This window comes from Lissotriton vulgaris, chromosome 4_1 (assembly GCF_964263255.1).
Source record: "Lissotriton vulgaris chromosome 4_1, aLisVul1.2, whole genome shotgun sequence".
Taxonomy (NCBI): domain Eukaryota; kingdom Metazoa; phylum Chordata; class Amphibia; order Caudata; family Salamandridae; genus Lissotriton; species Lissotriton vulgaris.
Genome location: NC_141691.1, coordinates 816,645,396 through 816,717,484, shown reverse-complemented (window position 1 = coordinate 816,717,484; position 72,089 = coordinate 816,645,396).

Sequence of the window (72,089 nt, the reverse complement as noted above, 5' to 3'; positions counted from 1 at the left end):
CCTTGACCTTATCATCTACACTAGCAACTTGGCTATATAGTGTATCATCACATAGCATAACTGGTTCTCTAGCTCTAGGATTTAATATAATACCTAACTTGTATTGGTCACGCCAACCTAGAACATTAACACCCTTTTTAGCAATGTAAAGTTTAATGTCAGCACATCTGTGCTTGAAATATATGGAGACTTGAAAGAAACCTTCAACTTCAATTTGATTCCCTTCAAAACTAACAGCCTAGATATCTGGTTGTTCCAGGTTACTTAAACATAGTTGCTTATTCAACTTTTCAAGAAAATATTGTTGTGTAATGATTGTCCATGGCGAACCTGAGTCTACCATCAAAGTTATGTTAACTTGACAAATCACAAAATCAGCATTAGGTGACTTTTTTATGTGATCTTGCACTACATCAATTATGGAAACAACAAAACCTTTGTCAATGATGTTTGTATCCTGTGGAGTACCACTGTGTGAAGTTTCATTACAAGTAAGATACGATACTGCTCCCTTAGAGGGTGTAGCATTGCGTTTGAGATCTTTGCAAACACTAGTGAAATGTCCTTTTCTTCCACAGTTTCTACATTCTTTGTTAAGTGCAGGACATCCAGGAAAAGAAGCTAAATGTGATCTATTGCCACATCTATAACAGACAGTCATACCAGCAGACATTCCTTGAGGATTCTTATAAAACCCTCCTCTGTAATTTTGTTGAAAACAAGGAGGTTGTGTACGTTGATAAGTTTGTTGCATATGACTATCATTCCTGAGTTTAACATTACAAACTTCTTCTTCTGTTACTTTCTTATTAGAATTATCCTTAACGACTTCCATCCATTTCTCTGACTGTTCCAAAGCTTTAGCTTCTGAAATAGCATCAGATAACGTGGGGTTACCTAAAACCCATAATCTTTCTTGTATTTTTTTATTCTTAACATGTACTATAATTTGATCTCTAATCATTTCATCTGTCAATAACCCAAAGTTGCAATGTAGAGATAAAGATCTTAATCCTGTAAGAAAATCATTCATCAAAATTTTCATCTGATTTTTGTGCTCTTGTATAAAATTTAAACCGATTTAAAGCAATACTAGTGACAGGCTTAAATCTTTTTTCAATGCGTAGTAAGGCTTCATTATAAACATTTAAGTTATCTCCACTACCATCGTTCTGTACAGTAATTTGAGGCAAAGATCTAAAAATAACTTGACCTTCCGAACCCAAACAATGAAGGAAAATACTTTTTTTTCTTTCCGCCCCCATGCGTTCCCCATCAATTGCTTTCATATAGGTGATGAATTCTTCCTTCCATCTTGCTCATGGCATAGGAGGATCACCTTTTGTCTGTAAAAATTTTGCCGGAGGGTCAAACTGCATGTTTAAAATTTTGCTGACAACTAAGTAACAGTATGTCTAATGTTAAAACAGTCTAAATTGTAAATACTCGTAAAATATAACAGAGCTAATTTCACTATTGTAAAATGTCAGAGAGAGAGAAAAAAAATGAATATAAATATAAACTGAACTATTCATGTAATGGTATTGAAATAAACAAGTAAAATGATAATGTGACTGAAGTAATCTCAATTGTATAGTCTTGCTGTGTAATAAACTCGTAGTAAAGTCTTGCAGATGTGATCGTAATGAAGCTCCGTTTTTGTGGTTGTTCTTCGTTTCCTAGGTAACTAAAAATGGCTGCCGACGTCGTGATGCGTAGCATGATGACGCCGCGTGATGACGCTGGGGGTGCGCGAAGGCGCTGGTGCAGAGAGATCAGATTCTTGTAAACAGCTCGTGCAGATGGCTCGCAGACAGCTCGCGTATGGAAAGATGACACTGCAAAGGCTCGCGTAAGTAAACCAAAAGATGCAAGTTAGTTTGTACAGTTAAGAAAGTCGAAAAGGAGTTAAAAATTTCTAGAATTGACACACAAGGTCGAAAAACAGACCGGATTTCGAGCGTCCTCTTGGAAAACGATAGTGAATGCAAAAATAGAATGGTAGTAAATATGCTTCTTAAAGAGAAACAAACGGTGGAGGAGCCAGAAGAAATCCTTCTTGAATAAAGATATTTTGTAAGTTAATGAGCAAATAGAACAGCCGCAGGTGCTATCAGGGCACAATATGATGAACAAATGTAGATAAAACTGCCGCTGGTGCTATCAAAACACAGAGTTAATTAAAACGTAATAAATCCTTAAACACTCCGTACATGTGCTGGGAAAATGACAGGAGTGTAGAGTGGTTCTTTCCCTCGTCGCCAAAATATGTTGGAATCATACAGGAATCAAGATAGGTTCAAATGAAGATTTAATGTCCAGCACAGCATTAGCAAGTTCACTGCTACATGTCCAATATAAAAACTGCCTATCTTCCTTAACACCTTCTAGAATTCCAGGTCTTATTAGAATCATAACATGGTGTGTACAGCAGACATCTGAAGAACAGATGATGTCATACAAGAAGATATAAATAAATAAATGAGAAACAAGATACAGAATGTAACAGTAAAACATGGTTTTAACAGAGACATAATGGGTTTATGGTGGCATCATGGGCTGTTTTTTTAGAGTGATATTAGTGGAAATATATTTTACTTCAATGAACATTATACTTTATTTGGCTAACTTTTCTAGGGTTTGGGAGCACCTGAGGTGTGTGAATAGGAGCTTTTTAGGATTCAGCACACACTTGGATGGTGTTTACAGGTCCCAAATATGTGTTATTAGTGCAATTGTATTCTATGAATTACAAGCTTTCGAAATTAACTTTTTGTAGCCATGATGAAGTCAAAGGTTGATGTACCATGTGACGAAACATGTGTTGGCTACGAGGTCTATGTTGAAGATAATAGAATACATGTGAAGGCCAAGACATAAAAAGACAAGAAGAAAAATCTTACTTCGAACTGACTTTTGAAAAATGTTTTCTGAATACAGGGGGTTGCTCAGGAGATTTCCTTATTTTTTGTTTTGGGGGCAATTTGTCTCTATTTTTAGGATTTATAGTGGTCGCTTCTCTTCCTTGCAGCACCCAGAAATAGGTTAGGATTAACAAGGGAGTGAACATAATTTGCGCATTGTATAAAGTTGCCACATGGAAAATCTTTTTGCATATCTATGGCAACCTGTCTACATATTAAATATAACTACTACAAAAAGCTTGAAATGCAAAAGGTCCAGCACCAGACTATAGCCGCTAGGCTTAGAGAGCTTACCTGGCTTACCATACATGTCAGAAACTTGATCACAATTCTGTCTTACATAGATTTAATTGGAGAACTCTGCATGCAGTTACAGACAGGTCAAGCTTCCACAATACTGGCTTTTTCACTGACTTGGCATTGAACAAACAAACCTCTGAATGGTTGCCAAAAGTAAGTTGAGAATCTGAAACAAAGGACCCTTCTCCGGCATTGGCCCCAATCCTAAAAGAAGCCTGGTTTTGGACATTTGACAGGAACCCAAGCTCATGCTATTTACGGCAAGACAAAAAATTCACCAGTTATAAGCCCCACCTGTACAGGAGCAATGTTGACTTGCCTATCTACCTCTTTCTGATTGAAAAGGCATGGGCAGTTTAACCAAGATTGTCTGTCAATAATGATGCCTCATAATTACTTTGTTGGACAATACACTGGCTATTGTTTTCTAAGAGTTTCAACTTAGAAAGAAGAGGTCATTGTAACCTAGGATCCAGTTGACATTTTTCTAAACGACCTACATAGATAGCCACGTGTATTCTCCTGCATGCCTCCCTAAATCCATGTAGTTCGGTACCTTTCTTACACCCACAAGTACTTAAGTGGTAGAAGTGAGAGAGTCAAGAGCACTTATGGCCCTTACTCCTCCAGCACAGACATCGAGGCCAGTACCGGCTGTGGACCAGTGATGCAGAACAGGATATAATGCAGTCGTAGTCGACAAAGCAGTGGGGAAACTGGATCAAAGAGATGGGAACATGGAATAAACAGCCCACAACTCGCAGCTGGATAATAGTAGAAAGGTAGGCCATTTGGACATGAGCTAAATCCAACAATGGTTATCCTGATGTACGCAAGAATACATCAATATATTTAGCCTCAAAGAGCAAGTATGGACCTTGCTTACCAGAATTGGAGGGAGACCATGTAAATCTGATGGTTAAACGACAGCTGACGAACAAAGGAAAAATAAGAGAAAACGGCCGGTCTGAGAGTTGAGTTTAATAAGGGTGTATAAGGTTGAGGAGTTTTTTGTTGAGAGCTATTGACATTTAACGCAAAAACTATGAAACATGAAAAACTAAGAAAAAGACATAAAAGTCAAGAAGTTCCACAAGATTTCCAAGCGGAAATTGGAAGTTCACAATTTTGTAGGTGAGTCTAATTTGTGTTGAGTCATGCAGAAGGAATACTAAGATACATGCTTGTGTACAGACTGCTAGTGAGTTACCAGCATTACACGGATTCGGTGTACTCTTGAGAAAAGCTAAGTAACATCTGCACACACTTATAAACTGGTTGTGAGTTACCGGCCTAGTATGGTTTGCTTAGGAACGTATGCACTTCCACTTAAAAAGTGCCTGTGAGCTATCAGCACCATATATCACTCATGAGAGACAACTAGGCAAGTGCTTAGATGTAAGAAAAGCGGGAAACCTCATGAACTATGGGCAGGCCAACAAGCAGGAACAGTGAAACTATATGCTCAAGTCATAAAAACTATAGGGAATATTTACAAAAACATGTCACTGCGCCAAATTCAGCATTCAACATAAAACTAAAGGATGTGCCATATTCACAAGAATACGACACTCACCTGTGTGTTTCCTAAAGCTGGCATGAAAAATGCTGTCTAGCACCAGCTCAAGCACACAGACGCCATGTTGCAAGGATGCCTGCGCTGCAGGGGAGATTGTTTATGTGCAGGAAGGGGCACCTTCCTGCACATAAACAATGAATAATGTACACGGAAAGAGCAAAAAACAAGGAGAAATTATTCATTTCTCCTCATATCACCGTTCTAATGCCTGATAATCCATGGCATTAGAATGCCACTTTTGCGGCGCTGCCTCTGCATTGTAAATCTAGAGCTGTGTCAAAATGCAATGGGTGTTGCGGTGGAATGACTGCAGCAACACCCATTGCATGCCCCTTTGCCGCAGAGGACTGGGCTTTAAGCCACGTTAAGTGCCTAAGCGCCACCTTGCAAATAAGGGAGATGGTGCTATACCACTGAAGCGTCAAAAAAAGTGAAGCTTCGGTGGAGATACAGACATGTAAATATGCCCCCATGTTCCCCCTTACTCTGGGCAACCTGAATGTAGAAATAGTTATGAGCAGGGCTTTAAGTAGGATGTAAAAACTGGGCAGTCTCTCAAAGGGGTGTGGCCAATGTAATTAAAGGCGTGGCTTATAAACACATAAGCTAAAAATCTGTGCTCAGCATAGTATGCGGCCCGACTTGTATTTTGCTGTTTCTGTCATTGCATCCAGATATATGATACAAGTAACATCAAATCGACAAGAAGTCAGGACTATTGGCTTTGTCAATGGTTGTTAGTTGCATACGATAAATAAGCAGCAACTATGGCTTGTATATAATATTGAAAAAGCTTCTACTTAAAGCCCTGATGACACCACAACAACGTTGCTGCACCTGAGCTTCAAAAAGAGAAGGGAAATCCAGAGAGAAGGATTTTCCTTCCTTACAACGATCACCTGGCATGAAGTCATGCAATACCTTCTACACTAGTGAGAAGTGAGCAGTGTGAGCAGCACACATTGTTGTGCCTGATGTAATCACAGTCTGGAAATAAACAGACTGCCTGTGCCAGGACACAAAGTAGAGTTCGATAGAGACCCGTTTCGAGACCCGCTTTTAAAAACAGCCGGTGCTCAGCACCGGTGAGACTCGGCCCACTTAAAGCCCTGGTTATGAGCATGCTTCATCAAGCTGGCCTCTGACATGACAACTGCATGCCAAGAAATGCTGGGCCTGTTTTCCCTCCAACAGTTTCCCCTCATCGCGTGTTGACAATAGTCTGGGGTCATGACATGGAAAATGGGAACAGCCTGCCTTTGAAAAGCAAAATATACAGGATGTCCTTTAGTAGGTCCTGGAGTGTTTCAAGGCACAGGTAGCAAAGTTACTGGACCAGGGTGTAATTGATCTCTACCAAAGTCCATGAGCCACTCTAGTGTTGCTGGTACTCTTAGCAAGGGTGAACAGATCTGTGCTTCTGCATGGGTTACCAGAGCCCTAGCAATTGTACTTTGCCAAACATGTAGTTGTGCATTCATATTTCTTAGAAGCAGCCTTTACCAGATATCCTTTATAGTATTAGCCACACTGACTCAATAGACTAACTGGGAGAGATCAGTAAAAATACCCAGGTTTGCCGAACAAATATCCAGAAGTGCAGAGGTATACAATGATAGTGTTTGTATATTTTCAAACTGTAAGCGGTTACAGACTTTCTGGCACAGGAATGCACATTTTCTGCCATAAAGTATTCAAGACACTTACTTTTGACAATATTACTTATTGCATGTAGGCAGAAGGAACAAGATACAGAAAGATTCCAGCTATGGCATTATGATGTGCTGGGTCCACTCAGATGGAGTTGACCCTTCTGCTTAGTGACCCAGGTTCATGAAGCAGATTTTTGTAATGGAATTTAGTGGCTGTCATTACAGAAGTTACTTTGAGGGGTACATGTGGCACAATTTCTGCCATTGGGATTCCCAACACCAGATGTAGTCATGAAATTGTGCCCAGAGGTATGGAAGTGTGAGCCCCAGAACTTGTGTGAGCTCTAGTACAAGCCAGGTGCTGATTGAGTTTTTTCCTTTTTGCCAAAAGAAAGTCCAAGCAACACCTGACTCCTCAATGGGAAACAAAGTGTTTCCAAGCCCCAGAGAGTCAGACACTGGGCTGCTCCATCCCACCTTCCCACCCTCAGACCATCAGAAAAATATAATACATACAATGTTTCTACTGGCTGTTGCCAGTAGGTAGTTATAGTTAGGATTTAGTTTCCATAGGAAGAGCATTTTTTCATTTGGCAATAACTTTGGTATTGTTTGATGAATCCTCGTGAAATTTTCAAAACTAGTTTGATGCTCACTCCAGTTGCTGCCTTGTGGTGATCCGTCAAGCGGAGAGGCTGAGAAAAGGGGGGTCCCAAAATGCATTTTCCCAATGTGGATTCCCGTAGAGATTTAGACACGACTACAGGCCAAACTGCTGAAAGGAATTACACCAAATTTGGCAGAGAGGGAGCTGTTGGTCCGTAAAGAGACCTTTTTATAAATTGGCGTAAATCCATTCAGTAGTTTTTTAAATAATAAGGAAAAAACAAATTTGTATAGAGACACAAAGGATCTGTGAACCCTCCCAATCTCGTGGTGTGGTCTAATTGGGTGCCAACACTTCAAACCAGGAAGTGTTGGCAACCATCTTGGGATTTTGCTTGAGCCGAGTCCCCCAAAAAACATTTAAAAAAGAAAAGGGGCAGGGTAGGAAAACCCTAACCCCTTAGGCCTCTTGGGGGGCCTCAGAGGGCCCCCCAGGGCAAAAAACTCACACACTAACTGCCACTCACATAATATATGTAAGAAACAGTATCATTCATTAGTAGTACAGAAATATACTATTTTTACTTTTGTAGTACCTTGGTGTGTATGTTTAACACTCATAAACCTTTAGAAAACACTCTCACTCTTTGGATAATGTCATCAGTGATGTCATTTGAGATGTCATTAGGGATTTCACTGACCACATCATGAGTGATGTAATATGTGAGGTCATATGCAGTGATTTGTGGTAGCATAAATTAGAGTTAGCTCAGGTAACTATAACAGCTGAATTTCTATGGTTTTGCATGAGTGAAATCTGAGCCTAACTATAATGTCCCCCCCTGTGCCCTTTGTTTTTTCCAGTAAAAAAAAAAATATATATATATATATATATATATATATATATATATATATATATATATATATATATATACATATATATATATATATGTATATATATATATATATATATATATATATACACATTACATATACATATACACACACACATACATATATATGTGTGTGTGTGTCATAAGAGCATCCTAGAGACACTCTTGCTTGGTGTATACATATGTCAATAGGACAGTCAAGTTGCTAATTTAAGCAGGTGGACTGCTAAAGGTGAGTCAGAGGATTTGCTTTTTGTGTGGTGGCTTCCTCATTTATATCATCCTCTAAATCTGCGCCTTCCCAGAGTTGGTTAACTTTGGGGAAATGCTGGAGTAAGAAGTCAGTAAGCAGTCCATACCATGCAGCTTACTTTATTCTCTTGCTTTCCTGCTTCTCATAATAACACTGATACCGATGGTTCATCTAGTGGAACCTAAAATGAAGAACGGCCATCAGGTGACCATGCATTGCAGGACTATGATGCAATCAGGAAGAGACACAATTGCTGATGCAACATATAACTTTATTCATGTATCACATGTCCCCTTCTCTGAGGATGGCCTTGCTTCTTGTGCCAAGCTACCAAGAGCAAGCTAAGGATTACCCTCCAAAAAAATGTTTATTTATGAGAAACAAGATTATTTTGACTTTGTTGACGCTCAGTCACAGTCCAAGACTAGGGCCTCTCTCTCCCCCGTAGTTTAACAATTCAGTTATATAGTATACATAGCAGTCATATCAAAACTATCAAAGCAAATCCACATGAAACTTCATACACATGCTCATTTTCTACTTTGCTGACTCTATTATTTACTATTTAAAAACAGTTCTGGTGAAAGATGATCTAACCCTTAAGAGCTGATTATACGATAAATCTTTATTTAGACTTTTGGGGTTTCTGTAAATTCTCTAAGGTACCATGAATCGTCAATTTCATTACTGCACTTAGTAATTGTGGTATTACTGCAAATTTAGCCTTAAATGAAAAATGCTGTGCACAAACGATGCATCTGTGATTTTGTCTGCATTAACTCATGCTCTTTGCTAATACTAACAGGAAAGGCATTCTCATGCTGTAATGTGGTAAAAGGACAACTGAAATTTGACATATCAGCATTTATAGTGCAGTATTACCATAATACTACTGTACTGCAAACAGCAAAAAATGTGTGATAATCCCCTTACCACACATTTTACATCATGTTTGATCCTCTCTAACCTTAGGGGTACATTTCTAGGAGCATAGTTATAATTTTTTTACGGAGCACAATGCAGTAAGCCATCTTGCTGCACTGCTTGAAAGGGCAGAAATGTACCATATATAACATCATATGGTGCATTACTGTCATTTGCTTGTACTGGCACACTTGTGGCTACCTAATGCCAATACAGACACCCTTGCACCATGTTGCACGAGTGCCTGCATTGCAAGCACAATTGTTTTTGTGCAGGAAGGAACACCTTCCTGCGCAAAAAACATCCTGAAAGGCATTTTCCTCTTTCTATGTGTGCTGCACAGATATTTCTCCTTGTTACACCTCCCCTGGGGGGCACAGCATTTTGACCCATTTTGAGGTTTACCAGTAATGGTAAATCTGTGAATGTGCCAAAATCAATGGGTGGATGCCTGGGAACAACCACCCTCCACCGATGGAACTCCTCCCTAGGGCAGAGTAACACGGGGCAGCAATTTGTGCTGCCTTGCGTTATTCTAAATATGTCAAGGCATGCAGGGCCACACAAGATGGCCTTGTGGGGCTTGGTAAATCTCACTTAAGTTTTGCATTGCTGTAGCGCCCCGTTGCATGGTGCAAGGGTGATGCAAAACCTTGACAAATATGCCCCCTAGTCTGGCCATTTTGTTCATTAAAGTAGGTTCCAAAATAACACCAGTTGTTGAGAGTATCAATCCAAAACAAACAGATATAGCTGCATCAGAGCTGCCTATCAGTCCTTGGACCACTATTGTGTCTGGTCAACATGCACCTATTAAAATTCCTACAGTAAAGGTTTATGTAGCTAAAGGCCTTATGTGAACCCATAGCACTTCCTCTCATCTGACGGTAAAAGAATTCCAAAAATCTGGAATTTTCCTTAATGAGCTAGAAATGTCAAGAGCAACTAGGTAATCCTCTTTCATAATAGTAGGCAGCTTCTAGTTATCCTGATAAAGTGCCAAGTGCACAAACTGTTTGTGCGCTACTGGCAACTTCGGGGTGCAAAAAAGTAATTTCTGTTCATAAAGATCTCACCCTGATTCAAAGGAGAACTGTGATCTGCCACATTTTTTGAACAGTAAACTTCACTTGCTTTGGTGGAAACTACAACTGCATTGTGGGTTTCAGCATTAAAATGGCAACTTTCCGATTAGGGGCGGGTTAGATGATGTTTCTGATTGGGCAAGCAGGAAGAAGTAAGAAAACACCCACAAATGCATATGTTTGTTAGTATATACACACCTTTATCGCGTAGTTTTTCTATCACGAAAATATATATAAATATACTTCTCAGTGTTGGCTGCCAGCTATGGGTTTTGGGGTGGTAGGAGGGATGGAAAGAGAGGGCAGGAGGAAAAAGAAAAGAAAAAAAAATCACGTACTTGGCTGCATGCCTCGCTCCGGTCCCGATCTTCTTCTTTCCGGCAGCAAAGGTCCACCCAACTCCTTTAACCAATCCTGGCACTGCTCTCATGCTAGGAGAGGAGTGCCAGGATTGGATGGAGCGTCCCGGCTGGATGCTCCTACAGGCCCTTTAGACCTGTGCTTGGTCTCCACCCAGATGCCTAAGACAGCTGGGTGGAGAGCTTCAAAGTGCGCATGTCACTTTGGCTGGTGCAAGACAAGGTAATTCCAGCACAAAAGTGGCCTTTGTGGAGTGCACACCGTGAACTCATGATTCTCAACGTTCTCTGATATGTGATTCTGGAAAAGGCGGTACACTGAAAAAAATATTTGCATATGATCACATATTTTGATCAAATGGGGAAAACGGGGTTGATCCCAGGTTTTCTAGTTTCTCATTGTGCTGTACAGCCACTAGATGCATATCTCTTTCTCTCTTCAATTTTACATCAAAGGTTCATGGTTTGTCATTAATTCTTGGAGCATGAGGTTAGAGCATGAATGGCAGGCAGACTCTGCAGAAAAGCTCGGCTCGCTTTTGGCTCAAGAATCCAAGAGGACCTCAAGCTGAGCCAGAGCCAGGCCTCAGGTTTGAGTCTTAAAGCATGCTTCCTACTCCACTTGCTATGTTCAGCAGGAAGTGCATCCTGATTTCAATAAGCAGTGTGTGCGACCTGCAAATCTCCACAGGTGATTGTTAGATGAGACAATTAGACATGGTGCAAGTGAAAGCCCAGGGGCATAGCAAGGGGAAGGCAGGGGGCGGTCCTCCCCCACTCTTATCTGCGGCCACCTCAGGACTATCCAGCACCCCCCAGCTCTTACCTGCAGTTGCAGCTGCCGTGGGAATTGCCAGCACCTCAAACCTCCACCCCGCTCTTACATGCCACGCCCACTGGCGGCAAACACAGGGACTGCGACAGGCGCCACATGGTCTAGCTACGCCACTGCGAAAGCCCCAACAGCACAAGGCTCAGTCCTGACCTCTGTCTGACCTGCTGCCCCTTTACAGAGCACAGGCCTGCTGTATTTTTATTTTATGTTTTATTCCTGCCTATTTTACAGGGCAGGCACAAGTGTCTGTTCCCAGCATTTCAGATCCTGTTCCTTAGAAACAAAGGTATCCTGCCATTACCAAGCATCTGTACAACTCTAGAGGAAATGGAAGGCAACGCTCCGGCAGGAGGCCTGTGAGCCTTCTGCTCCTACAAATTTAACATATCCCAGTTTACAGAGATTAAACTGAAAAGACTGAAAAGAGAGGGAGGCAAGTTTTCATGCGTTCCAGTGCAGGATTAGTTAGCCGCTCTTATCAGAAAGCAAGTTAGGGAACACAGATGATAAAGTGGGCAAAAGGTGCATTTAAATATTTGTTGTGCCAGATTGTCTGTGTTACCTACGTTGGCAAGTGCTGTCATTTAAGTAATTCTGTGGAGTGGCGTAACATAGGTTCCCGCAGCCGCTGCAGTGTGGGGGTTCCCAAGCTCCAGGGGGCTCCCTCAGCACAGTACTCTGGCCTGAGAGCTCCTGATTGAGTCTGGAGGGGGGGGGGGGGTCCCTACATGTACCTTGCAGGGGGTCCCCCTCAAGTTTCGTTATCTCACTGATTCTGTGCCTTTCCGTTGAGGCAACATTGTACTACCACTTCTGTGGTAGTGGAATGTCCGAGTTATTGGTTTTAAAAATCTGTTTGCCCGTGGTGTACAGTATTGTGCTGTATAGTCGCCTGCCCTCAAAATTGCAGTCTTAGTTGTGAATTATGAACCTGGGCACTACATGCCCTTTGCGTCAACATGCTTAGCAGATATTTGGCCTCCGCAGATGTACTAGATGAAGTGTAAAACACTCACCATGGTTTCTAGTCTCACTTAACCGTAGTCAGAGAAGCTACATCAAAATGCTATCACTGATAAAAGTGTACTTTAATGTGATATTACTAAATTCTACAAATACTACCTCTGCTGTATTGCTTGTCTTAGCTACACCCCTTTTACATCACACTCTGGGGTAGATAGGAAGTCCCAGCCTGCGTTCCTACTGTGCATAAATCGCAACACTCTAATGATCTCATTCAGACAATAACAAAAAAATATAGATTTGTAGAATGTAGTCAAAGGGCCTTATTTAAAGTTTGGCTGATCGGATACCCTCTCACAAAGGTGGTAGGTGTCCTATCCACTGTATTAAAGTACATTATAACCTATGGCACTTGTAATACGGCAGATGGGATATCCGTCATATTTTTGATGGAGTATCCCAACCGCCAAACTCTAAATAAGGCTACACATTTCTCCAATATTGCCTCATTTTAGAGATTGAAAATAATTCTCCAGGGTCACAATACGGCAAATTTTCAGCTTATGGATACTTTATTGGTTTAGGATTGGGTGTAAAGTGCCTTCCCTGCTACAGTTAACCCATGTATCCTATGGTAAAATCCCTACCTTTAAAACAGCATGAAGGAAGTGAATGGGCCTTTCCTACCCTAGAATAGGCCTAGGCAGAGTTCACGAAGTAAAAAAAAAGCTCTGCCAAGCTACACGGAGTTCCACGAGCAGCGGAGTGCATTACCTGACAATCAGTGCCAACGGCATACCGCGCAGCACAAGAGGGCGCTGGTTCTTTCTGCTGCCCAAGTAGAAGTTCTACTCGAGCGGCAGTTTCCTCAATGCGAACTGAAGGTTTCTCAACGTGAGCGGTAGCGACCATCTTCGACCGCCAGCTTTGAGAAATCTCGCTGGGACGCTGTCTAGCGTTGGATTTTCCTCGCTCGCGTTTGTCAACTGCCAATTCTCTGTAGGCGTGTTTTGCATATGTTTCTACATTGGCAAATGCAATGCAATTTCTTTGGTTAGTGAGTGCAAGATTTTTAATGGCTACCAATCTGACACCCCTTTAACATACTCCTACGTTCAGGGTTATCATGCCCAAACGTAATTTACTCCTGAGAGTAAACCTTATGTGAGAAAGTTTGTTTCCCCCTGAAAAATTCTGATTCTACGAATCAGGATTTCAATTTTAGACTGTGAAAATCAATTTTTTTGTTCAGATAGTGAAAATTAGAGGTCCAAATAATATTTAGAATTGGGGCTTAAAAACCACACAAGTAAAGAAACTGTTTACACTATATGTGGATAAGTCAAAAAATGAATAGGGACAGCCGAGCCAGGGCCCAGTAAATGGTCCAGTTTGGCTCTAGGAGCCTAAGCACGAGCCAAGCCATGAAAAAAGTTATCTTGCAAAATAATAACAAAAAAGACTTCAAAATTCAATAAAGAATATGTCTTTAAGATGCGGAAGATTTTCACTTTCGTACATTAAAAGCATACACAAGAGGGGTTTTTGTGCTGTCCACATCCTGAAATGACATATTTTAAAGTGCTCTCAAATGTGATGATTAAAGAAAAGCAGGTACATGGAAATAAGGTATCTGCCAAGATCACACAATTTGGTCATGCGCTGAAGCCTGAATGATTTCAGGTTTCCTGGTTTCACATTCTGCAAACTCAGCTAGTACATGGTATCTCTTTTTGTCTCTCCCATTTAACATCGATTAAATTTGGATTTGTTTCTTTGGGCAGCTAAATAAGTAAACATATTACAAGCTAAATCAATTTGACACTATAAGTCTTCCTAGAAAATGTTTTAAATGTAACTTTACAGAAAGTAGGTACTCTATTTAATGTTGATATAACTAGTTTCCCCTGAATTAACAAAAGACTGATTTCATGAGAGACTCAACCACTCAGTGAAGGCACTTACATTTATTAGTAAAACAAAAGGAAAACAGTAGCCATTGCTAAATTATCACTCAGAATAGCCGAAAGGATTAGCTACTATTAGCCAAGAACAGAAATTCTGCTGTGCCTGGGTGTCTTTCCTCTCCCTCACTCACTCAGTTTCTGATTACTTTTCTCCATATTGCTTTAGTTCTCTCTTGTATAACAATCTACAAATACTTTCTTTGGCCTAAAAGATGCCCAAAACAAATCGAGACAACATAAATACACATTTCATCATTAAATAATTGAACATGAATGAGCAAATGCATATTTTGAACCAGACCAGGTAAGTACCCGGTAGGGGGGTAGATAGATGGAAGAGCAATGAGCTGTAAGCTCTTCCTATTTCTAAGTGTACTCTGAAGGAAATTGATGACAGTTACATAAATAGCATCAGTGGGAAGCTGTTGTAAGCAGACAAGTTCAGGTCTACATTGCCTCATATTTAAAGTGTGAAACACCAAAAGCAAGTGCCCCTTCCTAGGGCAATGGCGTGGGCAACAGGGCCTGATAAGCAGGGGAGAACTCACAGAAAAGACCAGATAGGAAAATAGTATGTATGAGAGAGAAAGATATGAAAGACAAAAGTAAGGAAAAGAGAGATAAAATGGGTAGATAGAAGAGAAATAAAAGAACCTGAGGAGAAAGAAAGGGTGTGTTAAAGTCTAAGCCCATTTACACAATTATCTCCAGAGGAGACAGGTCTTTTTAGCAGAGTGAGCGGTGAAAAGGAAACAAATCTCTGGTTATCATTCCTAATACCGTGCAACCAATGTTGCTACACATTAATGCACTCTACTCTTTGATTTGAGTTTAGTAGGTTTAATTATGTTTAGAAACAAGTCAATGTAGATCAATCTCAGCAAAATCGTATAACGATGCAAAAAGATCAGAGTATGTCAAAATCTCCTAAGAGATGTACCCTATATAATACAAAAAAATGACTAACTCGAACATAATTGATGCAGCCAATCAGGAATACGAAATGAAGGTTAAATTGCATCAGATGATTCTCCTTAACGATCATGAGTAAAGTAACTTTCCCTATTTATTTATTTATTTTATTTGCAGGTTTGTAATGCGCTTGAATCGACTCCGTCAGGAGTATCTCTGCGCACACTACCTTAATAAGGGCAATCCTAAACTAAGGCATTTGAGTAAAAGCATAATCGAATTAGGTAAGAGGAAAGGTGTCAGCCATAAGACTCTTCAGTAGAAAACACTCTGTCGATGGGTCAAGTAGCTTAAAGCCACGCAAGCAGAGCATAGGTCTGATCTCTAAGGAAACCTAAGATGGACTCTCTCCCTCACTAAACACAGCACATATTATTATCTGCCGCCGACTTGACACTCTCATGTTACTTCTCCTGGGGAAATTTCCATGGCTCTTGCACAGATAGATACTTTTCAGCACCTTTCCGAGCTAGATGGCACATTATCTCTTCTCGTCCTTGGTCATTCGTCTCCCATGAGAACTTCTCTTCTTGCTGGTTACTGCGATTTCCTCAGGCAACTCCATCTTCTTATGCTTTGCTCTATACTAAGACTAAACTAATGAAGCTTCTCCACACCTGCAGTAGAAACAAAATGGCACAAAAAATTCCACAGCAAAAGCTGAACATAGACAAACGCTAGATTACAACATGAGCTTGTACTGAAACAGAGAATATTAAGCTAATATTACACATGAAATTAGGCTAACATATGGATTAGGCCGCAATTTAATTTACGACTTTGGCTAGAGCACTCGATTACAAATATGTGCCCATCTCCACAAAATAAAATAAATGCAATTTCTTATAGGCACGAGTACGATGCAATGAACTATGGAAATTTCATTAAAATTCTACTCACACATGATTAATTAAGATTAGTACTCACACTAGAGGACTTTTGCCCGTATTTCCTCTGTTCTTGTTAGCACTCACCTCTGCCTGTTGGGTTTTGGGCTGCTGTTCGTGCCCCGGCTGCCCCTGAGGAGACACTCAAGCCCTGGCCACCGACGCCATACCCTGGTGGGACTCGCTGTCCCAGGGTACACTGCTGCTCCCGCCTGCATTGGAATCAGCTGCCGCTGGGGGAGGCTTGGCCATCGCGCTTTAAAGCACTGCCTCGACCCCCATGGCGTGGGTCACACTAGAGGACCTTTGCCCGTATTTCCTCTGTTCTTGTTAGCACTCACCTCTGCCTGTTGGGTTTTGGGCTGCTGTTCATGCCACAGCTGCCCCTGAGGAGACTCTCAAGCCCTGGCCACCGACACCATACCCTGGTGGGAATTGCTGTCCCAGGGTACACTGCAGCTCCCGCCCGCATTGGAATCAGCTGCCGCTGGGTGAGGTGTGGTCATCACACTTTAAAGCGCTGGCTTGACCCCCGTGGCGCGGGTCACACTAGAGGACTTTTGCCCGTATTTCCTCTGTTCTTGTTAGCACTCACATCTGCCTGTTGGGTTTTGGGCTGCTGTTCGTGCCCCGGCTGCCCCTGAGGAGACTCTCAAGCCTTGGCCACCGATGCCATACTCTGGTGAGAGTCGCTGTCCCAGGGTACACTGCAGCTCTCACCCGCATTGGAATCAGCTGCCGCTGGGGGAGGCGTGGTCATCGCACTTTAAAGCACTGCCTCGACCCCCGCGGCGTCGGTCACACTAGAGGACTTTTGCCCATATTTCCTCTGTTCTTGTTAGCACTCACCTCTGCCTGTTGGGTTTTGGGCTGCTGTTCGTGCCCCGGCTGCCCCTGAGGAGACTTCCAAGCCTTGACCACCGACGTCATACTCTGGTGAGACTCGCTGTCCCAGGGTACACTGCAGCTCCCGCCCGCATTGGAATCAGCTGCCGCTGGGGGAGGCGTGGTCATCGCGCTTTAAAGCGCTGCCTCCACCCCCGCGGCACGGGTCACACTAGAGGACTTTTGCCTGTGTTTCCTCTGTACTTGTTAGCACTCACCTCTGCATGTTGGGTTTTGGGCTGCTGTTCGTGCCCAGCTGCCCCTGAGGAGACTCTCAAGCCCTGGCCACCGACGCCATACCCTGGTGGAACTCGCTGTCCCAGGGTACACTGCAGCTCCCGTCCGCATTGGAATCAGCTGCCGCTGGGGGAGGCTTGGTCATCGTGCTTTAAAGCGATGCCTCGACCCCCGCGGCGTGGGTCACACTAGAAGACTTTTGCCCATATTTCCTCTGTTCTTGTTAGCACTCACCTCTGCCTGTTGGGTTTTGGGCTGCTGTTCGTGCCCCGGCTGCCCCTGAGGAGACTTCCAAGCCTTGACCACCGACGTCATACTCTGGTGAGACTCGCTGTCCCAGGGTACACTGCAGCTCCCGCCCGCATTGGAATCAGCTGCCGCTGGGGGAGGCGTGGTCATCGCGCTTTAAAGCGCTGCCTCCACCCCCGCGGCACGGGTCACACTAGAGGACTTTTGCCTGTGTTTCCTCTGTACTTGTTAGCACTCACCTCTGCATGTTGGGTTTTGGGCTGCTGTTCGTGCCCAGCTGCCCCTGAGGAGACTCTCAAGCCCTGGCCACCGACGCCATACCCTGGTGGAACTCGCTGTCCCAGGGTACACTGCAGCTCCCGTCCGCATTGGAATCAGCTGCCGCTGGGGGAGGCTTGGTCATCGTGCTTTAAAGCGATGCCTCGACCCCCGCGGCGTGGGTCACACTAGAAGACTTTTGCCCATATTTCCTCTGTTCTTGTTAGCACTCACCTCTGCCTGTTGGGTTTTGGGCTTCTGTTCGTGCCCGGTCTGCCCCTGAGAAGACTCTCTAGCCTTGGCCACCGTCGCCATACCCTGGTGGGCCATGGCTAAAATCCCCACCTCCGAGCCGAAATCTCCGCCTCCAAGCCACAAACTCCGCCTCCGTGCCGCAAGCTCCGCCCCCAAGCCGGAAGCTACGCCTCCGGGCCGGAATTTCCGGCCCGAGTTCGGACGTAAAGTTAGTAGTCTTTAATCTATTCTGTGAATACCGAAAGTAGTAAGTTTATTCTGTGAATCCTGAAAGTAGTAAGTTCACTCTGTGAATCCCGAAAGTAGTAAGTGCATTCTGTGAATACCAAATAGTAGTATGTTTAGGATTTAGTCGTAAGATCATTCTGTGAGTCAGGCCCTTCTTATAGTCGTACAGGTCCATGAGGAACTTTTTACCCAGCTTAAAAGCTTTTTTATTTGTAAAATTAAAAAACCCTTGATTCACTGGGGCTTTAAGGCCGCCGCCTGGTATGACACTTTGTGTCGTACGGCATATAGAACACTAGCTAGGGCAATCAGGTCAAAAGATAGGGAAGAAATATGCAGGGCTAGGGCCCTGCAAATACAAGGTAGCCCAATATCGCGCCAAAAGGGAGTGGGATGAACAACATTGGGCGGAACTGCTTAAAGCATGTTCGGGGAGAAATATGACCGCCTTTTGTCACTTGGTGAAGTGGAGTAGTGGGGCCCCTAGCAAGGTGCCTACGAACCACGTGGATCCAGACCAGTGGGTATCACATTACAAAGCCCAGTTTGCATGTGCTGGGGACGTGCATGATTCTTTTGATATGCCACCCCCCATTTCCACTCTATACTTTACCAAGAAAGAGGTGGAAAATACTCTACTCTCAGTCCCAAGAGGCAGGGGGCCCAGGCCTGATTGCATCCCTGCCGATCTGTTCCTTTACGACATACATAACTGGGCATCTTACATTCAGCTCCTTGTGAATGCTATTGCTAGTGGAGCATCAATGCCCGGTACCGGCAGGAGCAGAAATACTCCCTAGTTATAAAAAAAGGGATCGCTCTCAACCAGGGAACTATAGGCCCACAAGCCTCATCGATTGCATACAAAAAGTATCGACTAGGTTGGTATTGAGTAGAATCCAGGCCTGGATAGAGGAATGTGACATTCTGTCCCCCCTCCAGGCAGGGTTTCGGTCATGTACTAATACCCTTGACCAGGTGTTCAGGTTTATTCTTATATACTGGCGTACCGTAGTACTAGGGGGAGGCACTATTTATGCAGCCTTCGTCGTCCTTAAAATGGCTTTCGACCTTGTTCCCCGTACTAAGATGTGGTACATCGTTTTGGAGTTAGGTATGCCGTTAGACATTCTGGCACTTCTGGTCAAGTTACATGCCGCTAATTACACGCAGGTGAGATGAGATGCGCAGGGGAATACCACCAAAAAGTTTCCTGTAGAGAAGGTGGTTAGACACGGGTGCGTTTTAGCACCCACCCGCTTCTCATTGCATATTAATGGGGTAGTGCAGTATTTTCAGAACTTTCCTACGGATGCTCCGTCATTAGCAGGGGCTAAGATCCTGTTACTTATGTTTGTAGACGATACCCTTATACTCTCCAAGACACGAAAGGGCCTTCAATGTGCCCTCTCGAGATTTGAGGAGTTTTGTCAGGACCATGATCTTATTATTAACGTAGACAAAACAAAATATAAGGTCCTACACAAACACAAGAATATTATGGGTAGAGTCGAAATGAAGGGAGGCACTCTGGAACAAACTGAGATTTTTACTTATCTAGGGGTAACCATCGGAAAAAAACTAAGCTGGAAGCCCCAAATAGATTTGCTCTCTGTCAAGCACGCCCAACTCTCGGGTGCCTTGTTGAAGGAGCAGAGATTATCATATACCAAACCTATTGCTCCCGCACTTCAAATTTATTCCACCAAAATTGGTGCCTCGATTTTGTATGGGGCAGAGCTGTGGGGTTATGCCAATTTAGATCCTTTGGTGACAGCTCAAAATAAATTCTTGAGGTCACTAATTGGCCTCGCACAGTCCACCCCATTGCTACCTCTATATTTAGATCTGGGCTGCCATTCGATTGAGGATGTGGCACACTTTAGGCCAGTTGCATACTGGAGAAGGCTATGGGTGACCCCGGAGCATTCACACTATGCCCAAGCTTTATTAGAAGTTAGAGAGGCTGATGGCATGAGCAAAATTCCATGGTTAAGGCGTGTAAAAATCACTCTCTGTGAGATGGGGGTGAGCCGTTTATGGACATCCCCTGCCAACAGTGTATTTCCAGCCAAAACTGAGTTTAATGCAGCGTATTGGAATTCGCTTATCATGAGGCGGTTTGCAGCTTTAGCCCCTTCACCGCGGGGCTAATTCCCCCGCGGCGCTGGGAAGAGGGGGAGCTCGGCTCGTCACGCTGCACGGTGGTGCTGTACTCATGACGAGCTAAGCTCGTCATGACGTCGCCCGTTTTCGTGGAACGCTCAGCACAGCAGGGGAATTATCCCCGCGTGTGAGCCCAGCGCGGGTCATGACGAGCTCAGCTCGTCATGAGCACAGCGCCACCGTGCCTCATGACGAGCTGAGCTCGTCATGAGCATGGAAGGTGTTAACTGGCCCCTCATTATCCAGAGCCTTCCTTGAGATCAAGAACAAAGTAAAATATGAAGGCTATTGGGATCTAATTACCACCCCTAAGACAGGAAACTGACCCATCAGTTTAGGGTGGGTTCGCTCCCTACTAATGTATTTACCAATAAATGGTGTGGCTCGAATAGCAGCAATTTCCCATTTTGCTCTGATCTGAATGAATCACTGGTACATATTCTTTTTGTTTGCCCAGCCTATAGTAAACCTAGGTCCAGATGGCTGAAACCGATATGTTTAAATCTGGGGACCAGGTGTAGCAGCGAGGCATTCAGGATTCTAAAATCATCTATGGAAGAGTCCATTGTGATCGCTGTTGCTAAATTCTTGGGCTGGGTGTGGGTGATTCGTTGGAAAGAAATGAGCCCTAGGTAAATGTTTCATGCTTCGTAGTTTTAGATATATATTTTTGCACTATGCACTTTATTGCACCGATACTGTATGATTAAAAAACTGATTTGTAAGCTGAATCAATGAAAGTTGGTGCCCCAGGCGGCAGTATTGCCGGGGTGAATTTTAAGCGTTTTAAAGTTATTTGTCGTACAATCTAGACATTTATAAGGTGGTTGATTCAATCTCACCTGATCTATTTTATGTTGTAAATTGGACATATTTTACCTTCACCTTTATGTATAATGTATTAACTTTTGTGATTTTTTTTAAATCGAAATCAAATTTTTGACTGACTGACTGATTAGTAGTCTAATATTAATTATAAAAATCCTAGTTAAGTATCTCACTCCAAGACATTTCACGTTAATTTCTCCAGTCATATTAATATGAAATTTCTCACTGTATTTATTAATCACAGTCTAAATGTTCTGTTACCACCAGGTACCACCCAACACTGCAGGAGCGGGGATATGCCCAGTCCACTACCCCTGTCCTGGCAGTTATCACCCGTAGCAACACAGCAAAATCGCCACCAGGACACAGGGAGAGGGTGAGGGTAAAAGAAAACACAACAAATCCATGCCTGGGCACAGTCCTTCCCTGGTACGTAGCTGCTCCCGAACCTATAGAAAAACAGGCAACAGGGATTCAGATAATTTCACTATACATTACTCATGGACATGCATGAACAGGCACTGCTTGGAGCATAAGAAAACAAACCCTTACCAGCTTTAGGAGCCCAAATCACCCATTCATCAAGAATAAATGGAGTCCATGACTCGTTTTCACGAGCAAACCAGAGGTGAAGAAAATATCCCCAATCTCCAATGCATGTTTCTTCAAGAGTAAAAATGCCAGGGGAAAAAGTCTCACGTAGACATAAATAAAACCACTCACAAAACGACCATGATGGGCTATAAATATCCAGGAAGTAAACGGAGTAATCCAAAACAGAGAAACAAACAAGCAGCCGCGTACCTGTGAGTCCCGTGAACAAAGAAAGAAGCCAGTCAGTGTAGTGAAGCCACATCCAATAAGGAGAGAAATGAAGACAATGTCCCAGCACAAGAAGCGCCTGCAAGCGGCGAGTCCGAGAGGGGAAGCAAGCCAAGACGATCCAGACAACAGCGGAAACAGGAACCAAAGGTGAAGTCCTTCCGGGTAACCAGACCGGGAAATGAAACCAAGCAAAGAGGACCGGCTGCTGGCTCATTTTATACCCCCGCAATCGCACCGATTGGGTGCACGCACCAGCAGCCCTGCTCATGCATGCCAATAGAAAGAGGGCAGGAAAAGGTAAGTTCTCATCTAATTCCTAACAGTATCTCCCCAAAGGCCTCCCCATAAGATGTGGTTTAGTAGGATGATGTATATGGAACAAAGTACCAGTCGGGGGCATGAACATCACCTGCTGGTTCCCAGGTACGATCCTCAGGGGAGTATCCCTTCCAGTCCAACAGATAATACAAGCTCCCTCTCCTGCGTCTGGAATCCAGGATAGCGTTCACCTTAAACTCCTCATATCCATCTACTAAAACAGGAGGGGGGTGGCAACACCTGAGTAGACCTAGTGTATGGTTTCAATAGGGACGTATGGAACACTGGATGAATACGATACTCATCTGGCAACTCCAGTTTCATGGCCACAGGATTCACTACACTGAGAATGCGAAAAGGTCCCACATACCGTGGCTGTAATTTCCGGGAACCACTCAACCGCAAATTTTTTGTTGCCAGTCACACCTGATCTCCTATGGCATAAGAAGGAGCAGGAATTCGATGCCTATCCGCTTGCTTCTTTATATTAACCGTGGCAATCCGTAACTGTTCCTGTGCTTTCTCCCAAATCTGGACCAAAGACATACTTAATGTATCCAATGCTGGTACATGCCCTGTAGGTTGTATTGGAATGACTTTTGGATGAAACCCCATGGAACAAAAGAAAGGAGTCATCCCCAAGGCAGTATGCACGCTGTTATTATATGCAAATTCCGCCAAAGGGAGTGCCATAACCCAACTGCATGTTAAGGAGATTAATAAACACCTAAGATACTGCTCCATAGTTTGATTGGTACATTCCGTCTGACCATCCGTCTGAGGATGGTATGCGGAGGACAGACGCAACTCCATCCTTAAAGAGGAGCATAGTTCGGTCCAAAATTGGGATACAAACTGGGCCTCTCTATCGGACACAATGGCAGTGGGCAACCCATGTAATTGTACTACATGGTTCACAAATACTGTGGCCAACTCAGGAGCTGTAGGCACCTTTGGTAACATTATGAATTGTGCCACTTTCGTAAACAAATCCACTACCACCAGTATGGCTGTATACCCTGATTCAAGAGGGTGGTCTGTAACAAAATCCATATGGATAGTATGCCACGGAGCTGGAGGGACAGGTAATGGATGCAGCAACCCAGAAGTACTTGTGTGTGTAGGCTTACTAATGGCACAAACAGGACAAGAAACTACAAACACCTGGACATCATGTCTCACTATTTCCCACCAAAACCAACGTAAACAGAACTCTCTGGTCTTATTCATTCCAGGATGTCCCACTAAGGATGAGGAGTGACACCAAGTAAGAACGTGTTCTCTCAATTCAGAAGGTACAAACAATCTTCCTTCATGATACAATAACCCTTTTTGGACGGAGAAAAGCGGGTTGGTCAGCCAAGGGGTAAAATCTATATCCCCCATCTGCCCCTTCACAGAAGACATAAAGTCCTCTGCTGAAACACACTCCACGATTCTCTCCCTTGCTATCACAGGTCTTATTTTCAAATCCAGCACCACACTCGTCTGATCCACATATATGCGAGACATTGCATCTGATTTCAATTGTTGTGCTGCAGGCCTAGATGTAATTATGAAATCATATTCTTTAAGAATAGTACCCATTGCATCTGTCTCGGGGTCAAAGCTCTGGCTGAACAAAAGAACTCTAGATTCTTTTGATCTGTATATATCGTAATGGGGTGTCAAGCCCCCCATAGATGATGCCTCCATTCTTCAAAGGACAGTTTAATGGCCAGCAATTCCCTCTCTGCCACAATGTAATTGTGTTCAGCTGGTAACAAGATTTCAGAAAAAAACACAATTGGGTGCATGAAACCTGTGTCTACATCCCTCTGAGAAGGAACACCACCTAAAGCACAAAGAGATGCATCGGCTTCTACATAGAAGGGCAAAGCAGGATCCGGATGAACAAGGACAGGGGCCGAGGTGAATTTGTCAACCAATAACTCCGAAGCAGCTTGTGCACTAGGAGACAAAACAAACTGCACCCCCTTTCTCAACAAGGCAGTCACAGGTGTCACTACATCCGAGAAATGTGAGATGAACCGCCGAAAGAAATTGGCGAAGCCAAGTAGGACCTGTATGGCTTTCACGCAAGTAGGGGAGGGCCAAGTGACAATAGCCTCTATCCTATGTGGATCCATCTTAATACCACCAGCTGAAATGACAAACCCCAAAAACTCCAAACTTGTAGTATGGAATTTAAATTTTTCCAGTTTCACAAACAAATGGTATTCCTTCAACCTCTGCAATACCTGTGACACGTGCATCTCATGATCGACAATAGATTCAGAAAAAATCTAAATGTTGTCAATATACACTATCACACTCACGTCCAGATACTCCCTCAAAACCTCACTGATAAAAAACTGAAAAGTAGCTGGAGCGTTACACAAACCAAAGGGCATAACGCAATATTCAAACAAACCAAACTTCGTCTGGAAAGCGGTCTGCCATTTGTCCCCCTCATGGACACGAATGAGATGGTATGCGCCCCTCAGATCCAGCTTAGTAAAAACAGTATCATGCTTCAGTTGGTCTAACAATACAAGAATCAACGGGAGTGGATATTTATTCTTTATTGTCACCTTATTAAGTGCCCTTCATTCCACACAAGCACAGAGACTGCCCTCCTTCTTAGGTATGAAAAAGATGGCCGTAGACACGGGCGAAGAAGAAGGATGTATGTATCATCCAAATACTCCTTCAAATGCTGCTCCTCAGGTTCAGACAATGCATAAACGTGACTACAGGGAAACGTAGCACCCGGCAACAAATCAATTCGACAGTCAAAAGATCGGTGAGGTGGAAGAATGTTGGCCCGGGCTTTATCAAACACCTCACCGAACATCACATATGGCGCAGAAATATCACCAACTTCTCCAGGATCACCCACTGCACAGGTCAAAGGCATAACCCAATCCGTAGCGACTTGATAGCAACACTGTAAACAGTGGGCAGAATCTAATGTCACTGCCCGCCTTACCCAATCAATCCTAGGGTTATGCTTCTGCAGCCAGGGCACCCTGAGAACGATACCAAATGAAGGAGCATCTATGATATCAAAACATAAAGTCTCAGAATGTCCATTATCACATAACAGACACAAGGGTTCTATTTGACAGGTTATAGAACCTGAGGACAACTCAGTCCCATCTATAGCTCTTACAGGTTCTGGTTGTTCCTTGTACACATATGGAACATTCAACCTCTCTGCTAGTTGAATGTCCATAAAGTTACCTGTAGTCCCAGAATCAAGCAACACAGATAAGGTAGATCTATTACTGTTGGATAACACCAAACAGACAGAAATAGTAAAATGTCGTGGAACCCTCTGAACCGCACCAGATCTCTCATATGACTCACTGTAAGCAACCTCTCCCATGGGACCTTCTTGCCTACCCACAAATACCACAGCATTTCTTGTGGGCAAACTAGATGGTTTCGCAGGACATTCGCAAGCAGAATGTCCACCTTTCCCGCAATACAAACATAGGTGCTGTGCTCGCTGTCTCCCTTTTTCCTCAAAGCGACAACGGACCCCTGACTCCACCTATCTCCATTGGTTCCGCCCCTTGTTTCTGCTCCACAGAACCCCTACTTTCACTTTTCACATTTACAACACAGGAGGTCTGAAAACGATTCCTCTCCCACGTCTCTCAGACAACCGGTGGTTCGATTTCACCACCAAGTCGATAAAGGCTGCACAATCGTCGGGAGGATCCACCACCTGAGACACAATGTCTTTCAACTCTTCGCTCAACCCCTGGTAAAACAAAGAGGTCCTTTTTGCCATGGGCCAATGCGTCTCTAAAACCAGACGATTAAATGAGGAGACATGACAACAAATCTTGCTTACCCTGTATCAATTTTGCTGGCTTGCATAAATGCATGCTTGGCAAACAAACAGCGCATTTGCTCCTTAAATGTCAAATAATTATACAACACAGAATCATCGCAATCCACCATCTGAACAGCCCACATCGCTGCCGTACCTGCTAAGTATGAAATAATAAATGCCACCTTGGCAGAATCATCTGGGAATGCTGTGGGACGGCACATAAAATGCAGGTGGCACTGATTCATGAACACACTGTATTTATTACAGTCTCCCGTAAAACGTTCCGGTACAGCCAAAGGGACAAGAGTGGGAGTTGTAACTGTGCCTGCTATAGGAGTGCTACCACTAGCTCCTTGCCCTGAAGCTCTGTCAAACTTAAAAGTAGCGCCTTGAACTACAGGTCCCAGACCCTTCAAGGAAGGACCCCTACCCTGACCCCAAGCCTGCTCCCTAACCCTGAAAGTACTTAACTCCTGACATAACCCATGATTTTCCTGCCTCAGCTCTTGTAACTCAGTCTGAAGGGATGTAATGGCACCCATTAAGTCCTGCATAGTAGGGACCCCATCCTCCCCCACTCTATTCCCAGCCTCATCCATCCTCGCTCTGGCAGGGTTTCAATTAGTGGGCTTGGTTTTCTGTCCTGTTACCACCAGGTTCCACCCAACACTGCAGGAGTGAGGATATGCCCAGTCCACTACCCCTGTCCTGGCAGTTATCACACGTAGCAAAACAGCGAACTCGCCACCAGGACACAGGGAGAGGGTGGGGGTAAAAGAGGGAAAACACAAGGAATCCACGCCTGGGCACAGTCCTTCTAAACACTACTGGTAAGTAGCTGCTCCCGAACCTATAGGAAAACAAGCAACAGGGATTCAGATAATTTCACTATACATTACTCATGGACATGCATATACAGGCACTGCTTGGAGCATAAGAAAACAACCCTTACCAGTTTTAGGAGCCCAAATCACCCATTCATCAAGAATAAATGGAGACCACGACTCGTTTTCGCAAGCAAACCAGAGGTGAAGAAAATATCCACGATCTCCAATGCGTGTTTCTTCAAGAGTAAAAATGCCAGGGGACAAAGTCTCACGTAGACATAAAAAAAACACTCTTCAAGCTAGGAACACACCCCCAATAAAGAAGAAACAAAAAGCGTCCATGAAATAAAATCGCAACCGGGATAAAAAAGAACCCAAATGCGCTGAAGTACACAAAATGACCATGATGGGCTGTAAATATCCAGGAAGTAAACGGAGTAATCCAAAACAGAGAAACAGACACGCAGACGCGTACCTGTGAGTCCCGTGAACAAAGAAAGAAGCCAGTCAGTGTAGTGAAGCCACATCCAATAAGGAGAGAAACGAAGACAATGTCCCAGCACAATAAGCGCCTGCAAGCGGCGAGTCCGAGAGGGGAAGCAAGGCAAGACGATGCAGACAACAGCGGAAACAGGAACCAAAGGCGAAGTCCTTCCGGGTAACCAGACCGGGAAATGAAACCAAGCAAAGAGGACCGGCTACCGTCTCGTTTTATACCCCCGCAATCGCGCTGATTGGGCGCGCGCACCAGCAGCCCTGCTGATGCATGCCCATAGAAAGAGGGCAGGAAAAGGTAAGTTCTCATCTAATTCCTAACACTGAACACATATATTTTAAAATACAGTACCGTCAGAAAAAATACTCCACTCCTTGTAGTACATTAGTTACCACAGAGTATACTAGAGTGCTGACCACACGTGAGTATGACGCACTCTTGCACCATATTCAGATGTAATCAAGATTACACTTCTTCAGGTCACAGAAAGGAAGGAAATGTGAAAAGAAAGATGGAAAAAAGGTGACAGATAGAGTGAAGGGGCCAAATAAAGACAGGATGCAGAACAGTGAATCGATGGATGGTTAAAAGGCACATAGACACGTGAAAATATTGATGGATGGATGAGTGAAAGGATGGATGGATGGATGGGTGCATGGATAGAAAGGTGAAGAGACAGATAGATTGATGGATAAATAGATGGAAGTGTAAACAGATGGATAGATGAAAGGAGGGCGAAATGAAATCTTCTAAGCAGGTTGCATTTGCTCACTTTGCACACTCAGTATGATTACAGGGATCTCGAACCTTCTGTGTAACTATAGCTACTATTGTTCAATAAAATTGATCCTGAGCTAATGACACTTATGTTGTAATAGTGACCCAGTCAAAAATGATTACGTTAGTGGTCACCACATGCAAGATTACTAGCAGTGATCACCCCCGTGCATCAAAAAGAGTTGCCAGCAATAGCAAATAGGTTTATTCAATTTGGAATGCTCCTACAAGGGTAATATATGGAAGTCATAGCTGCAATGCCGGCGGTCATTTTAGTAATATTGTAGAATTTATCACTCAAATATCAGCTTTAAAGATATTTTGGAAATCCATTTTTCTCCAAACATCAACTTATGAATTTTGAAACTACACACATTTTCATTACAAAGACATACCTTTCAATTTTGGTATACATATATTAATTCAACCAAACAAAAACTTCTAATTTAGAAGACTGGGCTGCCCCCGGGAGAGTTACCTTAGGGTAGCTATAGACCTACCAGAAGCTCACCAGCTACTTGTTGGAAAAGCCTGGATTAGAGGCATGTGTTGAGTGAAAAGTATTTTGATTTTCTGGCTACTCCCCTGCCTAGGGGCTAAATTAATTGTGCACATAAAAAAGTGTACTCTAAAGAGATTGATAGTCTCAAGAGCAGCAAGCAATCTTTGTGAACCACACATAGGAAAAGGAACTGAAAAGTGTGGGACGTTAAAACTAAAATGAGTAAGAAAAAATCTGTGTTGTGAATTAACTACAAAATAGAGATATGGTGCTCTAGAAGTCTATGTCAATAAACCAGAATGTGCTCTAATCGTAGATTTGCAATACTTTCTAAGAGCCCTTGCATCTTCATAAAACTTGAAGAATAGTAGCTTAAGAAAGGTGTTAGAGGAGGTATTAATCGATTCAGACAGTGACATAGCAAGGGGGGCGCGTGTTTTGGGTGCGGCGGCCTTCCCCGCTCTTATCTGCGGCCGGTGCGGGAATCACCAGCACCCCAGCTTTTGCATGCTTCAACCATGGGTGGACCGCCATGGGCGCCACATGGTCTAGCTACTCCACTGGATTCAAGGTTATTTAAAGGTTGGAGAACACTCAATAGGCCGGAAAAGTTTTTGAGGAAATAGAGCCATGGAATCTGGGACATATTATTTGGCAACAAACAGTTGCGGGCTACTGTCCGTGCAAAACTGGCCCCAGCGTCACCCAGATCGAGACCCATATCAAAAGAGGACACATTTGAATGTATTTCTTGTTATCTGCATACTATATTTTCGGTCTCTCCCCCTCTGAGTTCCCCATTTTTCCACTCTCCTTCTCTCTTTTCTACCATTCCCTTGATAAGTCTCTAAGGTTTACTTGGATTTCAAACGCTCTATTTTAAATAGAAGTACTCCATCTACCCAATGTCTTTGTGTTTGGTACTTGTAGGTTTGTATTTATAACTACAAACTCAGAACTACAGATACCATAATGGAAAGGGAAAGCAAGACTTGATGAGTTCATCACATTTAATTTGGAACAGCTGCCGATGTTTGTCAGTGAAATATACCTCACCTGATCAATTTGTACAAAGCAGCAATGGTCATAGTTTTCATGAAACCATGAATATGTTGAAGACATTAATTTTTTTACCTTTCAGTATCTCACCTGTTGAACATAATTAGCCTCAGAAATGTTCTGGATAGACTAGCAAAATGAATGTGATCAATCTCTCTAAAGCAAAACGCGCTGTTGACATATCTCCTGTTCCTCTCCTCAATGACCTCTCCACCACAGTACAAAATGGCTACCCACTCTACAACAACTAGGCATCTGCCCAAATCTGGCACCACAAGTGAAGTCATTCTGTTTCAGCATTGACCTGACTATCACTGTAAATGACTGGGTTGCCACTGTGGTGAAGTCAACCTGGTACCATCTCCTTTTTCTCAGAAAGTTACAATCAGGGCCACTGGAATTATGCTACAGGAGAGGGCCTAATTATGTGGCAGGGTTGAGTAGATTATGTGGCAAGCAAAGGCTAATTATGCAGCATAATTCAGCACATTTTCCATAGTATTACTTCATTATTTGGAACTATTTATACTTTTTAACACTGTCTAGGCATTGGGTGCACCTTATTAGTAACAATACCCAAATATAACAATAGGCAACAAAAAGGTGACCAATCAAACTTTGCAAAAGGCTTCCCACTGCGCAGGAAGACCTTCCTTCTGCGTTTTAAGTGACTTTTTAACCATTTGAGCAACAAACAAAATGGTTTTTTTGTTAAAATCTGCAGATTTTGCAGCAGGTGATGAATGATGTGGCAAATGCGGCAAATCTATAATGATGCGGAAAACCGCCACGGCCGCACAATCACATAACTCCAGTGACCCTGGTTAAAACCAACAATCCCCACACAGACTTCAGATATTCAGTCCAGGCATTGGTTCTTCCCAATCTGGATGGAGAGAATGCTATCCTAGCAGGCCTGGATGGAGGAAATGCTGTCATAGTAGGCCTTCCAAACTCTACTATGACCCATCTACGAGCCATAGTACATGCGGCTGCATGTCTTTTGACCGGAGCAAAGACATCTGACCACATCTCCCACATTCTGAAATATTTTCATTGGCTGCCAATCGAAGCGAGAATTGAGATCAAGATTGCTTGCGTCACAAATAAAGCAATTCACAATGCCCTTCCACCCAATCTGAAGGATATAACCGTAACTTCACCAACGGACAACAATCAGCCAGAAGCAAAAATCCCCTTATTCTAAAAATTCCCAGAAGTATGCAATGAAAAACTGCTCCCTCCCAGCACCAAGGTTATGTAACTCTCTCCCAAACAACATCAGCCAAATCCCAGACCTTCTCTCTTCTCTCAAACTAATCACCTCGATGTTTCTTTAAATTTGCAACACGTTCTTATGTAATGTTATTCCCCTACAATGTCTGTAAAATGCGTTGTCGCTACTTGACTGGGCAGGGACATCTTCGGGATTTCGGTGGCCCTGGGCCAAACGTATTTTGGGGGCCCCTGTTTGTAATAGCTTTGAACTTATGATCCAATTTCAGCTCTTTCATGCCCTCTTTGGCCAGTTCACTGACAGTGCACAGGCATGCTGGTCCACATACATCTAATATTCATTTCATAGTGATGTGTGCTTTCAATATTAGCAGTTCACTAGCATTATTGCTCATATTCTTTGAAATCTGCGATTTCTCATATGTGAGGTCCTGTTTTGATTTAAAAGAAACTGTTTTTATGGATGTTGCATGGTGTTGAAAAACAAACATTCCTCTGCCATATGTTTGCAATACACTCCAATAATCGCCTAGATTAAAAATAAAGTAAACGAAAAAGTATTTAAAATCAATGTGCTAAAAATTATTCAAGGTCATCAGAACAAGAGAAAAGCTGGCTCTATCAGGGAGGCGCCCTGAAAAGCTCAGGCCCCAACTTTGCCCATCCCATGCCTTAAAACGTCTCTGTGGCTAGGTCCGCTCTATAGCAATATAACAAATAAATAAAAATAAATACATCTTCTTTCTCATTCTTTTTTTCACCCATCTTGTTTGCTCTGTTTTTATATTGATATTTTCTTTCACTCTGCCTGTATTCTTCAATGATCCCACCCTTTCTGCTTACCCGCCTTCTTCTACCCTTCACACTATAATCACCAGATATCCACTGGCAAACCTCAGCCCAACCAGTCAGTGTCTTGTACGACAGCTTTCTTCACTAATTTCCAAAGCATGTATCTTTACTTGTTTAACTGCTGTGAGATGGGAGCTGCTCATTCTCTCGTGAAAGAAATGAGTGGCCCAATGTGGTGGACACCCAGTGCAAAGAGTTGGCTAGGAACAGGGTGTAAAGCCATAACGTTGCTACGCCAGCTAAATACTGTGGCCCAGATTTCTCACTCTTTCATGCAGCACACTGCAGCAAGCCACCTTGCTGTGCTGTGTGAAAGGGGAATGGCAGGAATGTGCTAGATTTACCTTTATACTGCGTATTCCTATCCTTTCCTAGCACTGACACACTTTTGACTGTGTAGCGCCAACGCAGGCAACCTTGCCTCATGTGGCAAGGTTGCCAGCGTTGTAGGCAGGATTGTTTTTGTGCAGGAAGGGACTTGTTTTTTTGTGTTGCCATTAACTTTGTCATCATTTGACAAATCTTCACGAATTTATCAAATTTAGTATAATGCTCAGTTCAGTTGCAGTGTCGAACGTTTCAAGGTGATTCATCAAGTCAAGCCGAGAAAAAGGGGTGGGCAAAAGTATTTTCCCCATGTAATTTCCCATAGTGATTTTGAACACGACTACAGCATGAACTGCTGGACGGACTTACACCAAATTTGGCAGAAAGTTAGCACTTGGTTCAGAAAAAGCCCTTTTTGTTATTTGATGTTAATCCAGTAGTTTTGGAGACATTAAAGAGAAAACAAACTTGAATATCTAGAGGCGAAAACAATTTTGTGAATCCTTCCGATCTCATGCAGAGATCTGATTGGCTGCCAACACTTTAACCAGGAGGTGTTGGCAGCCATCTTGGGATTCAGACTCAGCCGAGTCCCAAACAAAAATATTAAAAAAGAGAAGGGGCCTGGGTAGGAGTACCCTGACCTCCTAGACCTGATGCTAGGGTCCCCCCAGGCCCCAAAATCTTTTTTTAAAACAGTTGCTGCAAAAATCTTGAGGGATTCTCAAATTTGCATTAAAAAGCACTTGTTTAAACATGGGCCCCCAGGTGGGCCAGGTCTTTATTTATATTTTAAATAAGGGGAATGCAGATGCCTACCCCTCCCCATTGCCAATCTTGGTGCCGGGTACAACCACTTCTGCCGGCCAGGCTTAATCACAAAATAGGAGGAGGAGGTCCATTGTCCTAAAGGGCCCCGGGGACCACCACCTCCCCGGGTCATAAGCATAATTTACAGAGGTAGGGGGGCACAGGCCTACCTTCTGGGCCATTTATGACCCCAAGGACCATCACCTCCCAAAGTCTTTCTTACATTTTAGGAGGAGGGGGCCCCATTTAAGCAAATGACTGTATTTTCCGGATGTATGTCGTTACTACGCATGCTTTTACAACGCATGCCTTTACCACGCAACTTTTACAACGCAAGTCGTTACAACGACTAGCGTTGGGGGGCGCTGGATAGTGAATAGTTTAATTTACTATTCCAACTCCAGGCCCCGTGGATAGTAGGGAAGGTTTTGGATAGTAAATTAAACCATACCCTATCCTACAACGCCCCCCAGCGCAAGTCGTAGTAACGACTTGCGTTGTAAAAGTTGCGTGGTAAAGGTAGTGCGTGGTAAAAGTTGCGTTGTAAACGCTGTTCCCCGTATTTTCCTGTAGTAAATATGGCACAATATATGTAGACCTCTGGGAGACCTCTGGGAGTAAAACGCCTGCTGTTTGTAAAGACACTTTGGCACGGGAGAAAATTAAAATGATGAGTTTTATGTAATGCATATAAACATAACATTAACTTCAGTTGAATTTTCTCCCATTTCAAAGTGTTGCATTTACACACAGCAGACGTCTTGCTCCCAGTGGCTAGTACACATGGTACCATATTTATAACTGAAAGATACTGCCATTTTGTTTTTTACTGGGTGGAATTACAACTGCAAAAATAAATGTTCCATTCCATCACGTGAACATTTTTGCAGAGCATTTTTCTGTACTTAAAAGTTCTCCCATTATGTTTTTTCCATGTTTGTGTTGCACATCTAATGACACAGGCTCTTAGTCACACATACCCATATGTCCTTTTCATTCATTCACATGTTCATACACCCCCACAGAGCATGCACTGACCATGCACTCACTGATGTACATTGCAGCTCTATCATAATGCCTCTAATCACAGTATTTTGCTCAAACTATAGTATTGGGCTCTATTGACATTAGCTTTAAAGTCAATGAAGCTGGGCGAGGGGAGTGTTTGGTAACAATGTACAAGTTACTTGGCCTTCATTAGCACACGATTTTCACTGATCAGAAGTAGCTCTCATTACAGAAAAGGTTGGAGACCCCCTGATGTGAAGTAACTGTATATAGGGCCATCTCAAGGTATTTTAATTTCTTATGGTACCAGAGGCGGCTCCTGCACTAGGGCGGTGGAGCATTGCCTTGCGAGAAAGCCATAACCTAAAATGGTAATAACTTTTGGCTATTACCACTTTATGTTTCTTTCCGCATTGCAGGTGGGGGGCGGAGCAGCCCAGGGAGGGTAAGAGTGGTTTCCCCACTCCTGAGTATGCATGACTGGTTTGGTCGGCCTTCTCAGGCCGTCCAAACCAGTCATGCTCACTCTGCACTTCTCCATGCAGGCTGCATTACAGCCTACATGGAGAACATGCAATCCCCTACAGCCCCTGGATGGGCGGCGTCCCGCCCAATCACAACGCCCCACTGGAGCATTGTGATTGACTTAGGGGAGGGAGCCTGCCTGCTTCCTGTTCCTGCCGGAGGCACGTCCAGACCGAGCAGTGAAGACGCGGGACCCGGCAGAAAGGTAGGTTTTAATTTTTTCAGTTTTTATTATTGAACCCTGCATCTCCGCGCGACCCCCCTCCCCTCGCGACCCCTTACTTGCCCCGCATGACACCACGCTGCCCCCCACCCGTGAGCCATGCAACTGCAAGGTACAGGTTTTGGGCTTCCATCTTTGATAGGTCTAGCCTAGAGACCGCTTTTGCTGTCTTGCCAGCCTCATGTAATAAACAATATATAAATAATGCAACATACATACATAGAGAGGCTCTGGGTCAGGTCTCTTCACTGGTGTCTTCAACTTATGTTCACATTTTGCTTTTGCTGCCCACAGCATATAATATCTATTCAGGCTCTGTCATTGGCTCTCTTGCACTGTGTATAACAGTTTATACCACATGCACACATCCACCTAAAAGAAGTTGATTTCAGTGCTGGACATGTGGGCAAATTATTTATATGTTTTTTCATATTGTGTAGTCTTCCTTGTGACTTCAAAGCATGTATTCATATTATAGTATTCAATGCCGAGAGTATATTTTTTTGGCACCAATGACGAACATATTTTCCTGTGATGTGCATTAAAAAGAGTTTCTGAACCTTTTTAGGTCGAGGACTGTAGGCTGCGCTTGCGCAGTCTCGGTCAGAGAATTAATGTTTTCTAGAGTGGGGCTTGAACCCGCCCCTTTTCTCCATTGGCTGGCTTCCTAAATGGAGGCCAGCCACTGGAGGAGAGGGGCGTCACTCTGTTCAAGACCCGTCTTTTTCTGATTCGGGGTGTGTTTTTTGCGTTCTTTCTCGCCGTGACGTCATCCGTCACTCAACAGCAAAAACCACGCCCCTGAATGCGAAAATGGCGCTGCTTTTGTGACGCCATTTCTGCCCGACCACCGCCGGAAGAAATCGAGAAGCTGCTGAGTCCTCCAGTGAGTGCTTGCTGTCCTGCCCCCCCCTCGTTGCTCATGCTTGCTGTCCTGCCCCCCTCGTTGCTTGTGCTTGCTGTCCTGCCCCCATCGTTGCTTGTGCTTGCTGTCCTGCCCCCCCTCATTGGTCGTGCTTGCTGTCCTCCATTGCTTGTGCTTGCTCCCCTGCCCCCCCTCGTTGCTTGAGCTTGTTGTCCTGCCCCCAATAGTTGCTTTAGCTTGCTGTCCGGCCCCCCCTCATTGCTTGTGCTTGCTCCCCTGCCCCCCCCATTGCTTGTGCTTGCTGTCTTGCCCCCTCATTGCTTGTGCTTGCTGTCCTGCCCCCCTCGTTGCTCGTGCTTGCTATCCTCCATTGCTTGTGCTTGCTCCCCTTCCCCCGTTGCTTGTGCTTGCTGTCCTTCCCCCTCATTGCTCGTGATTGCTCCCCTGCCCCCGTTGCCTGTGTTTGCTGTCCTGCCCCCTCGTTGCTCGTGCTTGCTACCCTGCCCCCCCTTGTTGCTTGTGCTTGCTGTCCTGCCCCCCCTCGTGGCTTGTGCTTGCTGTCTTGCCCCCTCATTGCTTGTGCTTGCTGTCCTGCCCCCCTTGTTGCTCGTGCTTGCTCCCCTGCCCCCCGTTGCTTGTGCTTGCTGTCCTGCCCCCTCGTTGCTCCTGCTTGCTACCCTGACCCCCGTTGCTTGTGCTTGCTGTCTTGCCCCCTCGTTGCTTGTGCTTGCTGTCCTCCCCCCTCGTTGCTCGTGCTTGCTGTCCTCCGTTTCTTGTGCCTGCTCCCCTGCCCCCGTTGCTTGTGCTTGCTGTCCTGCCCCCTCGTTGCTTGTGCTTGCTCCCCTGCCCCCCGTTGCTTGTGCTTGCTGTCCTGCCCCCTCATTGCTCGTGCTTGCTCCCCTGCCCCCGTTGCTTGTGCTTTCTGTCCTGCCCCCTCATTGCTCGTGCTTGCTTCCCTGCCCCCCTCGTTGCTTGTGCTTGCTGTCCTGACTCCTCGTTGCTTGTGCTTGCTCCCCTGCCCCCGTTGCTTGTGCTTGCTGTCTTGTCCCCTCGTTGCTTGTGCTTGCTGTCCTGCCCCCCTTCGTTGCTCTTGCTTGCTCCCCTGCCCCGTTGCTTGTGCTTGCTGTCCTGCCCCCTAATTGTTCGTGCTTGCTCCCCTGTCCCCGTTGCTTGTGCTTGCTGTCCTGCCCCCTCGTTGCTTGTGCTTGCTCCCCTGCCCCCTCGTTGCTTGTGCTTGCTCTCCTGCCCCTGCCTCCTCGTTGCTCGTGCTTGCTCCCCTGCCCCCCGTTGCTTGTGCTTGCTGTCTTGCCCCCTCGTTGCTTGTGCTTGCTGTCCTGCCCCCCTCATTGCTCGTGCTTGCTGTCCTCCGTTGCTTGTGCTTGCTCCCCTGCCCCCTGTTGCCTATGCTTGCTGTCCTGCCTCCTCGTTGCTTGTGCTTGCTCCCCTGCCCCCCGTTGCTTGTGCTTGCTGTCTTGCCCCCTCGTTGCTTGTGCTTGCTGTCCTGCCCCACCTCGTTGCTCATGCTTGCTGTCCTCCGTTGCTTGTGCTTGCTCCCCTGCCCCCGTTGCTTGTGCTTGCTGTCCTGCTTCCTCGTTGCTTGTGCTTGCTCCCCTGCCCCCCCTCGTTGCTCGTGCTTGCAGTCCTGCCCCCCTCGTTGCTTGTGCTTGCTGTCCTACCCCTCCTCATTGCTTGTGCTTGCTGTCCTCCCCACCCTTGTTGGTCATTCTTGCTGTCCTCCTTTGCTTGTGCTTGCTGTCCTGCCCCACCTCATTGCTTGTGCTTGCTGCCTTGCCCCCCTTGTTGCTTGTGCTTGCTGTCCTGCCCCCCCTCGTTGCTTGTGCTTGCTCCCCTGCCCCCGTTTCTTGCTCTTGCTGTCTTGCCCCCTCGTTGCTTGTGCTTGCTGTCCTGCTCCCCCTTGTTGCTCGTGCTTGCTGTCCTCCGTTGCTTGTGCTTGCTCCCCTGCCCCCATTGCTTGTGTTTGCTGTCCTGCCCCCTCGTTGCTCGTGCTTTCTCCCCTGCCCCCGTTGCTTGTGCTTGCTGTCCTGCCCCCTCGTTGCTCGTGCTTGCTCCCCTGCCCCCTCATTGCTTGTGCTTGCTGTCCTGCCCCCCTCGTTGCTTGTGCTTGCTCTCCTGCCCCTGCCTCCTCGTTGCTCGTGCTTGCTCCCCTGCCCCCCGTTGCTTGTGCTTGCTGTCTTGCCCTCTCGTTGCTTGTGCTTGCTGTCCTGCCCCCCTCATTGCTCGTGCTTGCTGTCCTCCGTTGCTTGTGCTTGCTCCCCTGCCCCCTGTTGTTTGTGCTTGCTGTCCTGCCTCCTCGTTGCTTGTGCTTGCTCCCCTGCCCCCCGTTGCTTGTGCTTGCTGTCTTGCCCCCTCGTTGCTTGTGCTTGCTGTCCTGCCCCACCTCGTTGCTCATGCTTGCTGTCCTCCGTTGCTTGTGCTTGATCCCCTGCCCCCGTTGCTTGTGCTTGCTGTCCTGCTTCCTCGTTGCTTGTGCTTGCTCCCCTGCCCCCCCTCGTTGCTCGTGCTTGCAGTCCTGCCCCCCTCGTTGCTTGTGCTTGCTGTCCTGCCCCACCTCATTGCTTGTGCTTGCTGCCTTGCCCCCCTTGTTGCTTGTGCTTGCTGTCCTGCCCCCCCTCGTTGCTTGTGCTTGCTCCCCTGCCCCCGTTTCTTGCTCTTGCTGTCTTGCCCCCTCGTTGCTTGTGCTTGCTGTCCTGCCCCCTCGTTGCTCGTGCTTGCTCCCCTGCCCTCTCATTGCTTGTGCTTGCTGTCCTGCCCCCCTCGTTGCTTGTGCTTGCTCTTCTGCCCCTGCCTCCTTGTTGCTCGTGCTTGCTCCCCTGCCCCCCGTTGCTTGTGCTTGCTGTCTTGCCCCCTTGTTGCTTGTGCTTGCTGTCCTGCCCCCCTCATTGCTCGTGCTTGCTGTCCTCCGTTGCTTGTGCTTGCTCCCCTGCCCCCTGTTGCTTGTGCTTGCTGTCCTGCCTCCTCGTTGCTTGTGCTTGCTCCCCTGCCCCCCATTGCTTGTGCTTGCTGTCTTGCCCCCTCGTTGCTTGTGCTTGCTGTCCTGCCCCACCTCGTTACTCATGCTTGCTGTCCTCCGTTGCTTGTGCTTGCTCCCCTGCCCCTGTTGCTTGTGCTTGCTGTCCTGCTGCCTCGTTGCTTGTGCTTGCTCCCCTGCCCCCCCTCGTTGCTCGTGCTTGCAGTCCTGCCCCCCTCGTTGCTTGTGCTTGCTGTCCTGCCCCCCCTCATTGCTTGTGCTTGCTGTCCTCCCCACCCTTGTTGGTCATTCTTGCTGTCCTCCTTTGCTTGTGCTTGCTGTCCTGCCCCACCTCATTGCTTGTGCTTGCTGCCTTGCCCCCCTTGTTGCTTGTGCTTGCTGTCCTGCCCCCCCTTGTTGCTTGTGCTTGCTCCCCTGCCCCCGTTGCTTGCTCTTGCTGTCTTGCCCCCTCGTTGCTTGTGCTTGCTGTCCTGCTCTCCCTTGTTGCTCGTGCTTGCTGTCCTCCGTTGCTTGTGCTTGCTCCCCTGCCCCCCGTTGCTTGTGCTTGCTGTCCTGCCCCCTCGTTGCTCGTGCTTTCTCCCCTGCCCCCGTTGCTTGTGCTTGCTGTCCTGCCCCCTTGTTGCTCGTGCTTGCTCCCCTGCCCCCTCATTGCTTGTGCTTGCTGTCCTGCCCCCCTCGTTGCTTGTGCTTGCTCTACTGCCCCTGCCTCCTCGTTGCTCGTGCTTGCTCCCCTGCCCCCCGTTGCTTGTGCTTGCTGTCTTGCCCCCTCGTTGCTTATGCTTGCTGTCCTGCCCCCCTCATTGCTCGTGCTTGCTGTCCTCCTTGCTTGTGCTTGCTCCCCTGCCCCCTCTTGCTTGTGCTTGCTGTCCTGCCTCCTCGTTGCTTGTGCTTGCTCCCCTGCCCCCCGTTGCTTGTGCTTGCTGTCTTGCCCCCTCGTTGCTTGTGCTTGCTGTCCTGCCCCACCTCGTTGCTCATGCTTGCTGTCCTCCGTTGCTTGTGCTTGCTCCCCTGCCCCCGTTGCTTGTGCTTGCTGTCCTGCTTCCTCGTTGCTTGTGCTTGCTCCCCTGCCGCCCCTCGTTGCTCGTGCTTGCAGTCCTGCCCCCTTCGTTGCTTGTGCTTGCTGTCCTGCCCCCCTCATTGCTTGTGCTTGCTGTCCTCCCCACCCTTGTTGGTCATTCTTGCTGTCCTCCTTTTCTTGTGCTTGCTGTCCTGCCCCACCTCATTGCTTGGGCTTGCTGCCTTGCCCCCCTTGTTGCTTGTGCTTGCTGTCCTGCCCCCCCTCGTTGCTTGTGCTTGCTCCCCTGCCCCCGTTGCTTGCTCTTGCTGTCTTGCCCCCTCGTTGCTTGTGCTTGCTGTCCTGCTCCCCCTTGTTGCTCGTGCTTGCTGTCCTCCGTTGCTTGTGCTTGCTCCCCTGCCCCCCGCTGCTTGTGCTTGCTGTCCTGCCCCCTCGTTGCTCGTGCTTTCTCCCCTGCCCCCGTTGCTTGTGCTTGCTGTCCTGCCCCCTCGTTGCTCGTGCTTGCTCCCCTGCCCCCTCATTGCTTGTGCTTGCTGTCCTGCCCCCCTCGTTGCTTGTGCTTGCTGCCTTGCCCCCTCGTTGCTTGTGCTTGCTGTCCTGCCCCCCTCGTTGCTCATGCTTGCTCCGCTGCCCCCCATTGCTTGTGCTTGCTGTCCTGACCCCTCGTTGCTCGTGCTTGCTCCCCTGTTGCTTGTGCTTACTGTCTTGTCCCCTCGTTAATTGTGCTTGCTGTCCTGCCCCCCTCGTTGCTCGTGCTTGCTGTCCTCTGTTTCTAGTGCTTGCTCCCCTGCCAGCCATTGCTTGTGCTTGCTGTCCTGCCCCCTCATTGCTTGTGCTTGCTCCCCTGCCCCCATTGCTTGTGCTTGCTGTCCTGACCCCTTGTTGCTTGTGCTTGCTCCCCTGCCCCCCGTTGCTTGTGCTTGCTGTCTTGCCCCCTCATTGCTTGTGCTTACTGTCCTGCCCCCTCATTGCTCGTGCTTGCTCCCCTGCCCCCCGTTGCTAGTGCTTGCTGTCTTGCCCCCTCGTTGCTCGTGCTTGCTCCCCTGCCCCCCATTGCTTGTGCTTGCTGTCCTGCCCCTCGTTGCTTGTGCTTGCTGTCCTGCCCCCTCGTTGCTCGTGCTTACTGTCCTCCATTGCTTGTGCTTGCTCCCCCGCCCCCCGTTGCTTGTGCTTGCTGTTCTGCCCCCTCATTGCTCGTGCTTGCTCCCCTGCCCCCCGTTGCCTGTGCTTGCTGTCCTGCCCCCCTCGTTGCTCGTGCTTGCTCCCCTGCCCCCGCCTTGTTGCTTGTGCTTGCTGTCTTGCCCCCCCTCATGGCTTGTGCTTGCTGTCTTCCCCCCTCGTTGCTTGTGCTTGCTGTCCTGCCCCCCCCTTGTTGCTCGTGCTTGCTCCCCTGCCCCCGTTGCTTGTGCTATCTGTCCTGCCCCTTCGTTGCTCGTGCTTGCTACCCTGCCCCCTCGTTGCTTGTGCTTGCTGTCCTTCCCCCCCTCGTTGCTCATGCTTGCTGTCCTCCGTTTCTTGTGCTTGCTCCCCTGCCCCCCATTGCTTGTGCTTGCTGTCCTGCCCCCCCTCATTGGTTGTGCTTGCTGTCCTCCGTTGCTCGTGCTTGCTCCCCTGCCCCCCGTTGCTAGTGCTTGCTGTCCTGCCCCCTCGTTGCTCGTGCTTGCTCCCCTGTCCCCCCATTGCTTGTGCTTGCTGTCCTGCCCCCTCGTTGCTTGTGCTTGCTGTCCTGCCCCCTCGTTGCTTGTGCTTGCTGTCCTGCCCCCTCATTGCTTGTGCTTGCTCTCCTGCCCCTGCCTCCTTGTAGCTCATACTTGCTCCCCTGCTCCCCCTGTTGCTTGTGCTTGCTGTTTTTCCCCCCGTTGCCTGTGTTTGCTGTCCTGCCCCCTCGTTGCTTGTGCTTGCTCCCCTGCCCCCCCTTGTTGCTTGTGCTTGCTGTCCTGCCCCCCCTCGTGGCTTGTGCTTGCTGTTTTGCCCCCTCGTTGCTTGTGCTTGCTGTCCTGCCCCCCCTTGTTGCTCCTGCTTGCTCCCCTGCCCCCTGTTGCTTGTGCTTGCTGTCCTGCCCCCTCGTTGCTCGTGCTTGCTACCCTGCCCCCGTTGCTTGTGCTTGCTGTCTTGCCCCCTCGTTGCTTGTGCTTGCTGTCCTTCCCCCCCTCATTGCTCGTGCTTGCTGTCCTCCGTTTCTTGTGCCTGCTCCCCTGCCCCCGTTGCTTGTGCTTGCTGTCCTGCCCCCTTGTTGCTTGTGCTTGCTCCCCTGCCCCCCGTTGCTTGTGCTTGCTGTCCTGCCCCCTCATTGCTCGTGCTTGCTCCCCTGCCCCCCGTTGCTTGTGCTTTCTATCCTGCCCCCTCATTGCTCGTGCTTGCTCCCCTGCCCCCCGTTGCTTGTGCTTTCTATCCTGCCCCCTCATTGCTCGTGCTTTCTCCCCTGCCCCCCGTTGCTTGTGCTTGCTGTCTTGTCCCCTCGTTGCTTGTGCTTGCTGTCCTGCCCCCCTTCGTTGCTCTTGCTTGCTCCCCTTCCCCCGTTGCTTGTGCTTGCTGTCCTGCCCCCTCATTGCTCGTGCTTGCTCCCCTGCCCCCGTTGCTTGTGCTTGCTGTCCTGCCCCCTCGTTGCTGGTGCTTGCTCCCCTGCCCCCCGTTGCTTGTTCTTGCTGTCCTGCCCCCTCGTTGCTTGTGCTTGCTGTCCTGCCCCCTCGTTGCTTGTGCTTGCTCTCCTGCCCCTGCCTCCTCGTTGCTCGTGCTTGCTCCCCTGCCCCCCGTTGCTTGTGCTTGCTGTCTTGCCCCCTCGTTGCTTGTGCTTGCTGTTCTGCCCCCTCATTGCTCGTGCTTGCTGTCCTCCGTTGCTTGTGCTTGCTCCCCTGCTCCCTGTTGCTTGTGCTTGCTGTCCTGCCTCCTCGTTGCTTGTGCTTGCTCCCCTGCCCCCTGTTGCTTGTGCTTGCTGTCTTTCCCCCTCGTTGCTTGTGCTTGCTGTCCTGCCCCACCTCGTTGCTCATGCTTGCTGTCCTCCGTTGCTTGTGCTTGCTCCCCTGCCCCCGTTGCTTGTGCTTGCTGTCCTGCCCCCTCGTTGCTTGTGCTTGCTCCCCTGCCCCCCCTCGTTGCTCATGCTAGCAGTCCTGCCCCCCCTCGTTGCTTGTGCTTGCTGTCCTGCCCCCTCTCATTGCTTGTGCTTGCTGTCCTCCCCCCCTCGTTGGTCATGCTTGCTGTCCTCCTTTGCTTGTGCTTGCTGTCCTGCCCACCTCGTTGCTTGTGCTTGCTGCCCTGCCCCCCTTGTTGCTTGTGCTTGCTGTCCTGCCCCCGTTGCCTGCGCTTGCTGTCTTGCCCCCCGTTGCTTGTGCTTGCTGTCCTGCCCCCTCGTTGCTCGTGCTTGCTCCCCTGCCCCCGTTGCTTGTGCTTGCTGTCCTGCCCCCTTGTTGCTCGTGCTTGCTCCCCTTCTCCCCTCATTGCTTGTGTTGCTGTGCTGCCCCCCTCGTTGCTTGTGCTTGCTGCCTTGCCCCCTCGTTGCTTGTGCTGGCTGTCCTGCCCCCCTCGTTGCTCGTGCTTGCTCCGCTGCCCCCCATTGCTTGTGCTTGCTGTCCTGACCCCTCGTTGCTCGTGCTTGCTCCCCTGCCCCCTGTTGCTTGTGCTTGCTGTCTTGCCCCCTTGTTAATTGTGCTTGCTGTCCTGCCCCCCTCGTTGCTCGTGCTTGCTGTCCTCCGTTTCTTGTGCGTGCTCCCCTGCCAGCCATTGCTTGTGCTTGCTGTCCTGCCCCCTCGTTGCTTGTGCTTGCTCCCCTGCCCCCATTGCTTGTGCTTGCTATCCTGCCCCCTCGTTGCTCGTGCTTGCTACCCTGCACCCCCATTGCTTGTGCTTGCTGTCCTGACCCCTCGTTGCTTGTGCTTGCTCCCCTGCCCCCCGTTGCTTGTGCTTGCTGTCTTGCTCCCTCGTTGCTCGTGCTTGCTGTCCTGCCCCCTCATTGCTCGTGCTTGCTCCCCTGCCCCCCGTTGCTAGTGCTTGCTGTCCTGCCCCCCCGTTGCTCGTGCTTGCTGTCCTCCATTGCTTGTCCTGCCCCCTCGTTGCTCGTGCTTGCTGGTCTCCATTGCTTGTGCTTGCTCCCCTGCCCCAGTTGCTTGTGCTTGCTGTTCTGCCCCCTCATTGCTCGTGCTTGCTCCCCTGCCCCCCTGTTGCCTGTGCTTGCTGTCCTGCTCCCTCGTTGCTCGTGCTTGCTCCCCTGCCCCCCCTTGTTGCTTGTGCTTGCTGTCTTGCCCCCCCTCGTGGCTTGTGCTTGCTGTCTTGCCCCCTCGTTGCTTGTGCTTGCTGTCCTGCCCCCCCCCCTTGTTGCTCGTGCTTGCTCCCCTGCCCCCCGTTGCTTGTGGTAGCTGTCCTGCCCCCTCGTTGCTCGTGCTTGCTACCCTGCCCCCCGTTGCTTGTGCTTGCTGTGTTGCCCCCTCGTTGCTTGTGCTTGCTCCCTTGCCCCCGTTGCTTGTGCTTGCTGTCCTGCCCCCTCGTTGCTTGTGCTTGCTGTCCTGCCCCCTCATTGCTTGTGCTTGCTCTCCTGCCCCTGCCTCCTCGTTGCTCATACTTGCTCCCCTGCCCCCCGTTGCTTGTGCTTGCTGTTTTGCCCCCTCGTTGCTTGTGCTTACTGTCCTGCCCCCTCGTTGCTTGTGCTTGCTCCTCTGCCCCCCATTGCTTGTGCTTGCTGTCTTGCCCCCTCGTTGCTTGTGCTTGCTGTCCTGCCCCCCCTCGTTGCTCATGCTTGCTGTCCTCCGTTGCTTGTGCTTGCTCCAATGCCCCCGTTGCTTGTACTTGCTGTCCTGCCCCATCGTTGCTTGCTCCCCTGCCCATGTTGCTTGTGCTTGCTGTCTTACCCCCTCGTTGCTTGTGCTTGCTGTCCTGCCCCCCCCCCCTCGTTGCTCGTGCTAGCTGTCCTCCGTTGCTTGTGCTTGCTCCCCTGCCCCCCCGTTGCTTGTTTTCTTATAGTGGCTTATCTTTCAATGCTAATGTTTAAGTGAAACTGTAGACCTATGTAATGAATATAAAATCATGAATCCAGCTTTGATAGTACAGAGCTGTAAACGATCTGAAATGAATTTCTTAACATTTTTCAGAATTTGAATTTCCTAATGTTTTCATTAGAAATTTGAGGGCACCTTGTAAGACTGTTCGGTGAAGGACTTTGGGTTCAGACTATTTAATTCTAACTGCTCTTGCACCTCAGGTTTAACATATTGCTAACATCCTGGTTGTTCTTACCCTCCTCTACTTTGAAATCTTTTCTTTAGCGCATCACTTATTGCTCGATTTGAAGGTGTTGAAGTTAAGGCTTGTTGTCATAATCCTATTAGTTTTTCCTTACGTGACTGGTTATTTCCCGAGGACAGATTTAAAAGTGGCTATCGGATAAACTTGTACAAATGGCAAATTTGTCTGTTTCATACATTTCGCATAGCTATGGCTAAAATGGGTGACAGATTCTGGCATCCATTCACACTTTGGTCTAAACTGTAATAGGCGCTACTATTGAGCAATCCTTCATCCACGGCAACCACATAACTCAGTAATTTGTGAACTTTCTGCACCTGTTCATCTTATTCCTTTTATCTCGTATTTATCATAATACACCATGTTCCTTCTGTCTATTAATTCCCAGCCAGATCTTCTCTTAGCGAGTGGTACCATCACACTTCTCTCCCTGAATGCTTCCATATGAAAGTTGACACCGCAGCATTTATTGACCTACCAGTGTGCTTGATGGTAATTTTGTTTACCTGTGGTTAACTGTTACTTTTATCACGTAGGTAAACAATCATCAGTCTAAAGCAATACTCCTGGTTTTGTATTTTTACAGTCTTAAGTATACATGATTGTTGTAGTCGCTTTGTGTTAAGCGGTGCTCGTGTTTTTAGCACTTGCAAAACTTCTTGCATGCTAATTTGACCTTCTTGCATGCTTGTGCTTGCTGTCCTGCCCCCACTCGTTGATTGTGCTTGCTGTCCTGCCCCCCCCTCATTGCTTGTGCTTGCTGTCCTGCCCCCCCCCCTTGTTGCTTGTGCTTGCTTGTGATCCGGTTTTTGTGCCTCTGTGCCCTGCTTGTGATCCGGTTTTGTGCTCTTCTGTGCCCTGTTTGTGATCTGGTTTTTCTCGCCTCGGTTCCCTAGCGCGTTACTGGGCAGAGAGGTGTGTGTGTGGCTCGCTGTGTGTGTGCTCTGTGCGTGTGGCTCTGTGTGTGATTGTGTGGGTGCGTGTGGATGGCTCAGTGTAGGTGGCTCTGTGTGTGTGTGGGTGGCTCTGTGTGAATGACTCTGTGTGGGTGTCTCTGTATGTGTGTGTGTGGGTGGCTTTGTGTGTGTGGCTCTGTGTGGGTGCAAATGCAATAGGTCTCGCATTTGCGAGCGATTAAGCTATTGGGATTGTAAATGACAATGCCATTTATTTATGTTTTAAAAACAAAAACATAAATACAAATAATGTCATGAGCAATGCCAATAGCTCTAACTTTAACAATGCCGAGGCCATTGCATTGTAAATGCTTGTTTAGGTACAGCTACCTGCTTAGCCCTACTTACACTGCTCTATCAAAAGTATATGCAATGTTTTTTGTTTTTTTGAAAACTTTTATTACAAGGTCAAGCAGCATGCTTGTTGTTACTTTTTATATTTGTGGCACATAAGTGCTATATAAAAAATAAAATAACATTCGCCCATATTGCTGTGGTAGACCAACTGGATTTGCCCATGCTTCTATTTCTTTTTTTTTGTCACCCACGTAGTTCTGTTCAATGCGTTAATGCGTGACGTCCCTCAGCATGTGGCAAGATAGGCATCTGCTTATGTGGCCTTCGCTGAGAAACGGCCCTCTGTTAAGGAAACTCAATCTATCATGCATAGTGCACTGAAGCCCTTCAGGGGCTAGTTTGCGCTATATAAATGAAGTGAGTGAATCTGAATCTGAACAGCCCTCGAATCTTGCTCATGAAAGTCAATCCAGGAATGATGACGTGCGTCAGGCCAGAAGGCGAAACAGTGCGCCCCTTCAGCCTGGTTGAGTCCACCAGAACAAAGCGCATTCATTCTTTTGTGTATGAGAGCATTGAGGATTAGCTCTCAAGACCGCACCAGCTGCCTCTCCTCGTCTTTGTCTCTCCCGTTCTTCTAACTGGAGACAGACATCATTCTGTTGTCTGTGGCCATGCTGCACTCTGAGCCCATGGTGGGCCGTGTGCTCCAGTGAGCAGGATTAGGCCACGAACACACAGTGCTGGAATGGGTCCAGCCGAGAATGCTTTGCAAAGAACTGCTTCTCTTTCTTGCTGTCACTCTTCAGAGTCTAAAAGCGTCCAGTCTGCGTGATTCCAGATAAACAGCCACTGGGCCCATTGAAAAAGTCAGTTTGGACTGCATAAAGTAGTACTCCTGTAGCACTCTTTTACATACTCCTGCATGCCTTTGTGTATTGGCCCCAAAACACCTACAATTGGAATATTCAGGGAATAGTCATACATAATTTGTACATATAGAAATGACTGTGCACTTTTACTAATAGATCGCTGAAAGCATTGGGGGCGATTTACAAAGGCATGTAGAAGGGGGGAGGTGTGGCGAAGCGGTCAGAGCTGCTGACTCTGGGGTGCGGGGTCACCATTCGATCGCCGGTGGCAGGTCAGCACCATGTGACTCTGGGCAATAGCTCACTTAATCCCCCCCGATGGCCTCCAGCCGATTGAAACCTTAGGGGGTGAAATGTTTGCGCTTTTAAGTATGGATTAATATGAAAAGAGTTCCAGGAGTGCCCGTGCAGGTAAGAGTGGTGGGGAATTCGACAGCGTCCTTAACCCCTTCATTGCTGCCTACGGCCATGGGCCGACGGCAGCACTACTTCCCCAGTGCAGCCGTCGGCCAATGGCCGACGCGGCCCCGCCCGTTTTGCGGAAGTGCCGCACTACGGGAAAATCGGGGCCGCGGTAAGGGTGTTAAGGGAAAATTAAATAAATAATTCATTTTCACTTGGCGTCTGTCGAACCCCCCACCCAGTCTCACCGCCCCACCGCTCTTACCTGCATGGTCCGCTGCTGAAGAGTTCTCCTGCAGAACCACTTCCGAGACTCATAAAACTACTGTAAATGGTGTAAATCAACCTTCAGCCCCCCCTTTCCCAGAATATATGACCATTTGTTCTGCAATTATTGAGATTAAAATATATAGAATCCTCTATCTTCCTGAAGCTCGACCCACAGCACCAACAAAGTTCAGAAAGTAATGACCAACCCAGAAACCAGCTTCCTAAGGCTCTGGTCAAGAAAAGTCCTAAATCCCTGTCGAATAGGTCAATGAAAGCCACCAACGAGCAGGGTCACTGTTTCATTCCCCTTTCTCCTTTGCAGTTTTGCACATGAAAAAGAAAACAAGTAAGAGTCTGTAAAACAAAAGCTAGCACAAGAAGGCAAGAAAACGACAATATGTTTATCAGACTTCAGCTATGTTAGCTTTGCACTGCTGGCCTCTGACCTAAGTTTTGTGCCATCTTCTGTAAACATATATTTTATTTTATTGCCTATGTTGCAATGGGAGGCTTCTACAGTGATCCTTGTGTGATGTCAAGGAAGTTAGTGGATGCTGCTACTTAACTGGGTTACTGGCAAGGTGGATGAAAAAAATCACTTACCTGCAGTCCGGCGCTGCCTCTTCGTCCTCTTCAGTTGACTCCAGAAGCAGGAAGTAGGAAGCACAGAGGCTCCCAGACTCCCCTAGTCAATCACAACGCTGCTGTCACCAGCATGACAACAGCATCATAATTGGTCTGAGCACTGTGGTTCGGTGCTCAGACAGGAACTAGCCTGTGATTGTTCTCAACCCAGCCTGTGCACTGCCGCCGGGTGGAGAACATGCTAAGTGCGCATGACTTTTTGGCCGTCCCAAGACGGCCAGCCAAACCGTCATGCACACTTAAGAGAGTGCCCACCACTTCTCCCCTTGCTCCTGTGACAGCCCAGCCCCGCCTACCCCTCCGCTAAAATGTAAACCGTCACTGAAGGAAGACCTATGACATTTGCATGTAAATTTAGTGTTCAATTTTCCATAGATTTAATTTTGTTCAATACAGGAAAAAAACAGATGCAGTTTTTAGGTTTAACTTTGTTTTTTATAGACATCTTTAGAATAGAAACAATTCTTATACCTGCCTCACAATCCACATTGTTACCCAGTGACCAAAACATACATCACTGCATTTGTTATTATCTGTGAAAGTAGAAGCCAACATATTCCCCCAAAATCCTGTGAGGCTTGCCCAATCTCGATTCATGTGCTACATAGTGATAAGAAAGGCAATAGTACCCAACATTGTCAAAAAGTTTTCAAACAACCCCCGCGCGAACTGGTGTGCACAATGCCTAATTCAGCTTTCACAGTGTTACTAAAAGTTAGTTCCGTAGCCAGTCTCAGGGTCCAGTGGGAAACCCTTCTGGTGCCGTGAATCGGAGAAGGCGGAGATATTTTGGGCATGTGATTTCGGTAATTTGGTGGACAATAGAGACACCAGTGGCAGCCAGACCTCCCTAAATCCTGATGCGGTGTTTGTGAGAGAAGCCTGTATCCTTTCCATTCGCAGGATATACCACAATCTATGTAGCCACCCTGTGTGCGTCGGTATTGTCTGTGTCCACCAGGGCAATAAGATGTTTTGGAGTGCTGCCCCTAGAGCTAGGCCCATCTGTTTCCCTTTGCGGGACTTCAGAGGAAATGTTAAGGGGTTGAGTAGCCCCAACCCTACATAAGCCGGGAATCTGTGTCTCAAATTGCTGATCTATGTCATCCAATATTTGGGACAATATGTCGCCAGCTCCTTACATTCCCATAACAAATGTATTAACGTCCCTTCCTCCCCGCATCCCCGCCAGCAAGTGGAACTGCGGTCTGTATTACCTTTATTAAGGCGCAGCGGCGTCAGATACCAGTACATGGCGATCTTAAAAGCAGTTTCCTTGCTGGCTAAGTTTTGAGCAGTATGTTTGGCCCTGTAGTAGATTCCCCCCACTCTTTTTTTACGAGTTCCCTCCTTATTTCTTTCGCCCAGCGTTTCTGACGGGCAGTAGGCTTGTGGGAATTGGCAGACGTAGCATCTCATATAAATTTGAAATCATTTTCTTATCGGTGCACTTCGTCACTAACCATTTCTCGTACTTTGTAATTTTTCTGTTGCCTTTCCGATGTAAGCCTGGTTGTAGAAGCCAATGCCTTATTTGGAAATAATGGAACTTCTCTATCTCTGGGAGTGTATAATCCTGCCTTAGTTGGGAAAAAGGAATGATCCCCTCTACATCGAACAGATGGCCTGCCGCTTTGCAATTTGGAGACTGGCACACCAAGATTGCCCTCCCATCAAGCCCCGGGGTAAACTCCCTATTATCAAGGAGGGGAGTCATCGGAGAGGGAAAAGTTGTCAGCCCCCTTCTACTGGCTACCCTGTCCCACACCTGCAGTACTATGTTCGTAACAGGTGAGCCCCAAATGTTCTGTAGTCGGTCCGCTCTTTTCAGAAAGGGAACTTTTCATGAGGAGAGTTTCGGTAATGCCTATCATGAAAGAGCCATCTCTTTTCCGATTCTGTTCTACTCCATTCCACTAAAAAGTGCAGTTGAGCAGCCCTAAAATACTCTAACAGATTCGGGATCCCCAATCCTCCTTCTTCCGGTCTTAGGTGCCCTAGTTCCCTTCTCATGAGTGGACGTGCTCCTGCCCAAACAAAATGATGTGTTGCTTTTTGTAGAGTTTGGAGTGTCCCCTTCGGTGGCCAAACTGGCAGTGTTTGGAACAAATATAATGCCTTGGGGAGAATAGTCATTTTAACCTCTGCAACACGTCCCAGCAGTGTCAGCTGATGCTGCTTCCACTTCTGTAACTCTCTCGTGACCTGTCAGACTTTTTTGGAGTAGTTTAGTGTGATCGTCCATTGAACAGTCCCAAAATAGGATGGACTCCATTATCCCAATCCCTGAGGTATTATCATCTCCTGTCCCTATGACGACCCGTCACCCAACCAGGCAGAGGATCATTGACTTCCCTATGTTCACTCGGAATCCAGAGACCTGACCGAATGACCCTAGCTCCCGTAAGAATGCTGGGACCGAGCGATCTGGGGTTTCAAGAGAAGCGATACCATCATATGCGTATAGGCTTAAGGCATATCCCCTTATAACTTCCTCTACCCGGATCGGGCGTCTATTAAGCCCGCTTGAGCCCTATCTAGCACTGACTTATTCACTCCACGCAAATATGCCATTGGCTGCGGTTCAGCTAGGGCCTCCCTTTTGTATAAGTCTTCATAAAAAGCTCTGAATGCTTCTGCTATCTCTTCGTCTTCCTCGACCACCACCCCCTTGACATTTGCAATTGATTGGATCTTCTTCTAATGGGTGCGGGCTGTAAGTTTACTCGGCAACATGCGCCCAGTCTTGTCCCCTCCCACATAATAGCAGTGCTTGAGACGAAGAGCTGCGTATTCGGCTCTATCAATGTCAAGGTCCGCCAGTTGATCTCGTGCTGCCTTCATCTGTCGCCATACCCCCGGTGCCCCGGTTCTACTGTGCACTCTTTCCAGTTCTAGCACTTGTGCTGTGAGATGATCCCTCTTTTCTTTGCGATCTTTGTTCTCTGCTGCCGAGATAGCTATCAATTCTCCTCACACCACCGCTTTATGGGCCCCCCATAGAGTGAGCAAGGAGATGTCATTTATCTCTAAATAGTCTTTGATGTATTTATGTATCTGTCATGTCACAGCTTCCCTGAGTAACACATTTTCAACGAGTCGCCAACTTCCTAGCTGTCTCTGTGTCGGGGGCAATCGGAGGGAGACCGTCACTGCGTCATGGTCCGAGAGTGCTGTCGGAGTAATGTCCGCCTCCCCCACCAGTGCATTTAGTTCTGTTGTGCCTATTAAGTAATCTAGGAGGGCATAAGTGCCATGTGCATGAGAGTAAACACATCTATTTTTTTATGAATACAGTTTGATTGCAGATAATATTTTTGGAATGAATCGCACTGATTTACCCAACATGTTTTCCAGAAACAGAAGGATTTTTTGCTCCGTTCCAGATAGATTGATTAATAGAAAACCAGCAATGCAGTGTACTAACAGCTCTCAAAGACAACAATGTTTAGAATTTCCGACTATCTGACCGGAAAACTTGGGGTGAAATTAAGAATTCCACACAAAACCAACTTTGTAGTCGTGGACAAACAATTCTTCTACATGCCTGTACCAGATTGTCTTTAACTGAAAATCTCGGGACCATGGAGAAGTAAATCAGCCCCTGAATCAGCTATGTGCACAAATTGCTTTAATATGTAGTTTAATAGAGTATAATGTTGTGCCATATATAATAATATTATTGATCATTTACCCATTGTGCAAACCAAAAATCTGCCTGTCCATTGGCTCACGCATGGAAAAGCTGCCAAGACACTCTTTTCAAAATATGTCTGATTTTATTATTAAAAACCACATGTTTCATTGAATGCCAGTGATCTAATAATATGCATTAAAGTCACTGTCAACAATACACTCGCACCTGTTTGTATATGGGGAAATCCCTGAGGTTCGCTGGTGCATTCTGCAAGTGGGTAGCAAAGAGATGAGGCATTGTCCTCACTTCCGGTCTGATAACAGTGTGTCTCTAAGTGTAGGATAGAAGCATGCCTTATGTTTAATCGATCAGAAAGAAAATATCACTGAATGGTCTTTGGAAAAAAGTTGCATTTTATTTCAGGATTTTAAGATAAATGCGAGCCTGTTTGTGGTATTCTATGTGCTTGAAAATTTGTACTGTTTTCTTGCACTCCCTTGCCCTCTTTCTCTCCCCTGCCACAACCTGTGAAGGAACAGTTGAAGTCTCCTGTTCACCAGCAGTCATTCAGCAGAGCTCCTGGTCATAGGAAGGACATCCATGATCTCCTAGCCCAAGAGCACAAATGAAGGGCCAAGCAAGATATGAGTGACTACCTATACTGAACTTGTTTCCCCTTCTTTGGATTTAGAAAGGTGAATGTGCACCTGGACCCTTCCAAACCCACCACTGCACTCTTTAACCCTTATTCCCACTTGACCTCCAATAATTGGGCTTTTCTGTTAACATATCACCGACCATCCCCTTGCAAAGGCACACAGCTCACCCTAGCAAATCAATGGTGAATGCAAAGAGGAAAGAATATAACACAACTTTGAATGACCATGGGTCTCTGAGAACACCAAACTGAATGGATAGGACATAGAAAATGTGTGTTTCTTTGAACAGAGGACTATAACATCACATAACATTACTCAGGTCATTTATTTGATCTCACTTATATGACTGGTGTAGCTGAACTAGGGGATAAGCACCAAGAGTCCGTTTGTCTGTGATGTGCACTTTGTGATTATAAAAAAATATATTTTACAATATCACTTTTTAACTTAAAAATGGTGTTCTGCTCTAAAAAAAAAACATCACTGATCTATCCTGCATGTGTGTTCCTCCCGTCTCTCCAGCACTGAAGAGAGGTCACTAAGCCTTCTTGTTCCAAGCATAGCTGCTTCTAAATTACCAGGCTGTCTGCTTGGGTGGCTTCTCTTTATCGCACTGCTCTGACGTAGGACTCTGAGACCAACAAAGTGCATTCTAATCAGTCATGAGACCCAACATCCTTGACATTCACTTCACCACCCATACACACAGGTCACATTCTGACATACGACTTGGAGAAAATCTGTGAAACTAAACCCCTCTGCAGCAACAGCCATTGGTATAATCTACAAAAAGAAGGACAGTGACACTTTCCAGTGAAAAGAACACAACATTCCCAGGCAATCTATACGATTCATTAACACAACTCTCTGACAGAAACAAAGCAAGGCCTTAACTGTGACAAAACATAGACAAGGGTCTAAAAAGTCATGTAAAAGGCATAGGCCATGGTATACAAAAACATTGTATCATAATACAACAGAAGTTCCTATTTTTGTCAAGGACAGTTCAACATTTTCCTTCCCAGGAAGGCAGACGGACTGCCAGGTCAAATGTTTCCACCAGCAGAGTTCAGCAAGCCCACTACAGATACATTTAAAAACTGCCCCCTCTATGGTATTGTTGAAGTCTCACAATGGTTTATTTGATATGGAAATGTGTAGCCTCATGCTAAATAAATTCTATGATTGCACACCCACTCAAAATTATAAAAACCAAGCCTTGCATCCCTACTGACGTTTTATTGCACATATATGATGTCCACTTTTTCAGTTGTATGTAAACATGGATTGATGTCATTTTTGTGTAAAAAGGATTCCAAACCTCTGTATTGTAACTGTTCTTATACCAAACATATCACCAACCAACCAACCAAGGTGTGTCAAGTAAAAAAAGAATGCATCTTTCCCCTAGGCTAAGAGCCTCATTATGAGTTTGGCGGTGCGGGAACGGAAGTGCCTGCTTCCACATCGCCGAAACCGTGGTTGAACCGCCTGCGAGATTTGGAGTTTTCTCCTGTCTGGCGTACAGTTCTTTGGCATACCCACAGAGGTGCCCTTGAAATAGGCACCGCAATTTGAATGTCAAAATCAGCACCATGCATGGCATGGACTGCTGTTGGCCATGCCGTGCAGGTACTGATTCAGAAAAGGGGGTGGTGATGAACAGAGTGTCTGAATTAAGCAGACAACTCTTACCCAGTCCAAAGATCAGGGCTTGATCCATCACCGTTATTTATCTCACTGCATCATCCCAGCTCAGAACCTGGCTATATGCAAATCAGTCTGTCCCTGGCCCAGTGCATCATGGGAACAGGGCAGACTAAACTACCAAGCCAATTCTTCACCAGAAAGGAGACAAGCTACCGGGGACCGGTTTCTGGCATTTCAGCCGTCTTCGGCCCGGCTTGCTTGAAACCTGATGGTGCAGTGAGAAAGGGACTCATGTCTAAGTATACCCTGCCACACCTATAGTGGCCAAAAACGATTCAGAAAAGGGGGTGGTGATGAACAGAGTGTCTGAATTAAGCAGACCACTCTTACCCAGTCCAAAGATCAGGGTTTGATCCATCACCGTTATTTATCTCACTGCACCATCCCAGCTCAGAACCTGGCTATATGCAAATCAGTCTGTCCCTGGCCCAGTGCATCATGGGAACAGGGCAGACTAAACTACCAAGCCAATTCTTCACCAGAAAGGAGACAAGCTACCGGGGACCGGTTTCTGGCATTTCAGCCGTCTTCGGCCCGGCTTGCTTGAATCCTAATGGTGCAGTGAGAAAGGGACTCATGTCTGAGTATACCCTGCCACACCTATAGTGGCCAAAAACGATTCAGAAAAGGGGGTGGTGATGAACAGAGTGTCTGAATTAAGCAGACCACTCTTACCCAGTCCAAAGATCAGGGCTTGATCCATCACCATTATTTATCTCACTGCACCATCCCAGCTCAGAACCTGGCTATATGCAAATCAGTCTGTCCCTGGCCCAGTGCATGATGGGAACAGGGCAGACTAAACTACCAAGCCAATTCTTCACCAGAAAGGAGACAAGCTACCGGGGAACGGTTTCTGGCATTTCAGCCGTCTTCGGCCCGGCTTGCTTGAATCCTGATGGTGCAGTGAGAAAGGGACTCATGTCTGAGTATACCCTGCCACACCTATAGTGGCCAAAAGCGATTCAGAAAAGGGGGTGGTGATGAACAGAGTGTCTGAATTAAGCAGACCACTCTTACCCAGTCCAAAGATCAGGGCTTGATCCATCACCGTTATTTATCTCACTGCACCATCCCAGCTCAGAACCTGGCTATATGCAAATCAGTCTGTCCCTGGCCCAGTGCATGATGGGAACAGGGCAGACTAAACTACCAAGCCAATTCTTCACCAGAAAGGAGACAAGCTACCGGGGAACGGTTTCTGGCATTTCAGCCGTCTTCGGCCCGGCTTGCTTGAATCCTGATGGTGCAGTGAGAAAGGGACTCATGTCTGAGTATACCCTGCCACACCTATAGTGGCCAAAAACGATTCAGAAAAGGGGGTGGTGATGAACAGAGTGTCTGAATTAAGCAGACCACTCTTACCCAGTCCAAAGATCAGGGCTTGATCCATCACCGTTATTTATCTCACTGCACCATCCCAGCTCAGAACCTGGCTATATGCAAATCAGTCTGTCCCTGGCCCAGTGCATCATGGGAACAGGGCAGACTAAACTACCAAGCCAATTCTTCACCAGAAAGGAGACAAGCTACCGGGGAACGGTTTCTGGCATTTCAGCCGTCTTCGGCCTGGCTTGCTTGAATCCTGATGGTGCAGTGAGAAAGGGACTCATGTCTGAGTATACCCTGCCACACCTATAGTGGCCAAAAACGATTGAGAAAAGGGGGTGGTGATGAACAGAGTGTCTGAATTAAGCAGACCACTCTTACCCAGTCCAAAGATACGGAATAATTGAAGTTAAAGAAAGGAAGCACCTAGGTTATCCTGCAATGCCTAATTTTAGAAACACCTTTACTTGTCAAGACATCTTGCAGCTGAAGTGCAAAAAATATAAGGGGCCTCATTTATGAAGGCCTTGTGCCACTGGTGCGTCACTTTTTTTTCCATTTTAAAAGTGACGCACCAGCGGCGCAAGACCTATATAAATGAGGCCCAAGGTCTCTTCAAAATTCAAAAAGTATATTTCATTAACATGCAGAACCGTTTCACCATAGTACATCACATTATATCCGTGCATTGAGAAGTATTTTTTTTTAAAGCAATAGTTTTCAAACATTACTTTACAAACATTCATTCTTTCCCCCACCCTGTCAATAATGTCAATAGTGAAAGAAGATGCAAGTCAGTTAAGTGCACTGTTAGAGCTGGGTTCCTATTATACATTAAACACATTATAGTTTATTACATCAGACACAGGAGATGGTTTTGTACAATGCACATCCAGGCGTCATGAATTTTGACGTCCTTTTATATATTATAATGAAGAGAAAGGAAGAAAAGTGAAATAAAACAACTGCCTGGGATCACAGAATTTGGTAAAGTGAGTAAGCCGGCATTAATCCCAAATTTTCTGCTTTCACATTTTGCAATTCAGGCACTGGATATAAATGCTTTGCTTCTCCTATACCCACCTTACTGGTACCGCGCCCCCAACCCCCAGTTGTTATTGAATACAAAGGTTGCCTTATGTTGCGTTCGGAATATTGGCCAAGTAGGAATGATATGTAGAGTGTTAAAAAGAATCGGTTTAATTGGCATAATGACTGGAGTATCCAGGGAAAGAACTCTCTAGTCAAATATTTTGGCTGATCCAAGCACTTCTCCTTCATTTTTTTGGGAATCGCTCTGGGGAGGAAACTTTCAACAATTTTTGTCCATGTTAGTTTTTTGGACAAGACTAAAGGTGCTGAGTTTATTATGGTGCAATTAGATTAGTGAGCGAGGACTAGGTTGACGTCTACTTGGATGTAATGAAAAGAAAAATTGACAAAAAGAGAATGTTGAGGGTGAACGATTGTGCAGCGAGAGGTATCAAGGGTCGCGATTGGTCCCAGTGAAGAAAGCTTGTGATATGGGGATGGTTCCCCATGGTGGTTTGATCCAACGGAGGCGATGAAGAGTTGGGCTGGGTCGGTGAAACTCAAGGATGGCCAGAGCTGGAAAATAGGAATTGTCTCCAAGGGCAGAGGGTGACGGAGGGTGTGTGAGTTTTTTTGAGGTGGGCCTGGAAGAATCTGCATAAGAACTTGCAGTGACCTATAGTTCAAATGAGAGAGAGGGGTGTAGGTGGTAGGAGAGGTGCCAATTTTGGGACTGGCTGAAAGCGTTCATATAGTTGATGTTGCAAGGCTGGGCAGGGTGCAGAAGAGAAACAGAATTCCATTATGATTGGAGGATTTTCTTGTAGTTTAGGTTTCTTTTTTAGACATGGTAGTGTGTGTTTGGATTCGATCCCTGTGCTTGTTGGGTGTTTGTGTAGTGTCAGAAATAGGGAAGATATTAGGTATTTTGGCTGTTTGGAGTCGAATATGAAATGTAGAGTGGAGACACGTTTGTATGGGGGAGGTGCATGGGGGTTCTAGTTTGTTCAGGTCGCAAACTACTGTTGTACCTTGACAGCCATAAGCTGGTTTTACAACTTTTTGTTTTCAAATGTATAAACTTCTGGAAACAAGCTTGTTTTGGTACTGCTCGTCTGGTTACACACCAGCTCAAAGGCTTGGATGAGTTTTTATTTGGAAATGGGGTGGAAAGGTTTTTTTCAATCAAAAGAAGATTGCTGTTGAATTAGTAAAGGGTTCAAGTATTCCACACAACAAGAAGGGAACCGGAAATATGTTAGACATGGAAGACGGCTTCCTTGGCAGTCTGGGTTGGCGGGCTCCTTTTGGGAGGGCCTGGACTGAGTTGCATATTTTTGGCACAATGCTGCTTTGGCAGACAAGCTAAAAAATGTGGAATAGAATGCTACTAAAAGGAATTCTCGTTGCTTAAAAAATGTTAGCTGAAGCTTTTTGATCCATCACGTCTTTGACTGTTTGCGACAAAGATTGCAGTAAGTTGGAAAATGCCAGCTAGTAAGGATAGAGGGAAGCTGGGAGGAAGGCTAAGAAGGAAGATGTTGCTCAGTCCTCCATGTGATGTTACTTGCTGGTGAGTCAGAAGGCAGAGGTGGGAATGATGCGAGATGCCATTTTGAAGAGGTGGGAGGAGCTCAGAGAGCAGGTTGTCAGCAGAAAACGCAGGGGCAAAATTAGCTTTTCAGCATGACTGTGTATTTGGACCTTGTAAAGAATGGGCTTGCTTCTGTCGAAGCAGCGTGTTAAGTGGTGAAGAAGCTCAATGTAATACTAGGGGACTTGGGCCATACCATGGATTCACCTCTCGGCCAAACTGCGTGATCTTGGGCAAATTCCGTTATCTGTTTGTGACTTCCATTTTCTGACCTATTTGGGAGCACTTGAAAAAGACTAAAGACCTCTACATTAAACTACACATTTATGTATGTGTGGGTACATTACACGTATATACCTAATTGTTGTGCTAGACCATGCATGTGAGATGACGGTTGGCTGCTCGTGTGCCACAACACAGGAGCGCCTTTTCGAAAAGGGGGTGGTGATGAACAGAGTGTCTGAATTAAGCAGACCACTCTTACCCAGTCCAAAGATCAGGGCTTGATCCATCACCATTATTTATCTCACTGCACCATCCCAGCTCAGAACCCAGCTATATGCAAATCAGTCTGTCCCTGGCCCAGTGCATCATGGGAACAGGGCAGACTAAACTACCAAGCCAATTCTTCACCAGAAAGGAGACAAGCTACCGGGGACCAATTTCTGGCATTTCAGCCGTCTTCGGCCCGGCTTGCTTGAATCCTGATGGTGCAGTGAGAAAGGGACTCATGTCTGAGTATACCCTGCCACACCTATAGTGGCCAAAAACGATTTCGAAAAGGGGGTGGTGATGAACAGAGTGTCTGAATTAAGCAGACCACTCTTACCCAGTCCAAAGATCAGGGCTTGATCCATCACCGTTATTTATCTCACTGCACCATCCCAGCTCAGAACCCGGCTATATGCAAATCAGTCTGTCCCTGGCCCAGTGCATCATGGGAACAGGGCAGACTAAACTACCAAGCCAAGTCTTCACCAGAAAGGAGACAAGCTACCGGGGACCGGTTTCTGGCATTTCAGCCGTCTTCGGCCCGGCTTGCTTGAATCCTGATGGTGCAGTGAGAAAGGGACTCATGTCTGAGTATACCCTGCCACACCTATAGTGGCCAAAACGATTTCGAAAAGGGGGTGGTGATGAACAGAGTGTCTGAACACAGGAGCGCCAGCACAATTTGCTTTGCTCTTTATTTACTGATCCAAGGTGGTGGACGCCACTTGGATCGGTAAATAAAAAAAAGGTAGAATTTTTTTCGCCCAAACCTGGAAGAAAAAAAAAGGATTGTGGAGATGGGATAATGGAGGAGTGGTGGGTGGGGGGGAGTAGGTGGGTGAAGCAGGGACACAGAGGTGCATGAGGGAGCCGGCATCACCAGGGACTGGGAAGAAGCACCTGAGGGAGTGAGTTTAACACAGAACAATGCAGGTGCACAACTGCCCACTTGCTGAAGGCTGCCTCGCGAGCCTGCTCCTGCGGGTTGCTTCAAAGTGAAATGGATCCAAAGAAAAACAGAAGCTTGCAAGTGGTGATTGCGCGCGTGCCACTGCGAGCCATGGCCTATTGGTGTCTATTACGCACACCAAGCGCGTAATAGACATCAATATGCCATGGGAGGAGCAATGCCTCTGCCTTTGGCCAATTGCGTGCTTTCTTTTCTAAAAAAGACGCACGCAAAGGCCAATAGCTGCCCACAAAAGGAAAAGCACACTCACAAGCGTGTGCGATTCCTAGGGCAGCTTCCAAACCCTATTTTTCACCTACTAAAGGGCTCGCGCCTGCGCGACACTGCTGCGCAGTGCAACGCAGGGCGCGAGCCCTAAAAATTGACTAACAGACAGGAACATTCAAAGCACTTTTAACTGAAGACATCGTTCAAATAGCACTAGTTTATAATGCAGAGTGGGGGTTTTGGCCTGATATTCAAAGCAGATTTAAACATTACACACATATGCACCTGTGCCAGACTCGCACACTGGCAGCAATGCACATTGTTCTCCATGCCTACGATAGTCCTCAGAATCCAACCTGTCACAGTTCCTCAAATTTGCCGATATGCTGGCATGCAGCAATCCACAGATTTGTCCAATGCACAATGATGAAAACATGCACACTACTGTTTAGTTTTTATGGTGCACCATAAGGCACACATTTTCTTGGTTCCTACAGCGTGGCAATAATGCACATTTTCTATCTTTTTTTTAATCACTTCGTTTTTAAGCATAGGACTCTTTTAATACATAGCTCACACTGCAAGTGCCCTACCCGGGTGGGAGACCTCTCACTAGGACCGAAACATGCACATTTCTGCAGCAGGGGCATTAAACACAATAATCTGTCTATGACTGCAGCCTGTGATGGAGGTGTGACACATGCAGCTCAACAATATGTGCATTACCCCATCGGGCTTTGTGAATGGTTTTAGTACTGGTGACCAGCAGCCTACACATTTCTGGCTGCAGTCAGTATATTAACCACTGAACTATTTCACCAATGTTAGAGTCGGAGGGTGGTAAATTACACACTCTACTCTGCATTAGGTGCATCACCCCCTGCTTGTATCTCACTCATATTTTACCTGTAGCACACAAGGCAGTTGTATTTACCCTCTGCTTACTTTTTATTTTCATTACTGCAGCCTCTCCTTTCACCATTCCCATTGGTTACGCTCTTTTGCTGGTTTCTGTCAATCCTTCCCTTAAACTGTGGTAAATTCTTTTCCACCCATTTAGCATTGTCCACTATGTTGCACATTAATTCTTTATTACATCCCACTCCATATGTTTTCCTGCTTTGTTATTTATCTTCATTCTTCTCACCTTCTCTCCCCTTCTTTTTTACCCAGTTCTTTTCCTTATTTTTTCATGTTTCAAAATGGTTGGTGAAATGGATGTCTGTGAAGGCGAGTTGGGTGGTGACAATGATGCGCATCTTCTAAGCCTTGCTGGGTAAGATGCCTTTTATGAGTCCAAAGGTGAATATATGTTGAACATAACAGATTTTGACAAAGAGAGAAGCTTAAATGCGAAAGATCTCAAGTGCAAAATTGAAATTGATGGAAATGTATATCAAATGCTGGTAGATTCTGGGGGTAGGCACAATATAATTTTCCTTGGAAGATTTTGAAAGATGTTGATATTCCAAAGGTAAACATTTGTGTGATCCAGATATAAGGTTAAGAACTTACAGTGTAGCTGCGCTGGGGAGCTTCGGACAAAATTACTGTTGATACTATCGTCGAGTTGCTCCTTTTTTGCTGGTGATTGGTTCACAGCACCTTCTCCCTCTTAAGCTTTCTCCCCCACAGTGTCATCCATACCATTAATTTCTCCATCCACCTGGAATCTCACAGACATCTCCATCCACCAAAGATCCATCAAAGAAGTATTCTGCCTCTCTCCTATCAGGTGGATTACTCCTCCTCCTCCACATCTCAATTTACCTGAAACCATGGATGCCATCATGTAATGTTTCCACCTATCTGGGGAACACACTCTGGGGCAGATTTAATAAGACTTATTGGGGCATACTTACAAAGAAATGATGCAAGCAATTTAAGAAGTGCTGTGTCATTTCAAAAACACAGGGATGCGCCGTATTCACAAGAATACAGTGCACCCCTGTGTTTTCCCTTGCTCCGGTGTTAAAAAAACTGCCCTGCATCCACGCAGAAATCCTTGCGCCATGGTGCAAGGGTGCTTGCGTTGCATGTATGATTGTTTATGTGCTGTGTTGTAGTGGAAATCCCCTTTTATTTGTAGAGGTGCATCATGATAATCACACATAAAGGATGCACCCACATATAATCCTTCGGTGTATTAACATAAAGTGCTGGAATTTTTAATTGTATTAATCGAAATGGATGTGCTTACGCCATTGAAAAGTAACATGGAAAATTAACATAGAATGAGAGTGTAACTAGCAGAAACATTAATGTGAAGAACTTGTGTTGTGAAACTGACAATTATTCATGTTCTAAATGTGTTTATTAATCATGTCATTTATGTGTAGGTAAATGTGTTAATTGAAGGTGCCCTATTTCCTATGCAAATTCGTAAAGTTCCTATGATGCTTTGTTATGTTAGTTGACCTTCGTAAACTCTCGCTTTAGAATTAACAGATTGAATTTCATGTGCATTGTGGAATTTGTTCTTTCTCACGTTTTGTGTTGCAGGTGAAAGAAGCGTTCTTGTTAGCTAGAATAATGTCTTTGTTTTAGTAGTCAGGCAAGTAGAGTAAAAGTTACAATCGTGTGGTATGGGTCGACAGAGGAAGGTCATTGTGCTTCACACAGAAGAAGGCCTGTGAACCAAGGACAAAATGTTGCAAGGAATAACATTGCTGTCCCATGGAAAAACACCTTTAGGATTGTACCCAGAGCAGATGGCGTGATCGATCTATGAATAATTGGATGATTAAAGTAGGGCAAGTGCCCACTTCTTTTCTGCCTTCGGAGAGAGAGCTCCTGAGAACAAGCTCTGTCTTGGTAGCTTTACTCTACAACACGCATTGACTGTGGAGAGACTTCTTATTAAGACTCCACATGTTGACACCATTTTATTCTTCTTCCTGGCAATGCTTAAGAAGGGATGTCATTTTAGTGTTTAAATGCTATTCACTCATCCACCCTCGATGCAGGGAAATGTGTTCTTTCTGATATTCTGAATCCTGCTTCTTGTACTAATTTTGTGGTTTATGCTACATCGTCTTCTTTGGATACGCAGATTAGGCTTCATGCTAATTCTGATGTATTTCTACTCTCTCGTCTTGAGGTGCCTACATGTTCAGTTATTTTTGGAATTGTGATAAATCAAACTAACCTTACGAAGTTGCATGTGGTTATTATGTGTTCAAGGGAATTTTAATTGATTGGCTTACCAATTAATGTTCTCCCCTCTACGTTTCCACGATGCTAAAAAGAACCATCAAACTGTGTCTCTAGAATTGGTTCAGAATTTATGGGCTCTGCCCTTTGATCAGGAAGGGAAACCTTCCTGCACATAATCAATCATGAAAGGTGATTTGCTCCATCTATATGTGCTGCAGAACTTGCAGGAATTTGCATAAAGTAGGAATGGCTGCTGTGATGTCCGGTGCCGATGTTGGGTGAGCTAGGTTTAGGTGAGGAATAGGAGGTCCGGTGCGTTGGAGTCGATGAGGTACTAAATATCAGTAGAGTGCTTGCCAAGTGAGCGTGTGATGAGTATCATGCATGCGAGTGAGCATTGTTGTGCAGAGTGGGTGTATGGTGCTGTGTGAATGCGGGTCTTGAGTTTTGAGTTGGTGAGTTGTGCGATGTGTGTGTGAGCAGTAAGAGCAAGTGTGTGGAGGAGTTAGACCTGTCAGCCCTTTGGTTGGTCCCTCCTATTATTTATTTATTTTTGTCCCCTTTCTGCCTCTCAATTCCTTTCCTTTTTTTTATGTCCACTGGAATTTTTAAGTGTTGTCCCAAGGGCTAGGTACTCCTTGACCCTATAATTTTTCTTAGGTCTAGAAGCCCAACTGTTATCACGAAAATTTAGCTTCCCAAAATGGTGGCTTATAGCTGCCATAACTGTTAACTCAAGGAATGGACCCATAGGACAACATAGGAGAACTCCAGAACCTTCCAGCTGGTTCTGGAAGCCTGAGGTTAGCCTATAAAAGGGACAGTACTAGGGCGGCCATTTTGTGGGGAAGTGTTTGGAGTAAGAGTGCACGGAGGAGTTTAGGCTATTGAGCAGTGAGGCTAGTGCATTGTGGGAGGGTTTGACTACCCCTTGGGGCTGCTAACCCCTACAACTGACATTATCCCCTGTCAGTGGATCTAGCCATGCTGACCTCGACTGGAAGACAACGCATCTAACAACCTTTAATGCCCCTGAGGGAAAATCTGGACTGGTGTTATGGTGTCAGGGCATACAAGGCGTTAGAAGGGGAAGAGGACTATACTTCCTTCATCATCCCCTTGACCTTGTCGAATTGCCACAGGAGTCGTCGGAAATCCAGACTCCTTTCATCCTGTCATCACTCCCCAGAACTTGCCCTCCAGCGTGGAGTTCCCCCCCCCCATCTGCCACAGCCCCAACTAGTGTATCTTGTGGTGTTGCTGCAGGCTTACTTTCGGCCCCTGTGGTGGGGTTGGTGCTGCCGAGTGCCGGACCCGCTGGCGTCTGGTTGACGGGTCTGGCAAGCGTGGAGAAAGGGCAGAGGGGAGAGGTGCCTCACTCTCCGTGAGGAAGCTGGTAGCGTAAGCGAGTGAATTCCCGCCCAGCGCTGTCAGGGAAGAGCGCAGGGAGGCGGGACAAACTCGCCGGAGGACGATCCCACAGAGGTTCCTTACTTCGCGGCAAGCGGAAGGGAGGGGACTCCAGAAGTCCGCCCTGCCGATAGAAATTAGTGGAAACCCCCTTCCCTGTGCCAGCCGCAAAGGGCCCTCTCAGCTGAGGAGAACGACGGATGTGGAACTTCAGAATCTCCGCCTGCTTGAGCACTCCGGATCTGCGGTGGCCGCCTCCAACAACAAGTAAGGTGGGTAATTGAGCTTGTAAGAAGCCAGACAGTGCTCTTGGGCTCCCGGTCGAGCCGAGTGGTGAACGGCCTTATTTCCCCCCCCCCCCGGCTTAAATAGGAGGACTCACAGGAGAGCCGGGGAGACAAAACTAACTGAACTAAGATCCCAGGAGCCATACCAAAAGTCTTGGGCTAACTTGAGTCTGGTGTCCAAAAAGACCCTCGAGGAGGGGGGTTGAAGCTTGTGCTGAGAGAAACGTGAAGCCTTTATTCAACGAGGAGACAAGCTCTCTTTCCCAGTGTTTGACTTAATTAAAGAATGGCTTCTTTCAAGTGGGTGAACCCCCTTTAGAAATTCTAAAGCCTGAATGTAAGGGGAATCTAAACTTTGACCTCAAACGAATGTGTAGTGATTGTACTGAGGAAACGTAATGATGTACTGTCTTGATCTTTAATTAGCATACTAGGCAGTCAGCTGATAAAATTCTTTTTCAGAGTATTATTGTGTCGAATTAACACCAGAGTCTAATTTCTTCCTATTAGGAAATGTAATAAATGTAGGTATATATCCAATTCACATCATCATAATCTAAATGAAAAGGAAGGATCGTTCTTGAATTCTGTTCCTGTGCTTTAACGTGTGTTCTCAAGTACAAGTGTAACTGGAAAGTAATCTAGATGCTGATTTAATAGAATGCATGCAACAGCCGAACTAATTGAAGGAAAGATAACTTTTTTCCTATTTTTCTAAATTGGTGTAGTGTCTTCTTTTGGAGGTGGATGGACGCTGGGTTACTTTTAGGGTGCGATGCAAGCTTAACACTTTGACCTTTAGGCTAGACCTTTCAATTCTGTGCCAGGCTACCCTATGTGGTCGGGAGACCCCAGGTCCAACAGGAGGCATGTGAAGTGGCAATGCGGGCAGTCAAAGGGGCACACCATGGAGTTAGGCACGGCTCGGTTTGTTATGAAATAGCCTGGCATTGTATAGATTGGGATGGCCTTTCATTGCATTGTATGATATGGTATGATATAAAATGGTAAACGGTGGTACTGTATGTTATTGTGTGGTATATATGGTGTAGCCTGTCATTGTATAGTATATTATGGTGTGACTTGTCATTGACAGTATGGTAAGGGATGTTATGGCCTGTCATTGTACGGTATGGGATGGTATGGGCTGTCATTGTATAGTATGGTGTGATATGTCATTATACAGTACGGCATGGCTGTCATTGTATTTTATGGTCTAGCATGATAAGGCATGTTGCAGTCCATTATTGTATAGTATGGTATGCTATGGCCTGTCATTGTATGGGATGGTGTACTATGGCAGAGCCTGTCAGTGTATTGTATGTTATAGTTTGCTATGGGATGGGGTGCGATTGGATGGGATGGGCTAGCCTGTCATTGTATAGTATAATATTGTATAGTTTGGCTTGTAATTGTATGGTATGTTCAACTGATTCAACCGAGCACCTTGGCTCTTAGCGCCTGGATACCCTTGTGGGTGATTAGCAGTGCTTTATAAAATTGGTTTGATTTGATTTTGTATGGTATGGTACTGTACAGTATGACACAGTGTGTATGGTATGTATGGTATGATGTGATACAGTACGGTATAATAGGGTACAATACGGTATGGTATTGTATGACCTGTTATTGTATGGACTGGTATAGTCTGTATGGTCAGTCATTGTATAGTAAAGTATGGTATGACTTGTCACTGTATAGTATGCCAAGGTATGGTATGTCCGGCCATTGTACAGTACGGTATGGTATAATATGGTACGGTATGGTATAGTTATTGTATGGTATGGTATGGTATGGTATGGTATGGTATGGTATGGCATGGCATGGTATGGTATGGTATGGCCTGTTATTGTTTAGTGTGGGATGACACCATCCATCACACCCTGGGTTGAACTAGGGGAGGAAATCCCTGGCCCTGGGCTCTGTTTCATGGCCAGCTGTGCCACATGGAGGCCAGGATGGGACCCGCAGGCACAAGGAGGGCCCCACTGCTTGCCCAGGATAAAAAGCTCTGAACGGGCCCAATGTCAGAGTCCTGGCTTGCCTGGATTGGGTGCCCCCAACCTTGGGTTCGCTTATTTGGCACATGTGTCACAAAGTGCACATGACGGGGTCCCACAGTCGCAGGGAGGTGTCCCCTGCTTGTCCTGGTTCAGAAGCTCTGACCTGTTTCCGGTATAGCACTCCGGCTGGCCCTGGGGTGGAAGCCCCCAGCCATGGGCTTCTTTCTCCAGCTGCTGTGTCACAAAGTGGCTAGGGCAGGATCAGCAGGGTAGGTCTCCTCTGCTTGGCTGGGTGCAGAAGCTCTAATCGTGCCCTGAATCAGAGCTCTGGTGAGCCCTGGGGTGGAAGGCACTGGACCTGGGCTCCCTTCTATGGCCCACCATGTCTTAAAGTGCCATGGACTGCAACCCATAGGTCCGGAGAGGCCTCCCCTGCTTGCTTGGGATAAGAAGCTCGGATTGGGCACCAGGTCAGATGATCAGAGAGCCCTGGGGTGGAATACCCTAGCTATGGGCTCCATTCCCTGACCCGTCTTCCCTCAAAGTCCCCAGATAGGGACCCACAGGCCAAGGGAAGCCTCCCCTGCTTGTCTTTGATAAAAAGCTATGGCTCCCCCCGGGTCACAGGTCCAGTGGGCCATGGGATGAAAACCCCTGTCTCTGGGCAACTCCAGCCAGCCATGCTACAAAGCGCCCTGCATAGGTTCTACAGGCCATGGGGGGAGGGCTAGGAGGGGAGCTTTGCCTTGCTTGCCCAGGTTCAGAAGCTCTGACCGGGCCCTCATCTTCCATGTTGTCTGGAAACAGAGCAAAATGAGGCTCCCCTCATACTTGCCTAATACCCTCTCTGGCACCGAGTATCCAGGCCTCAGAGTCCCTGTGCTCAAGGGCAAGCAGAATCCTTTCAGGGAGAAGGCAGGGATGTGAAGCTGACAACCTCGTGCAGGGCGGCATGCTCAAGTGGGTGGGTGGGGTTAGCAGCATTGTGCTTTGATTGATTGGGAAAACTTTGTCCATTAATGGGTGGACTGCTTGGTCAGCCTTGGCAGTTGTTTCAAGTAAAGAGATTCCATCCTGCCCAGTCTGCTTTTGTGGAGGCCACTCAACAGAGCGAAGGCGAAGAAGCCTGGAAGCTTGTGCAGTGGACTGACCAGAGTAGATGGGGTTGAGTGGCACTAGCCCTGGATGCTGCCTGGTGATCCATACCTCATATTCCTGTCCGTTGGCCCCTACCCAGTGCATTTCCGCAGCAGCTCGGAATGACAGTTCTGTGGAGTATCCCTGGCTGACCAGGTCAGGACACAACACAACTGTGTCTTGCTCAGGCTGCACATTGGCCTGCCTCTCTCTACTGTTGTTGCAGAGCAGGCTGGGCCTGCCAGGGCCTGTGTCACTGTCCTGTCCCTCCAGCTTCATATGGGCAAGCAGGGGGTCCCAAAGACAGCTCCAGAGGGGTGTCACAGTGGGTCCAGGACAAGTATGCAGCTCTTCCTCCCATCCAGCAGGTGCGGCTATCTAGTTGATCTTGCCAGTAGCATATGCTTGTCTCAAAGATTCACATGGGCAGTACAGTGAAACTGTAAATGGCTCATTAAATCAGTTACGGTTTCTTTGATTGATCCATCTGTTACTTAGATAACTGTGGTAATTCTAGAGGTAACAATGCTAAGGAACACTGACCTCCCAGGATGCATTTATCAGACCAAACCCAATACAGGTTTGCCGGCCACTTTGCTGATTCTGGATAATCTTAGGCTGATTGCACGTCCCCATGACGGCGACAATACCTATGGATGTTGGCCCTATCAACTTTTAATGGTACTTTCTGTGCCTCCCATGGTGACCACGGGTAACAAGGAATCAGGGTTTGATTCGGTAGAGGGAGGCTGAGTAACAGTCACCACATCCAAGGAAGGTAGTAGGCATACCTAATACCCACCTCCGAAGAAAGTAGTGATGAAAAATAACAATACAGAACTCTTTTGAAGGTCCTGTAATTGGAATGAGTACAATTTAAATCCTTTAATGAGGATCCCTTGGAGGGCAAGTCTGGTGCAAGCACCCGCAGTAATTCCAGCTGCAGTAGATTATATTACAGTTGCTTCAGTTAAAAAGCTTGTCATTGGATTTTGGGATTAAGCGTGTGGTCTGCCGCTGCGGTCTCAGTTCCTGCTTCCCGATACCCCTTGATGCTCTTGACTGTGTGTCCTGGAGCTCCGAAGCATTTACTTTGAAAAAATTAGAGTGTTCAAAGCAGACTAAATGCTTAAATATTCAGCTAGGAGGGGGGGCGTGGCCTGGCAGCAGCCAAGATGGCCGCCTAGTTGTGAGGCGCTCCGGAGGCAATCCTATCGACCCCCAAAATCCGACATCAATCCGACGACTGCACGGCAACTGACGCCAGAACCGAGGAGCCCTTCTCCTCCGACGCCTGCTGTCCCCTTCCCCGGTGCAGATCCAGGCCCGGGAGGCGGAGATAGGGAGGTCGGAGTTTTCAGGCCTGCTGCAGCCTTTGCCTCGTGGCCCAGCGGCGGAGCATCGACCTCGCTTGAGTGACGGCGCGGAGCAGGGGTGATGGACGGCGGTTGGGGGTGGCGCCCACCTCCGGGGAGCCCCTGGACCGTGGAACGCAGCCCCTTCTGACACCCGGCCTTGCGCTGGGACTGGGTCCGGACAGCGGCGCCTGCAGCACCGGGAGGCGACCTGCCTGACCCCCCGGTGAGTGGACCGGACGGCTGGAGACGCTGTGGGCGCCCCGGGGCTCGTGCCTCCTGAGGGGACACGGGCGGGACACACGACACGCTCGCCCTTAGCCGATTTGCTTCCCACCGAGTTGGGGCGGCTGATGCGGCACGGGATCCACTGGAGCACCTGGGGGGCCAAGACCAGCCGGGAGCCTGTCGAGTGAGTTGAGTGGGGCTCTGCCCGCTGGTTGGCGCCGAAGTTTAACGGCCTTGCGCAGGGGTTCCGGCGGGAGGCTCCTGCCCTGCCAGGCCCGGGGGACGAGGCGATACACCTGTGGGGCGGACAAGGCTGGCCCCTACGTGCCTGTAAGAACGGAGTGTTGGGCCCCAGTGGGGAGTGGACGGCGGCCCCGGCCAGCACGGAGTGACCTGGTGGGCGGAGCGCCTTATGGCAAGGAGAGATGGACTAGTTGCTGGATACCTGTGAGTAAGCCCATATACGTGCAGTTGGCCACGTGGAGTCAGATTCGACAAGAGGCTCGCGATCCTTTCTGGCTGACGGGTGGGGCCCGTGGGGCGGTGGGACCCCCTTTGCTGAGAGACGTTGCACCGACCGGTCCTCTCGTTCAGATACTCTAATTGGCCGACGGGAGGGGCCTGCTTCGCGGGCGAGTAGACCCATACCAGCCGCGGACACTGGTCGTGCACGATTGGACCTTGAGAACTGCTTTGGCCATGCCTGAGTGGTGACCTGGTGGAGTGGCTTGTGAATGACCGCCTGCCATCTTCTGCGACCATGCGGGGCAAGAAGAACACGACGCTGCAATCCAATACGATGGATAACTACACGGCAGGCCTGGCTGGTGACGATCTGCCCCACCCTGGACCGTCTGAGGAGCCCCGTGAGCCAACCCTCTCCTCCATTATGCAGGCCATTCAATCCCTGGGCACTACGCTGGAATCTAAAATAGATAAAATGTCCATAGAATTGACGCTCCAGAGGGCTGACCTGAACAAGACATCGGAAAAGGTTACACAGCACGCGGCAGCTATTACAGACTTACAGGGGGCTAACAAGTCGCTGGAACAACAGGTGCAGCGCCTCACGCGCCAACACCAGCAGATGGCGGCTCGGCTGGAGGACCAGGAAGGGAGGGCCCGAAGAAACAACCTTAGAGTGGTAGGCGTGCCGGAAAAAATGGAAGGGGCCAGCGTGGAACTGTTCCTAGAGGACCTCATATTGAACACTCTGAAACCTAAGAGGCTATCTAAATTCTTTGTCATAGAACGGGCGCACAGGGCACCGGTCCCGCCTCCGGTCCCGGGGCTCCCGCCGCGGACCATCATTGCCCGAGTGCTCAACTACCGTGACCGAGACGCAATCCTGCAGGCGGCGTGGCGGCACGGGGACCTGCAGGTGGAGAACGCTACGATACGTTTCTTCCCAGACTTTACGCTCAAGGTCCGGCAGGAGCGCAGATCGTTCGACGCAGTCAAGAGGAAACTGAGGGAGTGCGACCTCTGTTACATGATGTTCTTCCCAGTGCGGCTTAAGGGGCCTGCGGAGGGCAAATCCTTCTTTTTCACCACCCCGGAGGAGGCGCACACCTGGCTGGAGGGGCGGGGACAACAACGAAGAGGCCCGGATGGTGAGGGTAGTTGGAGAACTTCGGCCCCCCGGTTTCCGGCCTCCTCCGTGGACATGCCAGGGGACATGCGGCAGCATCGAGAGGATCCATCCCCGGGGGCGCGGAGGCGGACCCGCAGCCTCTCGGCGTCTCCGGATTTGGAGTGAGGAGTTGGACTATCTCACCCCTGGCTGACGATCTCCAATGGACATGTAATGTATGAGGACTCTGTAAAGCTTGCCGTGGCTGTGTATACTCCTCGTGTTGCCCCCCGTGTAGGGGAGGTGGGGGATTGTGCTGAGCGGGAGTCATGTATGTATCGGTCCTCTAGGGACTATTGTGCTGGTGGTGGCTGTTCGCCCTTGCCCTAGCGGATGGGCGCTATCTACATTAGAGGAGGGTTCCTTATCCATCATAGGCCCTTGTTTCTGGCTGGGATGTTTGTAGGATTGTTTATGATACTTCATGGGGGTCGGAGGGGGAGTGCCCCGGAGGGTGGGATTGGCTGCACCACTCACCCCTAAGGTTATCGTTTTTAAGGGCTACAGGCGCTCTGCTGATTGGGGATGTCTGGCGTGGTTGGCCGGAATGGCAGGATAGCAGGGTGGGGGGCTGTTGTGGGGGGAACAGGGGGCATGGTTCAGTTATATACTTGTGGTTTTTGTGTTCTTTCATGGTTCCGATTCCATCGACACACTTGGGGGACAGGAAGGAGCGGGTGGAGGGGAGGGATGGTTCTTCTACATTAAGGGCCGGCGGAAGACATGGCAGCTACGCACTCACATAAGATGCAACATATAAATATCTTATCCTGGAATGTGTATGGCCTGCA